At 39.1% G+C, this 60,948-nt stretch overlaps 3 protein-coding genes across 4 annotated transcripts in view; all 3 read right to left on the bottom strand.

Annotated features, from left to right (window-relative positions):
* Nucleotides 1-1,085: 1,085 nt before the first annotated feature.
* Nucleotides 1,086-3,600, bottom strand: GJD2 (gap junction protein delta 2). Its single transcript, XM_074909816.1, has 2 exons — nt 3,422-3,600; nt 1,086-2,895 (listed from the first exon to the last, which is right to left on the bottom strand). The coding sequence occupies exons 1-2, from the start codon at nt 3,490-3,492 to the stop codon at nt 2,052-2,054; spliced, it is 915 nt and encodes a 304-aa protein (XP_074765917.1). The 5' UTR covers nt 3,493-3,600; the 3' UTR covers nt 1,086-2,051.
* Nucleotides 3,601-23,507: 19,907 nt separating this feature from the next.
* On the bottom strand, nt 23,508-29,016 carry ACTC1 (actin alpha cardiac muscle 1). Its single transcript, XM_074909815.1, has 7 exons — nt 28,863-29,016; nt 28,146-28,294; nt 26,726-27,050; nt 25,907-26,068; nt 25,602-25,793; nt 24,207-24,388; nt 23,508-23,836 (listed from the first exon to the last, which is right to left on the bottom strand). The coding sequence occupies exons 2-7, from the start codon at nt 28,272-28,274 to the stop codon at nt 23,693-23,695; spliced, it is 1,134 nt and encodes a 377-aa protein (XP_074765916.1). The 5' UTR covers nt 28,275-28,294; nt 28,863-29,016; the 3' UTR covers nt 23,508-23,692.
* Nucleotides 29,017-58,179: 29,163 nt separating this feature from the next.
* The window catches only part of AQR (aquarius intron-binding spliceosomal factor), a 56,182-nt gene continuing 53,413 nt past the window's right edge, over nt 58,180-60,948 (bottom strand). For both annotated transcript variants that reach the window (XM_074909813.1, XM_074909814.1), the window contains exon 35: nt 58,180-58,700. In XM_074909813.1, coding sequence (XP_074765914.1) covers nt 58,452-58,700 — 249 coding nt within the window. In that variant the 3' untranslated portion in view covers nt 58,180-58,451. The remainder of the gene's footprint in view (nt 58,701-60,948) is intronic.

Genomic DNA, 60,948 nt, shown 5'->3' with positions numbered 1-60,948 from the left:
CAGAAAAACTGTTCATTTTATACATAAGGAAAAATATTTTTAAAATATTTGAACACATGACACATCTCAAAGTCCTTTTATGTTTCAAAGTGGAAGAAAAGAAGACCACAGATGAAAGTGATAATGAATAGACTAAGAATTAACTGGCATCTTTTTTGTGACAACGCTGACAAACCATAAGAATGGAACGTTAAGGTATTTACTGTAAGCCAAGAAGAAAAGATTTATATACATTATCTCCAAGCCAAAACTCAATAAAATCAGTTTTCGGGCTTGAAATAAAATACAACCAAGAGGTCACTTGTGACTCTGAGCCCCTGTCGCCTTCTTATGTTGTAAAGTATCCCTACAATTTCCAGCACCATTTTGGCCCCTCTTCGTTAAAGGGCAGATACTATTTAATTATGAATGCGCTTGTATAATTTTTTAGTCCTGATCCAACTCCTACTGTTTCCAGTGGAATATTTTCTGTTTAATTCAGTGAGAATAAGAGAAAAGGTCCTTAAATAAAACTTAGTATCCTGTATTAAAATGGTTGCTGTTAAGATTTATTTGTGACTGCCCCAGTGGCTTATCAGTAAGTTGATGGGACATGGACAGTGTATTTCTTGAACTGGCTGTAAGGCAGAAAAGCTGAGGTTATTTGGATTCCCTACGAAAAGCTGCAATTGTTTCATTTATAGGTAAATATATTCTGGCTGTTCCCAAAGTGACCTTGGCGGCCAACTGTGTTGCCCTTAGTGTCAGCAGAAAGCAAGCTGTTGGTGTCAGTGGGCTTTGGATCAGGCTTTAATGACAGAGAAATCTTGCTTAAGGAGGAAAACAGACATAATGAGTAGTCCTGATTTCCCAGGTTTTGTCACTTGGAGTTTAGAATATCAAGAAGACACTTTAAACCCTGAAGAATAATTGTTGTAAGTCAATTATTTTGACCCTGTACATTTCTACAGTTGTATACAATAATAAAGAAGAACAAATCTCTCTGTCTTACAAAAAAAAAGGCAAGTACTTTATTTATCAATAGAGATTTTAGCTGCTTTTTACACCATAGCAATGACTAAACAAATAGCATAAAACAAACAGAGGAGAGTATAAAATCACTTTATTCCAGCTGGTATCCCAAGACAACCTTTTGACTAAGTACAGAGTTAGATGTTTCAAGTATGGCACTTATATAAATAAGAGCAGAGAGAAGGTGATATATTCACAGTTAAAAGCAATGAACTCTGTTCCTTTGGTATGTGTGTCATCATAGTTGACTGTAGGTAAATACATAACTTGGCTGGCATGAACCAACTCCATTTTATTCATGCACATACTAGGGAATGAACTGAAATGTACTGATATATTTTGCAGATCACAACTAATGTAAGATGATTAAGGTCTCTGGTGTGTGTGTGTGTGTGGACAGGCAAACAAAAAAAATAAAATATATTCAGCATTTATTGTTTAGCGCAACTAATTGATGCACAAACTATGATAGAAAATAGCTAGTAATACACACCAGGAATAAACTCTGTGATTTAGACAAGCGAAATAATATAAGACATCTGTGAGATAGATGAACGCAGATATCCTGAATGAGCTGTGGTCAGGTTCCTTACAGTGCAATTACCCTCCTTTTAAAACATGCTTACAACTGCACATTGCAACATTTTCCCCCACCCCGTCCCACCCCGTATAGAGTATCCTTGCAGATTTTTAATATGAACATTCTACATGTTTACAACAATTAGTCAGACAATCCAAACTGTAAACTTATCCTAATGATGACCAAAAAGCCGCTCCACCGACAGATAACACCCGATCATTAGAAAGAAAAGTAGGAATAGTAGTAGCTGTGCTGTAAGGCTAGATCAAGCATGGTTTTATAGCTGTTTTTTCAGTCTTTTACATAGCACTGCATTTTGCAGCTAGTTCAGTAAGTGCAGATCCAATACCTTAATGGCTTTCTTGGTGGTTTGATAAAATGCTTGCCTAAGCAATGTACCTTTCTCTAATGGTATCTGGGTCTGTTCCACCTGGCACAGTGTTTCAGTTCTGTCACAGCCTCACACATAAGCTGAGTCACTTGACTGAGTCCTGCCAAAGTTAGGCATGCTCATTCTTGGCAGGTCCTTATTTCTGATTTCATATATGGATTTCCTTTTTGCCTGTACTCCTCTCACTGCCATTTTGATCTTTCTCCAGCCCAAGTGGTTCAGTTCTGCCAAATTGAGCACCACACAAATCCCACTGACAGCAAACATGAATACCAAGAATACAGTCTTCTCAGTGGGTCTAGAGACATAGCACTCTACTTCTTTAATGCAAGGGTATCTGTCACATTCGTACATGGAGGGGACATTGAATCCATACAGAAAATACTGTCCCACTAAGAATCCAATCTCTAGGGCATTTCGAAAGACCACTTGGATGATATAAAATCGAGAAATGCCTTCTTGCCTCCTCATCTTTGACTTTGTAGTTCTGATAGCAGGGTTGGGGATTTCTTTCACTTCTAGGCAGTCTGGTTCTGCCTCTTTGGTGGAGTTCTCTGTGTTCTGCAGCACCCCATTGACAATCGTGTTCTTGATTTTCTTACCATCCTCACGCTTCATTGAATCCTGGTCCCTCTCCAAGGTGAGGAAGACAGTGGAGTACCTCCGTTCCCTCTGCTTAGCAGACTGGTGGACGGAGTACGTTATGAAGCAAAGGCTGGGGGTGCACACCATGATGATCTGGAACACCCAGTACCTTATATGAGAAATGGGGAAAGCCTGATCGTAACAAGCCTGGTTGCAGCCTGGCTGCAGCGTGTTACAGACAAACATCGTTTGCTCATCATCGTACACCGTCTCCCCTACAATGGCCACGATGAGTATCCTGAAGATCACCACCACGGTCAGCAGGATCCTGGAACAGAGGAGCCCGTCAGAGCGCGCCGCCGCCGCGCGCCCGGGCGCTGTCCAGTGCTGACCGGGCCCCCGCGCCGCGCGCCCCAGCCCCGCGCCCGCGCAGCAGGCGCGCAGCCTGCGCGGCATCGCCTCAGCCCCGCCAAGCCGTCGCGCTCAAAAGTGCCGGGCGGCGGCCAGCGCTCTCCCCGCCCCCCCCCCCCGCCCTGTGGAGAGAAAGAGAAACCTGCCGCACGGGCCGCCGGGGACACCCAGGTACGGGGGGCGCCGGCCCGCGATACCCCCGGCCGCGGGACCCCGGTGTCCGCGGGGTGTCCCCCCCCGGCGGCCGCCCGCTGCCCCCCCCCGTGGCTGCTCGGGGACAAGGACGGCGGCGCCCGCGGCGCCCCGCGCCTCACCCCCCCCCCCGCTCCCCCCGCACGCAGCCGAGGCGCACACCGCAAGAGCCCCGCGCGGAGGGACCCCCGCACGGCCCGGCACAGCAGGGGATCCCCCCGTGCCCCCCGGGGCTCCCCGGCAGCCCTTACCTCCCTATCATAGTAGAATGCTGCTGCACGGCCGCTTCCAGTAGCCGCTCTAGAATAGTCCATTCCCCCATCGCTGTTCATCCGGAGACAAAGACTTTGGCAGGCGGAGAGGATCTCTTCACTTCTTCCTTCCTTTCTTCCGCCCCCTTTCTTTTTTTTTTTTCTTTTTTTTTTTTTTTTTTTTTTCGCGGGGGGTGATAAAACACACAGAAGAGCAACCCCTCTGTATTGCCCGCAGTCCGGTGGCGGGAAGGCGGCTGGAGGCGGCAGCTCTGCCGAGACTCCCTGATGGGCTGGGCTGGGCTGGGCTGGGCTGGGCTGGGCTGGGCTCGGGGCTCCGCAGCGGCACCGGCCCGGCCCGCTCGGCTCGTGGCGCGGCGCGGCGCGGCGGACCCGCGGCGTGGAGGGAGGAAGGTTGGCTTTTAATGTCTTGCTGCCTCTAATCTGCCTTTAAGTAGTCTCCGCTTGCGTCACTGACAGGTTGGTGGAGAGCAGCCAAAAGCAGCGCTCGGATTTTCTCATTTTTATTATTCCGGTGAATTTATATTAAAAAAAAAATGCAATAAAATAAATGAATTAACGGAGGAGGACGAGGAGGAGGAGGAGGAAGAGGAGGAGAAGGAAGGAGGATGAAGGAGGGCGGAGGAAGAGCTGCTCCAGCCGGCACGAGGGTCGTTGGGCAAGCGAGTGCCTCCTTGACAGAGCACCCCGGCCGGGCACCCGCGGCCCCTGCCCGCCGGCGCGCACACACACACACACACACACACACACGTCCCGGGCAACCCCCCCCACCCCCTCCGGCCGGGACGTCACCTGCCCCTCGGCTGCTGGTTTGAAGAGCTGCCCTTGGGTGCGACTGTGACACCGCTGCCCCTGCGGTCACCGGCGCCGGCTGCCGGGGGCATTCCCAGGGCTTGCTGGGCTTTGCCTCTCTCCCGCTCACAGAACAGCCGTGTCATACAGCAACAACCTTACCTGCTAGAACTGCTTACCCTTAGGAGATACCGGACTTAAAACTGCATCCTTATTCTCTGCTGATTACAGATATAAGTATCACCAGGGAGAAGTCAAATGTATATATAACCATTAGAATAAATTCTGAGTCTGCTTGGATTTATGCTAGGAAAGACTCCAAATCTTCATGCAAAGCATCTCTAAAGAGCACAAGAATAAAGTATCTTGAGTAATCCCTGCATTATAATCAGTCCACCTATTTTATTCACATAAACTACTATATCGTGTTTAAAATACTTTTTATTTTACAAATACCTTTAGAGACTGCAACCAAGACACCACCAAACAATTCCACACAAAACGTTGGCACCATTGGAATTGACTGTTCTCTGGGGGAGAAGCGTAAAATGTATTCTGTATATTTCCATAAAGATTAAGTATGGCTTCATACCTGCTGTTCTTTTCGCTCAACTAATCTCACTAAAAAGCAACGTAAGAAAAATTCTAGTTGGTCTGACTGTAATGCTCCTACTGCCAAACTTAGTAAAAATCAGTCTCTTTCAAAAACAGAACTGCTCAGGCCATTGTAAACAGTGTAGTCCTTTGTTTTCTTTGCAGGTCTCTCATAATCCAATTCTATGTTGTATTAATGATGTTAAGTGTTTTCTGAATAGCTGGAACCATGCTTCGTCTGTGCAGAGGACATCTGTATGTTTCAGACACCCCAAGGTTTGTTGCATTTTCATTTGGAGTGTGCAGATGGTCTCTGATTCACATCATATTGAGTCAGTTGCCTGGTTGGATGACCAAATCTTTGAATTAGGAAAGTATCAAATAAGAGAAGATCAATGAATACTTCTGCACAGAAATTGGTAGATTTTTACTCTCTCCCAATTAAGAGTCTGTAAAGAAGCATTCAATAATCTTGATTGTTTCTTTCCCACACTGTTGGGAATTACTGGGAAGACTAAATAATAACTTTTTTTTTTTTTTTCCTTAAAATCTGGCTGCATTCTTCTTGAAATCTGGTTCTCACAGTTCCTGCACTTGGTTTTTTGCATGTAGTTTGTAAAACCTGCTGCTGCAGCAACACCATAACGAAAAAGAGAAGGTTGTTTCTTATGTTTTAAGAGGACTGTAGTATCTATCCAACTACCCTGATGAGTGTCTCATACAGACCTCAAAGTATCTGCTTGAAGATGGACCTGAGAATGAGAGAAATCAAAGCAGTAAAGGAAGCAGTAATGCATGTGTCAGAGACAGGGCAGGGAATATGCTAAGAAGCTAATGATGATAATCCTGTTAAGCAAACCAAACAGAGAGGGAAAGCCTATGACTGAAATTACTGAAGAGACGAGAGGGGATTTTGGTTCATAGACAAATATAAGAATTTCTACAAAGGAAAGCTGTTCTCTAGCACTGGGATAGAAAACCCACTTATCTGAGCTTTTAGGACTAGTGAAAAAAAAAAAGGAATTAAATTCTGATCATATCAGACCTTGGCCTATTAATGAACAGTTAGTCAGTGTTTTCTCTGTGTGATGAGTGCTACTTAATACTGGCAGCCCAGCTGTGGAGACAGAGGGGAAATATCATAAAAGGCATGCTACAAGCATGTAAGAACTGTTATGAAATTGCTTTTGATTTAAATATGGTTTAAAGTGAAATACTTTCAGGCCTGCTCTTACAGGAGTTGCATCTCATTCCAAAATAACTGACCTCTCCCTTTTTCACAGTAACCTCATACGCTGCCCCCCAATCATATTCACATGCAGAGTTCTTGGCCTTAGACTTGAGAAAGTTTACAGACCTTCAGACCTCAGTGAGTTCGGTGTGAGTCTCTTTTATGATGCTAACATACCTTTTAGGTGACTGAAAAACTCATAGGAGTTCGATGTATCTCAAATTTCCATGTACAATTTCTGGAACTATGAATTGCTGTCCTTAGTTTGAGCACTGATTATTGTCAAAATATAAGGAATAAGAATCAGCATGATGTTCTCTGAGTGTTTAGTGCAACAGTGAAAGGTGTAGGAAGAATATAATTGTTTACATTTCCATTATCTGTTACATTTGTAACAAGCTGTGAACTTACCTGACAAATTGTCTAAATCACAAAGTGTTCAGACTATCTATAGTCATGATTGTAAGAGAGAGTTGTAGACATAAGAAGATTTTCAGCTTCTAAAGGTTCATCTTAGGTTTTACACTATTCCCCTGAATGCTTCAGCCTATGGTAAAGCCAGGATTTGCAGAGCAGCAGGCTGCCAAGAATGTTATGGATGTATATTGCACACTGTATGGTATTCATGCTAGAAAACCATGCCTACATTTCATTCACAAGCATCCAGGATTATCAAAGCTCTATGCCTCCCAGCTTGCAAAGAACCATTTCCTAATGAAGCAGCAATACCAGTTTGCAGCAGTGCCAAGCCTGTCTTGTTCAATATTTTTATCAGTGGCATACAAAGGAAACAAAATCAGCTTCCCACTCCACTCAAAGGCTTTTGGGTGGGAGGGTGTATTTTTGTTTTGCTTTGCATTCAAAGAGAATGAGTATTCCTCTACAGACAAAACTCAGTATAAACTCTGTTTTTTCTAATAGGAACTCAAGCTTTGCAAAAAGAAAATTTGAGAGTTTGTGTGGGTTCGAAGATGCCACTGTCACAATATTAATTTGGGATAAAATAATATAGAATTAGGTCTGAGGAATGAAACTGTATGTGTCCTCAGTTTGATGCCAAACTGAGGTCAATCTGTCTCTAACAAGCTGTCGGCCAGATTCTCTCTAAGAAATCCAACCCTTTTGACCTGATCTGCTTTTGTAAAGGGTCCAGAGAGCAGTCAAATCTCAGAGGCTGCACACTCCTCAAGTATGGAGCGGATCAGCCTGGGAGCAGAGGGACACATTCGGCTCTCCTGTCAGACCCCCTGCAGCCTGGACGCAGGTAGCATGGCTGGAGCGGGATGAAGGAGCCACGTGGCTAGTGCCATGCTTGTTGTCAGTGTGCTAAACAATGGCATTCCCCTGCTTCATTGTTTTCTATGCTGAGGTTTACTAATGTAAAAACACAATCCAGATCTTACACAAGCCTTCCCCACGTACTACCTCCTTTTAAAGTTATACATTCACCCTAAGTTTATTCCAAAGATTTTATCTCAAAATAAAGCTGCAGATTTTCAGTACTGTCCCAACGACCTTCCTCAATGATCTTTCTATTGCAGTTGTTCGCAGTGAATCTATAACTGCAACAAATAAATAAATGTCATATTTAGATTCCAAAACTGCATGACAAATTACTGTATTTCATTATTATCTTTCAAATCATTGTTTCCACCAAAACTGGGAGCAAAGAAAGGGCTTTTAATTAAAAATTGTAAGCTATTATTAAAGAAAATAATGGGGTTTTCTTTTAGAAATTTTTTAGCTAGTGTCACAAAAGAGAGATTTTTCATCATTACTTTCATAAAACAGTAGAACTTTCTTTGGGAGACTGATATAACAAGTGCATCCCTTCTGATAGTATTTAGTGTAGTCCATGAAATCTAAGTCATTAGCTACTAAACTGAAAATGCCTTTTTAAGACCTCTCAGAGCCATCTGCTATGCTCTGTTTTCATTTGGTGCCATGTGTGTATTAATGAAATGATTGCATCAGATTATATCTTTTATTCATAAAAACATCTAGGTCATCTTCTTCCACCTACACTTTCTCTCTCATTAAAATGAGCATTTGTGTGTACGTTTTCCCCTCACTGTATGAGTACAATCCAAGCTGCAGTCAGCTGCTATATGCATCTTAATAAGAAATATCTCTCTCTGTTTTTTTTCTCAAATAAAATTCCTTCAAAAGACAACTCTAGTGTTTCACACCACAGAAAGTGCATTTTTCCTACAGTTTGGAAAGTGAAGACTTCCCAGAAGATACGAGATCTGGATGCGCTAATGACCTCAGTCTTGCACAAGAGAGAATGACATTTCAAGAACACTGTCATTTTGCTGCCAAGAAATAGGTAGCACATTTCACATCTAGTCAACAGTGTTTGTGTCAAAGCTGTCAATAGCAGGGCAAGCACTTGTGTTCCTTGCAGTGAGGATGGAATACAGCCTGCATTTGTACACTTCACGCTTGAGAATAGGAAGGTGTTGACTGCACAGAATTCAGGGCTTTCTGCAATGCATGAAGAGACAAAATACTCTGGTGTCCTAATAATCCTATGAAGATTTTATTGGCATCAGAGGTCCATGTCTACAACTGAAGATTGCTATAAATGGAAAGTTTTTCAATGAATGTTAACAACAAAGAAGTAATAAATCTATGAATATTCATGAGCTTTTAAAGTAAGGGCTAATAAATCATGTTGAATTTCCATAAATATTCTTGCCGAGGGGTTTAGTACAAGAAATTATTCATTGAGGGGGCAGGTATTAAGTAAATATTCCACGATATTCTGAACCAAAATAATTTAAAATATCTAAATGTAACTGTTCTAATTAGAAAACAAATGTTAAATATTGTACTTTTCTAGTTACAGAATATGTTATTCCTTGACAGACAAAGTCACTCAATTTTCATGGGGGTCTTATCAGCTGTCCACAAGGACCTTCTCATGTACAAATTAACTACTCAAACCATTTCCTTAGAAATAATTTGGACCTATACACTGAATCACTATTGCATACACTTCTGGCATATATACAGCTCCCAATGCAGCAGAGTCTGCACTTCTTGCAAACTCATGAGAGTAAACTCCAATTTATTTGCAGACAGGCTGCAGCTAGAAGGAAAACTGCATTGAACCAAATCCTTATGAACTGACAGGCTCTGGACAGAAGTACAAAAGAAAAATTCCAGGGGCCAGATCATCTGCTGCCAGTCTCTTGATTTTCCCTTCTGTCTTTCACCAGTCTCAAAAGAGAACTCACATTGTGCTAAAGCATCCCTTAACGCAGCTTCAGGGACTATGATGGCTTAAGTGCAAATTTGTGAGCAAATCTCATGTGAATTCCCATTATAGTCTACTTTAAGGTTCCATACTCACTAAAGATAGAACCTTTCAAAAATACCTTGAAACAGAAGAGTATGAAGGATTCCACATAATCAGATTTATTATAGTACACATTGTAAGTATGGAAAGAATTATGCACATACTAACAAAATAAATTCAATATGGGAATGAAAATCATCTTTCACTGATGAGCAATTGATTTTTTTTCTATTCTTTCAAAGATATATATTACAAAAGATATGCAGCCCTATATAACTGATTAGGGCATTAAGGTAAAATACTAGCTAATTATATAGCCACTATGCCAGAACAAATACAGGTGAGACTCAGTTTGGCAAGCCTTATTTTTCTCTTTTCCTTACAAATCAAAAAGACTTACAAGTTGTAATCAGAATAAACTTATTTAAATTTAATGATAATAATACACTTTAAAAAAAAATATCGTAATATGTCCATCCTATGGTAGTCAATTTTCATGGTACTAGTGGCAATTCCCACTGACTTTAGTCGAACCAGAATTTAAAAATCCTTAAGATCTCATTTACACCAGAACATTTTAAAATCTCTAATGGTAGAATGCAAATTATGAGAAAGTGCTTCAGAATACAAAGAACAGCAAAAAACAAGATCAAATAATAAGAAAAGAGTCCTCTATATTGGAAGTCTAAGCAGCATTTTGCTGCTGCTCATATTCTATAGGAAAAAAAAAAAAATCGTTTATGAGAAACTGCGCTTCAGTATTTCAGTATGAATGCATTACATCGAGAATTTTTTTTCAGACCTACTGCTTTGCTTTGCCTTATCTACATTTGTCTTCATCCAAATGCTAAATCTCTGTATTCCCAGCTGCTTTCAGTTCAGTGACATGATTTATGACAGAGTTTCTTTCTTTTGATTGTTACACCACCATATGTCTTCAGTATTCCTGGTGCCCCTCACTCTTGTCCTCTCCCTCCCCATCTCAGCAGTCTCAGAAGGGAATTCACATTGCATTAAAGCATCCCTTCAGAGGCCAGGCTGAAAGGATCTCTTGAAATAACTAGGGCAGTCAACTGATTGATTTGAAAGTGAACTATGTCAGTGAACAGGAGTGAAAATCAGGACCTCAGTAAGAAATGCAGAGGCTTTTTATCCTTGTCATTCAAAGATTCTACAGTTACAATAAAAATGTGTGAAGAAATATTTGATATTAAATCTATTACAGATATATAAGGTATAAATGCATACACACACGTGTATGTGTGCAAATGCATGTATTTCTGCATGTGTTTTATAATTAGTGTCTATTTGCATGACAGACTTCAAAAAGAAATATAAAAGAATGTTTAACAGGGAATTCCATGGTAACTCCTATTCTCTACGTATCCTGTAAGATTATTGTGCTGATTTAAATGGCCTGTTTGGGAAGAATATATTTATATTCCATGTGATTTTAGACTTTGTCCCAGGTAAGGCCCTAGGTAAAAGCTATTGAGTTATCTTTTCAGTGACATGAATATGTGTGGATCAGGAATATACAATCATGGGTTTGAAAGAAGAATCTCACACATTCCGTAGAGTTCATGGAATACTAAAAAATAATCTTCAGGTGAATGTAAGTTTTAGAAACATTCAGGAGTGTCAGTTTTTTTATTCTAGAATCTTTAGTCTAGTCTATAAATCTACATACATTCACTGGAAAATACAGTTTCTAGACCCAGAATAGTTTCTCAGACCCATCCCAATCATGCACATCTGGAGTTTCACAGGTGGGGATTTAAACTGGCATTTTTGTGAGTTCCACAACTGTTATTAATAAATAGCATCTGTTCAGTGCTGTGGAGCATGTTTTGTTTTCTGAACACCATTTGTTAATCTTTCCTAAACAAAAAGTATTCCAGGATGAGCGTTTCATTAAATATTTGTAATATTTCTGTTCTAAAATGGAGTAAAATCAAATTTGGAATACAAATAATTTCTATTAATCAAAAGCCCTGAATTTTGCAAAGATGTGTTTATGGTACTAATTTTTTTTTTTTTTTTCAAAGAAAATTGAGGTCATTAACTATAGATTTTGCAAAAATGTTCGTGTTCTGTTTTATTAGATTCATAACTATATATTCCAGAATCTATTAGAGATGGTGTACTTTTGACTGTGCTACAGGAATTTGTGACACAGCAAGAGAAAAATTCAACCATTCATAAAATGCTGTATAACACCTACAATTGTGCATGATTTATTTTTGCACTTTTAAGGAAAAGACAAATGAGCATTATCTGTAATGTTGCTATGGTACTGGAAGTTACAGTTTCTTTTTCTAGATAACAGTGAAACCCACATAATTTCTCGCATAGGTCAGAGTTGCTCAAGGGCTGCATTGATTTACACATACCCTATGCAAATCTGTCCTCATTTTAATCAGATATTTCTTTTACATTTTAAATTTAGAAATTCTGCTTTGTATCTGTTTGCAAGCTCTTTCACACTTTCCTGTAAGAAAGCGAGGACTGTCTTCCTGTGAGAAACATAACCAAGCTATCAGTGATTAATAGAATCAAAAAAAGACAAAAATTCTTCCTGCTATACCTTGCTCCACGATTTCCTTAATCTAAAGCTGCGTCTGTCCTACTGAGTGGAAGCAGTGTGGAAAGACATACCTTTCCTTGCCCTATGCATATCTGCTGTATGACGCTCCCAGGAGGCTCAGGGCTGGCGTGGGCAGGCTGGTTCACACCAACAACAACACCAAGCAGCTGTTTGTGCCATCCCCAGGGACCTCTCCTGACAGTGCCTGCCCAGCTCTACACCTAACAGGATCAAGAGAAACCTAAAGGCACCATCACCCACCTCTTACCAGGCTGAACACCCAAAACAGACCCTGAACTGTAGAATATGCCATTAAAATGTTTGTCAGCTGACCTTCTGTGGTGGTTTGACCTTGCCTAAATGCCAGGTACCCACCAAGTCACTCTATCACTTCCCCCTTCCCCCCCCTTTTTTTTTCTCAACAGGGCAAAAAGGGGGAAAGAAAAAGATTGAAAAAAACCCCAACCTTGCGGGTAAAAAAAAAAAGCAGTTTTTAATGTAAGCAAAGTGAAGCAAAGGTCCGTGTGTGGAAACAAAAAGGAAAACAGATTTATTCTCTGCTTCCCATGAAGAGGCGATGTGGGGCCTTCTCAGGAGCAGGGCTCCAATACATGTGGTGGTTGCCTTGGAGGACCAAAGGTGACACCCCCCCACACCCCCTTCCTCCTTTCTCCCAGCTTTGTACTGAGCAGACGTCATATGGTCTGGAATATCCCTTTGGTCAGTTGGGGTCAGCTGTCCTGGCTGTGTCCCCTCCCAAGATCTTGCCCACCCCATCCCACTGCGGGGGGAAATGTCAGAAGGAGCCTTGGTGCTGTGTAAGCGCTGCTCAGCAGCAGCCACAGCACCAGGGTGCTGCCAACACCCTGCCAGCTCCCAGCATAAACCACAGCACCGTGAGGGCTGCTACAGGGGAAACCAATTCCAGCTCAGCCAGACCCAGTACAACTTCAAAGGTTACAACAGAGTGAGAAGAGTGTCATATATTTATACTTGTATGCAAATGGATAAATATTTTATATGTATATTTTTATCAACTATTACTTTGTATCAATTACTAAGATTTATTGCAAATACTACATTGTGTTTTATCTACATTTTCTGTTTTTTCAGGGTTTGAAAGATTTGTACATGTCTGTACCTGCCAGGGAGACAATAAAAGAAATACATAATTTTATTTTCTTCAGTCACCCCCTCCAGAATATCTCCATTTTTCACACAAATTCCTCAGGGCAGACCCGCTCAGTCTGTGTTCAAACCAGTAAGGGGGTCATACCTCCTGACACAGGACAGTAAGCTTCCCTTTCTCCATCCAGATTTACTGTCATTTTCCTTCTTCAGCACAGAGCCACAATGAAACACAGACCTGCTGGTGGAAATTTCTAAGAAGTCGTCTATGGAGGACTTGTCTCATCCCAGAGACTTCACGCTGCCTAAAAAAGAAAAGACAGGTTACAGTGAATCAACAAAACAGAAGGACTGGGACTTCTAAGCTTTAGATACAATAAAGATTGTCACATGGTTAAAACAGATGAAAATCCACAGAGCATTTTTGGATGGGTGTTTCAAGGCCTCATGGTGAGATGCAGCTATCCCCTGTTTTCTCAAAACCAGACTCTTCTGATGTTGAGGAATAGAAATCAGTAGACTTCCAGCCCTGATTTCACATATAAGTGTATCCATCCTATAGATTCTGTAGACAAAAAACAAGCAAGTGGCTTCAAATATTTGCTGAGAAGCTCCTGAAGACTTAACCTGTTTAAAAAAAAAAAAAAAAAAAAAAAAGTCAATAAGTATTATGTCAAAAACACATGGATAAATTATTGATCTGATTTGTTTCATTAGTGTTGTTTGATACATTTTATTTCATGTATTTCCTCAGAGTGAAGGATCTGCCTTGGGGCAGAAATTATATTACAAAGAGAAAAAGCTTACAGGAAAGCTAATGCAGTGGGGGAGAGAAACAAAATGACAGTCAAGTCCCCACAGGGCTTTAATAAATATTTGTGAAGCATATTTAGTTTAATTACACCAACTAGTTATCAAAGTCCAGTGTCATGCTGCCTGAAATGTCAGTGCAAACTGTTCTTTGGGCTTGAAGGCACTATCTGTGACAAAAATGAATGTGTGAAATCCAAATATGACTGTCACAGAGACAAACAAGGCATGAGAGAAAACATGAGCTCCAAGACAGATCAATTAATCTGAAGAACACCAACTAGACAGGTGGATGAGTCATACACACCGTGCAGGCAGAGTTCCTGTTGAATGGAAAACACACTTAATACAGCATGTTTCACGGTGAAAGATAATGTGGCCAACAAGCTATTCTAAATTGGGTGGCAAGCCTCCTACCCGTGCCATGATGGTAGAAACATCCTCAAGCAGAGAGCAGGGACTGAGTTTCGCTCTTTATAAGGTCATGATTAGCCCTTCCCAATAATGCGGTTTTCTTCAGTTTTTAAGAAGAAAAAAGTTTTTAAGAAACAAAAAGTATAGTGTAAAGTAAGACATTGTTTTTGACATGATAAATAAGAGCTATCCTTTCTTCTCATTGGCAGGCTTGTCAGACAAATATGTCAAGTGAATGTATCAAAAGAATTAATTAAAAGAGATTGTTCTTTTCTCTGGCAGTAGAGAAAAAACAATCTTTCCAGAACTAAGAAGTGCCAATATACTTGCATCACAGGGCCATGATGATTGTCCTGCAGAGGTGGTATGACCTATCACAGCTGCCTTTAGAACAAATCAAGTGCACTGCTACAATGGCTATGAATAACTTGTTAAAATATTTTTATTTTTAATTAAGTGCATGTGTAAATAGGAAAGTCAAATCACAATACACATAGAAAGGGCAAAGTTAAAGTACATGACTCAAATTCTAAGTGGTCTTCTGTGACTGCGCAGGATTGCATTCTTAAGAGAACACAGAAGTGTTTCTTATGTTTGATATTTATTATGGCAATCATCTCAGAAGTCAAAAAGGATATTCAGAGTATATAAAGAATACAGCTGCTTTTAGCACATAAAACCTCCAGCATTTTGGTGGGCATAATAAACAAGTCAAAAGTTCCACACACCAGCATTTGAGTTAACTCTCATCACCTGCAGCAGGTTGTATTAAAATCTAGATCAAGAGACAGTAAGTGTCCCTTCACAAAGACAAACTTAAAGAGTGTCGCCGCTTGACTCTCTTCAGCCACTATATTCAATGGTTAATTAGAAGCATGCATTGGAGATTTACAGCATGGGAAGAAAAAAAAAAAACCCACAACTGTTTAGGAAAATAGCCATACTCTCACCTACTTTAGAATTCAAAACAAGAGCAGTGTTCCAATTTATCTGACCTGAGAATTTGGCCCTTACTTTTGTTTTTATGGACCTAAGAATATAGTGCATCATTTTTTGTTCTACATTTAAGTTGTATCTGAAGTTCTAGTCAAAATAATAGTCATTGAAGCAAAATACATTCCACTCTTCAAGAAATTTTTAAAGAGGTTAACTTACCTATGATTTGGGTAAATTTTAAATTATTATAGAAATGAGTGAAGTTGCATACAGTACCCTCTTTCCCTAGCATACTTCCCTCTGTTGCTTTCACCAGGCAAACTGTGTTTATGGAAAGAGCAGAGAATTTGGGGGAGAATTCCAAATGAATGTGAAGAGTTCATGTCAAGGACTGACAGCAGGACTGACTCGTAATACACAGGATTTGTCAATAGCCCAGGAATTTTATTATATACTCTCCAGTGCCATCTGCTGCAACCAGATGCATTCAAAAACTTAAGAGATAATCAAATAGCCAGCCTCAAGAGCTCCATGTCAGGGAAACTAACTCTAAGCTTAGATCTGTCCTACAAGTGTAGAATCCTGTTAAGGAATCAAGTCCACATCATCACCAAACATGAACAACTTGATCACAGCTATGACCACATTCTTTCAACTTTTTGCTACACTTAAACTGTAGCAAAATACCCTTTACACAACTTAGCACCTTTGAGAATTGCTTTAACACAATACTTCCTTCAGACAAGAAGGGACAGAACTGCACCTGCAGATAATACTTGAGAGCAGCAGTTCACCCTCTGAAGCTGGAGAAGTCAAGAAACAATATTTTCCAAGGTACAAGTGGGATCTCGGTGTCTGGAGTCCAAAAACCCAACACTGTAAGATGATGGCAAAGCCTATATCTCGTCTACAACTATTAAAGTTATTTTATTAGGTGAAGAAAAAAATAGTTCCATTATGCCCTTTGTTATCTTAATGCCTTTTCTGCAGTTATTGCAAAGAACATAATGATTTTTCTGTGTCTCTTAGAGTAAGTGTTCAATGTGATTGATTATATACCCATCCTGTCATTCAGGATTTAAACGGGGCTCTATAGCTCTTAAATTATGCCCTAGACTACAACTTTCTGCTTGAAAAGCCATTTTTTCCAACAAGACTTGCACAGTGGGTTGTTTGTCATAAGATACATGGTATATTTTCCAGTGGAGCATTTCCTAAACTTGATGTAGTAGACAGACTCCATTTTGCCTGTGTGAACAATATGCCATGATCTGTTTTTCATTAGCTTTAGGACACAAACTCTGATGGGGTTTCCATTGCTCTGGGGGCTACAAACAGACACACAAAAATATTTCCTATACAAAAGACCTTTTCATCTAAATAGGCAAGATAAAGGAACAGAAAAACATAAAAAACATTGTTTTTTTCCTTTTCCACACTGCGAAATTGCTAGCTAGTAGCACCTGCAATGCATTTCGAGAACATAGAGCGCTGTAGGTTTAGCAAAGCACCACCAGCAGTTTGTTGTTTTTTGCACAGCAGTATTTATCTGTTCTGTGGTATTTGTGGCATTCTCTATACTTAGATCGGCAAATGCCACAAATACCATGATAAATTTAACCACTGTGAGTGATAAATGTCAAGCTTTTAATAGCACCCACTGTCTCTCTGTCACCACACAACCCTATTTGGAGATTGCACAATCACCATCTCTGTATTATTACTTATAAAAGAAATAGTCTTTTTAGCATTTTAAATGGCAATATATTAGCTTTGTATAAAATATACAGACAGAATGAGCAAAGAAACCCTTTGTATGTCTTTTGGCAGAAAGATGAGCCTGCAGGATACTATTTCTGATAATTTCATATGCTGTTTACTTACAAAAATAAGGTCAGAAGGTAGTTTCCTATTTCTGTTAGGTGCCAGCAGATCTCAGTAGATTTCAGTTAGGTGCCAGTAGACCTCAGTTGAAATGAAAGGGCAAAAATCAAATCTGTCCACCTAGTTGATGACAAAAGCTGTTGTTATGTTTGATAAGAAAATTCTACAAAACTATTGCTGCAACCATTAAAATACAGAACGTGACACCAGACATTGCAAACTTTTTCTGTCTATGACTTTTGGCATTTTTTTCCTCTTACAGTACTATGTGATGTATTCAGGCTACACCTGAAGAACATACCTCTGTGGCACTTTGTCTAGAGGTTGTAAGAAAAACGAATATTTCACATTATCACTAAAAAGATTTCAGTTCTGATCTTTCAGAATTCCAAAGTTCTGAAGTTTTCCCTTGAGCAGAAAACTAAATCAGGAATTAAATTCTGTCTCACGAACAAGGCTACAAAATACCCACAGTTTTGTCTTTGTCATATATCTCTGTGATGCTTCTGACATGAAATATTTGTCCTTCCAATTTCAGCTATGCTAATTTTCTAGGAGGGGGTACAGACGTTATCCCTGAAACATTACCAAGTCAGGGATGCTCTTCCCTTGCAAAGTTAAAGAGTTAGGGAAAGTATTTGCACGCATATATATGTATACATATGTGTAAATATATTTATATAAGTATATACACACATATGAATAAGTATATATATATATATATGTTATTACAGCAAACACTTTGGAGAACCCAAAACCAAATGCAAGAGAGACTCACCAGTAATAGCACAGTCACTCATTTTCCTATGTACAGTGAAGATATCAGTTCCATGTAAGCTTCTTTCAAAGCCCTTTCAATTTATCTGCCAAAATATATGGGCAAAAGATCAAAACTTACGGCACTATTGTGGTTTTTCTGGTTGCCGTACAGTGCTGAGCTGCACAAGTGAGCTCCAATTCAATTAAAAATAAATCAAAAATAATTTCCATTAGTAAGGCCTAAGACCATTTTTGTAAACCTGTGCATCACATACTAAAGGTTTTGTCACATATTAAAGGTTTTGTTTTTTACAGTACACTCCACTACAAGTTAAAAGTATATCTGGGCATTTTGTAGTATCTTGTAATGGATTGTGATATTTGGTAAGCGATAATATGCATTAAATACCTGCATAGTCCTGCAAATACATATATGGCTCTTAAAATATGGAACAAAGAAATCATCAAACATTTGTAAGAATAAAACCACAGATTATATTTTTCACAACTCATGTTTCTACATATACAAATAGGCTATCTGTTATGAGTTCAGTGGTTTAATTGCTAATGAAACCATACGGTAATAAAGTTGAATTCACAATCAATGCTGAATTAGTAACAGCTGGTTAATGATATTAATTTCGACAATCAGGTACTCAAGGTATTGAAATAATACATCAGTAATGAAGTCTGAAGTTTAGCACATTAGAGGTGTTTTCTGTTCAGCCTGTAATAGAAGCCTGAGGAAGAGATGATTCCCTTTCATCATTTACCCAAAGTAAAGTTACAGCCACAGAATGGTCCTGATTTAACTGATGGAAAACAATGTTTTCTTGTAGGTGGCGTTCCTTGACAAGGAAGGATCTCCCAGTTTCAGTGCTAAATTCAAGACATAATTCATGCTAAAGAAGTAAAGTGCTTTTATATCTCATCAATGGTTTGTCTTTAAAATCTGCTGAGATTTCTATTTCTGCTAGAATTCTTCTCTCCTCTAGCTTATCAGAGAATCAGGGCATCGGTAACACACACACAGAGGCCTAAGTTTAAAACATTTTTAGCAACCAAAAATACTCGGTTAAAACAAAGACCCAAGGTAGAGAATTTTCTTGGTTAAGATTAATGTTCCTTATTTTGTTTGGGTTTTTTTTATAAAATAGAGACAGCTTTTGAAGACTGAAGCCTATGTCCTGAAAATAATTTATATAATCAGAATAAAAAATTAAGAAGAAATAGCATGAAGTCCTGTGTCAAAAGTCAGCTATTACATAAAATTGAGGATATGGCTTAAATTCCTTAAACTTATCTTTTTTCCTTGATTGCAGCTATTGTAAAATCTCTGTGCTTCTGGATGCTGTGGAAGCTCTCCCCACCCCAACTGACCCAGCAATATGTGCCTCACAGACTCTTTCCTCCCCAGAACAAAATGAACGAGATTTTTCACCTGCTTGCTTCCTCATCTCAGCTGAGGCAGACACAGCCAGCTACAGAGAGCTGGGGGAGAGGGAAGAATACGTGGCAGGAGTTGCTGTGCTGCTACAGCCACCCATTTCCACTCGCCCTAGAAGAGCTAGAGTTGCAGACCCTCTCCAACACCCAGGAGCTCCCCGATTTCCCTTTGAGCATCTTTTTGCAAAAGCATGTCCAGAAGCCACAGTGTAGCTCATAAGGCATTTGGGACCCTTTGGAAAGAAAGCTCATGTAGTCCTCATTATCGTTGACAATACCCTTTCTGGTGATCTAAACCTGAGGGGCTTAGAGACTCAGAACTAATCTTTAAGCTCTTTCTTACTGCCTTGCTGGATTTTATTGGGTACCTTCCCAGACTTACTATATCATTTACGTGTTATGTAAATCTGTCAATAAAGCTTTATGCTATTCCACATTCACTTTTTTCTCTGCATATATATATCACCTGGTTAAAATACGTTTCTAGAATAAAATTCATGTACTCTAAGAGAGCATACTACCCTTTATTTGGTAGACCTCTGATATACTATATTTTGTGGATTATTTCGTTATGATAAAAAAATAAAAGATTGCTATCTGGTATATTAATTTTTTCTAATGCCCATTTCATCCATTTCTAATGCTCCATTTCATCCAACATTATTCACACAGGACAGCTTAATCACAAATTAAATCTGTAATTTAATTATATATCACCATAATAAAATTTTTCCAATAATTTACATTTCTGCAAACTGAGTTTGCAAGTTTCAGCAAAGGTAGTCATCCTCAGAAGAAAGAGCAAAGGTAATCAGTAGTACATTAACGTCCTGAATTGCTTCTTTCTTGAGTGTAATGAATGAAATTTACTAATAATTCAATTTTATAGTGGTTTTTTTTTTTCTTTTTCTTGTCTTAGTTATGACAGAGGCTTCTGTCACAGGATGCTTCAGGATGGGACTGGGTTCAGCTGTTACTGGAAGAAAGCATCAGTCTCTGCCTGGGCCTCGTATTCAGTTTATCCAACAAGCAAAGAAGAGGTTTTTCTGTACTTTTTTCTATTGTTGTAGATTAGTCTGTCACATATATTTGGAGTCATCTAATGTTTTAAAGTATAAAACCCTCTTATTCTACATGAAAAAAAAAATTATCATTCTACAGAATTCAAGCTATTATTCAAGACAAAAATTTTCATATTAGTGCTTTGCCTCAGGCTTTTTTAAAGCTTTAGCTAAAACAGCCTTTTTAGGAGAAGATTAGTGCAAAGTAGACAACTATCAAATTTATAATGACCGTCCTGCCAATTTTTTTGAAGGACCCTTGAAGCACTAACAAGTGACTTCTGAAACATCTCCTTATTTCCTGTCAAAAAATCCATCTTTTAAAGCAGAATCACAGGATTTTGAAATTCTTAGCACATACGTCAGATAGATCATGACAAGCTTTCTGTTCATAATCATAATCCTATCTCTCAATACTCATTAAGAGCCAACATGCTCCTTGAGCTACAAGGAAAGTTTTCTGTAAGATCTGTGCGTCAGGCAGCAGTGGTAATACCCCAACACCCTTCAGTCAAAAGCTGAAGTACTGGGTTGTGTTGTTCTGGCTGGTTTTTAATTTGCCTTTTCCAAGGAAGTATCTGCAGCAGTTTTACTGGTTATCATATAGATGATCTTCAGTTAATTTCTGCATCCCATTCCACCACCTTCATTTGACATACAAAATGTATACCACTGTCATTAAGGCTTGTTGTAAAATACAAACAGAGGGTAAACTTTAACAGTGGCGTCTCTTACCGGTGTTTTGAATCCTAGTTTATGTGACTTAATATTCAAGTTCCTCTCAATAAAATTAATCGATTGATTATCCATACTTAAAATATCTAGTTATGCTCCCATAACTAGTTATCATAATTCCCATCCCACTGAATTATTTTTCACTGCCCTGATTGTGAATAAATATTCTTCAGTGGAAAAACAGAGGATTACTGCATTAAAATGGAATACATCTGGAAAGACACTATGAGAAGAGAAAAAAGGTAAGGCATTGATACTTTTTAGTCATATCCTATATATATGCAAGTAGATCACTGTTTTGAACAGTCCTTGCTGCTCATATCCATTTCCATGAACTGTGAATTAGAAATCCCAAAATGTCTATGGAAGGAATTTTTCCATCAGTCATGCAGTCAGTGGCTCCCTTTCGTTCCCTCCTCATGTCCACAGGCGCAAGGGTGACCTCCTGATCACAGCCGTGAATGTGGTGCCAGCTGTATGCCTCCTTCCTGACCTATCCCTCAGAGCCAGGCAGGCAGACATCCACTGGGTCTGACTTAGCATGCCCTTTGCATACTTGCTTAACATTTTAAGCTCCAATTAGTTGCAATTTATGTCCAGTATCACCCTATTAATTCACACTAATACCTGAGATGACCTTTCCAACCAGCTGAATCTTTCAAAGCAGCAAGCAGAGACCAAACAAGAAAAGTGCAATGGTTCTGAACAATAATATGCAAATGTCTTAAGTCTGAGTAATTAAATTTGTGTTGATCAGAAATCTGGAAGAGTTCCCATGTTTTCAATACATACAAAATTTCTCCATGGTGTGAACTTCAGATTGATTCCCTACTCTGGAAACCCTGAGAGTAGTGGAGGCTGCTGACTTTGCCTTAACAAATTCACAGGTTAATTAATTTGTATTATATTGTGAAAAGGCCTATTTACAGCAGCATTTCAGTAATACTGTGTGCAGTGTAACAAATATTTCATATTTATATTTAAATTTTAATACTTATGTTAATATTTCATGTTTGACTAAAATGTTTACATGTATGTTTACATTGTAAAATATGTTTAAAATTTCATATTTAGGTTTAATTTTATTTATATTTTACAGCTCCATCCACTTCCTCTGCCCAAAAGCAAAACCATCTCAAAATATTTTAATATTTCAATCACAAGTCAATGGTAAGCAATTACAGTGCTACCTCACTAAATGGTCTTCTGATGATGAGTAAATTGGAGACAGACAATAAACATATCTTCATACATTCAAAGAGTAAAATCAGTTCTACTTAATTTCAGATCACATCAAATGGCCAGTTTTAATGCCTTTCAAGAAAGAGGTGGGACAAACAAAGTTTCCCTGCAACTGTGTAAACTTTTTTTTTCCAATTTAGCATTTGAGTATAAAATTAGCATGAAATCTAATCTTTTCAAACACCTACAGTGACGCCGGTGTAACTAACTACATGCACAGTTTAATAAATGCTTTAATTGATTTCCTAAATCAACCTTAGGTGAACTCCCGTCTGTACATAGTTCAGAATGTGACGCTGACTGGTTCCATTATTTTAATGAGAATGTCCCAGATCATTCTGTACTTCACCTTTTAGATATCACTTTTGTAAAAAAAATCAAAAAGCACAGTTATAAAAAGTCATGGTGAGGAACACAAAAGCCCATGGAAAGTATGCAATTTATGATTGTAGTATCTGGGTCAAACAGGAACAAAAGATAGCAAAGATTAAGGATTAAGTATTGTCTACAACATATGAATGATGATGTGAAATTAATCATGATTGTAACAGTTGTGTGTTTATACAGCACAAGTTTGATTCTTGTGCATTAGTACAATAAAGATTTCACTTCTTTGGCTTTGAAGAGATAGGGGAAGATGAGTAAACTGTCAGTTTGAATTAATGTTTTGTCATAAATATTTATAGCCCACAGGAAACAACTGTATGACTCTTTAGGATTGAGCTAATTAGTTTTAAATTGCATTCTAAATGTATTAACATAGTTCTTTTAAAGAAGGTTTGGCTTTCAATAAATTAACATTAAAATGCTTAGGTTATAATAAATGCAATAGAAGAAACATTTCTAAAATCAGTGAGTGAATATGAGAGGTTTCCTTCCACTTGTTCCACTTACTGGGTCTGCCCTCAAGGCTATTTCTTTGTAAGCCTTGATACATAACGCTTCTTTTGTTCCAAGTTTCAAAATTAAAACTATAAAGTATAAATTCTTACTAACAGAATACCATGACCTAATACACTTACATCTGTTAGGACATGCATGAAGTGAAGGCTTTGACAGGTTTGATGGGAGTTTCCAAATCCCAGGGTGTTTAGTCTCATTTTTTGACCAAAGAATACTTAAAATAAAACAAAAGACAATCATTTGTAGGTTGCAAGTCCCAGATCTTGTTTATTTATAAAGCAATAAATATTAGAAGCACAAATAAATTGCACGGGTGTGTAAACAAACTGTACAATGACTGAAGAGTTCGGGAAGGGTTGCCAGAAGACTCCAAGAAGCATATTGTCGTCATCCTGAGTGGGAAGTAAATTGAGGGGAAAAGTGCTTAGAAGCACTTGCGGTGGACAATGGATGGACCAGCTTCATCATACTCCTGTTTACTGATCCACATTTGCTGGAAGGTGGACAGAGATGCTAGAATGGAGCCACCAATCCAGACAGAGTACTTGCGCTCAGGTGGGGCAATGATCTAGGATAAAGAAAAGCAACAAAATCCTCATTTAACAGTTACATTTCTGAACAACCAACACATATCACCAATGTAACAAAGCACTAGGTATTTCCTTAAGTAAATAAAGAACTTTTCTATAATAACAGTATTGATCTTCAGCAGCTGGCACAATACATGTAACATTCCTTGAGAAAATATATAACCATATTTTCCTTTTTTCTAACATGTGCTTCTAATCAATATAATTATTCTGATTAAATGGAATTTCTCCTCATTTGTTCATCAGCTGTTGATCTTACTTTTGAGTTGTTCCTATATCCCAATCTAATGATGTGGACATTTTGTCCATCTATATCCACATTTTATAGTACAGAGTCAAATTCCTTACCTTGATCTTCATAGTGCTAGGAGCAAGTGCAGTGATTTCTTTCTGCATGCGGTCAGCAATGCCAGGGTACATCGTCGTACCACCTGAGAGGACGTTGTTAGCATACAGGTCCTTACGAATGTCAATATCACACTTCATGATACTGTTGTAGGTAGTTTCATGAATACCAGCAGATTCCATGCCTTGAGAAGAAGACAGTAAGTCAGTAAATTATACAAGAGGTCTCAATGAAAAGAACTCCTCATCATTAATATGAACTTCCATGATATTTTGTTGTAAAATTACTGATTATTAAATGTTATGGAAAAGCATAAAAAGTAGAATTACAGAACTAGTTTAGAAAATGAAAATGATTTGTTAGAGAAGGTAAGAATCATAATGCATGTGCAAAGGAAAGATAGTCAAAATACACAGTAAGAGAAGAAGTACACGTACAAGATAGACTCATTTAGTATATGGCGTTGGGAGAAAGTTACATAGAACAGAACACATGAGTATGAGTTACGTCAGTCTCACAAAAAGCGTTAGTTGAATATAGTAAAGACGGCAATAAAAGACAATGAAAAGAGCTGAAGTCAAACTAAAAAAGACAATAGTAACTTCATTTCTTTTTCAGCCTACCCAAAATACAGTCTATACTGTTTATAAACATCAAGGCAAGACATAACCAAGACATGCACCAAGATATTAGTACTTGGTAAGGAAAAAGAATCCAGAAGCAAGTGTTTGTAGGTTGCATTCCAATTTATTAATTTTAACAGGTGCTTCCTGAAAGAGCTGACACTAGATCCACAGTAAGATGTCAGCTGATGAACAACTGCATTTACTGCTCAGGACTGAAGAGTATAAGCATCTGCTCTATCTGTCAGCTGCACTCACAAATAGCTAAGCTTACCATCTTGATCACGGCAATGTTTAATTACAGTGCAGATAAATATACACACACCTTCATTCCATTTCTTACCCCCTCCCAGACATTTTACTTCTACATGGAGTCAGACACTGTTTTAAGTGTAAGCCTCACAAACACAGCACTGAAAGCTATTCTTGCCATCAGTGACACAGAACCATAGAATGTCTCGAGCTCGAAGGGACCCATAAGGATCTTTGAGCCCAGCTCCCTAATGATGACATTCTAACTGTATGTCTTATCACTAAAAAACTAAGACCCTAAAACCTGATTTAAAACTTGCAACAAGGGCCCAGAGCTCAGCTAATTACCATCTGAGCTCACATCAAGCACAGCTTACAGGGACCAGAGGATCTAACTCATTATTTATTTATGTTTGATTTCATGCCAAATTTAGATAAGCAGGAAGAGGAGTGGGACACCTTCTAGATCTTCTGATTCATTCATACCTCCCACAGAAAGAAGAATTTCCTGGGAATACTTACCAATAAAGGACGGCTGGAATAAGGTTTCAGGGCAGCGGAAACGTTCATTACCGATTGTGATCACTTGACCATCAGGCAATTCATAGCTCTTTTCCAGAGAGGAGGAAGAGGCAGCAGTGGCCATTTCATTCTCAAAGTCCAGTGCAACATAGCACAATTTCTCTTTGATATCACGTACAATCTCACGTTCAGCTGCAGATATATGGGAATTAAATCAAGGTTTGGATAAGCAAAATACCAGAGGAAGAAGATGGGCCAAAAGAGACATAAGGGTTTTCACAGGAAGGCAAAGCGGAAGGACTGACCTGTTGTCACAAAGGAATAGCCACGCTCCGTGAGGATCTTCATGAGGTAGTCAGTCAGATCCCTGCCAGCCAGGTCCAGACGCATGATAGCATGAGGCAAAGCATAACCTTCATAAATCGGTACGTTGTGGGTGACGCCATCACCAGAGTCAAGAACAATACCTGGGAGAAAAATGTCAGAGAGCAGCTGGAACCACCTACCAAATGTTTAGATGCCTTAGTCACAGCAGGCAGCAACAAACACAACAAAATACAGGATTTTTCAGGCAGTATAAAGTAGCATCATTCTGTTTTAACCATGAAGATCTTGCCTATTCCTTCTGCCCTTGCTTGCCTGGACATTCCTGTTTGGTGTGAACCAAACCACAAAACAGTTGTTCCATACATATTTTAAGCTAACCCATACAAGCAAGCTTTCCACTGCTACTACACTGAGCTGTAATTGTATTTGCAATAGTGATTGTCTTGATGTCTTGGCCCGATAATGGACATTTTTTGGGCCCAGTTTAAACGCTTAAAGTGGTGTAATACTTGTGTGACTGCAGTATCTTCACAGGAATGTCTCCTCATTTGCATCACAGCAAGTGGCAGGAGAGTCAGTTCCACAGTGCCCCTCCAAAAGCAATGCAGACAGTCCGCATTGTTCCTTCCATAGACTGCTGTGTACTGCTACTGTTATCATCGATTGCTACAAACTAAATATATCCAGTTTTCTGTAAATCTGAATGAGTTATGGTGGGTTTTCCTCCTACCTGGAGTGGGAAGGAAGGAGAGTTCCTGAACAGAAATATCTAAGTAGTGTTTATTTGTTAATTTTACCTGTTGTACGACCAGAGGCATACAGGGACAGGACAGCCTGGATTGCCACATACATAGCAGGTACGTTGAAGGTCTCAAACATTATCTGGGTCATCTTTTCACGATTAGCTTTAGGGTTCAAGGGAGCTTCTGTGAGCAAGGTAGGGTGTTCCTCAGGGGCCACACGGAGTTCATTGTAGAAAGTGTGGTGCCAAATCTTTTCCATATCATCCCAGTTGGTGATGATGCCATGTTCAATAGGATATTTCAAAGTAAGGATACCTCTTTTGCTCTGAGCTTCATCACCCACATAGGAATCTTTTTGACCCATACCAACCATAACACCCTAAGAGAAGAAAATGCAGAGGAGCATTATTTGAGGAATATAATGTCACAGAGCCCAAACAACTACATCACAGAAAACAATGCTCTTTTCAAGAAAGGTACAAGCAGTCACACCACTGAAAGGTTGTTTAGGAAAAGAAATGAGCATTATTAAAATATTAAGTCAACAGAATTTGAAGCTTTCTCCTAAAATCCGTTTTCCCTTAATCAGAAGAAAGGATTTCCCCTCCTTTTTTTAATGCACCTCTTACGTTCAGTTACTTCTTTCTGGTCCAAAAGCTTGACTGAAAGCAAATGGCACAACAGCATGAGCAGGAAAAGATACAGAGAACATACAACGAGACTTTATAAACAAGATACAGAGGGAAATTAGCCTTGTGATGAGGGAAGACACTCCACATCACTATGGAGCCTCAGCAGTAATTTTTTCACGATAAAAAAATGCAAATTGCAAGCACTTCAGTTCAAAAAAAAAAAAAAAGCAACAAACATTTTACAAAGAAAATTGTAGGAGAAAAAGTACTGTATTTTTTGTGTACTGACTCAGCTGTGACAAAAGAGAAGGAGAATGACATGGGAACACAGAAAAGGAAGCTTAGAGATCAATGAGAAGGTAAGATCAGAGACAGACAAAAGGAGTAGAGGAAACTGAAAGAACGTGTTTGGTACATGCAACGTTGGACAGGACGGGTGGGAAAAGCCTTAATGGAACTGCACCATGAGCAACTGCGGCCAACGGAGATGCCTTTGAACTAGCACGAGCAGCAGGTCTGGCCTAGGGAGTGAAGCGGGCTGCAACTTTGTTGGAAGCCGAGTTTGGGCTCATTAGTAGAGAGAACAGGGAGAGAGTCAAGAGGAAAGTTGGTGAGTTAGAAATAGTGGGGGGAAAGGCAGAAAGTGATAGAAAGGAGGTAAGGGAGTGAGAGACCGGGAAATGTGTCGCTAGTGCTGCCGCAAGAAGTGAGCCGAGGGAAGGGCAGGGTATTTGGGACAGGACAGAACTAAGGAGGGAAGGGGCAGGTGCAGGCGACTCCTGGAGAGACGGGGAAGGCCCCGTCCTCCTGCCCGGCTCCTCCCTCCCTCCCTCCTTCTTTACCTGGTGCCTCGGGCGGCCGACGATGGACGGGAAAACGGCCCTGGGGGCATCGTCTCCGGCAAAGCCCGCCTTGACCAGCCCCGAGCCGTTGTCGCACACCAGTGCTGTGGTCTCCTCGTCGTCACACATCTTCGGAGGGAGGCACGGACCTGAAAAACAGCACGGCGGCGCGTCCAGACCCCCGCGGACAGCGCGGCCGGGTTCCGCCGAGCGCCCCGGGCGGCCCCTCCGCGCCGGCGGAGCGCAGGGGCGGCGGCGGCGGCGGCGCACGGAGCTGCCGGCGGGAGCGGGAAATTTGACTCGCCCCGGGAGGGTGCTCGCTGGCTCAGCCGCGCTGGCGGGCAGGGCTTCGAACGGGATCCGCCAGCCGCTTTCTTCAAAAGACGCCCCAGCTTGCAGGGCACCCATTAGGGCGTCCGTTAGCCGTACGGACGGGCCGCGGGTTGAAACGGGAGGGAAAAAAAGTCTGAAATGGCGGAGATCGGCCCTGCCCAGAGCGCTTCGCCGGCGGCGGGGCGCCGCGCCCCGTCGGGCCGCAGCGGCTGGCGCTGCGCGGGGGGCGGCCGGGGCGGGAACAAGCTGAACCGGGAGGGGCGCGGGTACGGCAGCGGCTGCACCTGCACGGCCGGCGTCCGGCAGCCGCCAGTGCCCCCCATCGCACCGCATCCCAGCGCCATGTCATCCCGAGACATCCCGCCCCGAGCCGGTCCTACTCACCAGAGCAGCACCAGCGGCGGGGGGGCTGCGGAGGAGAGCCTGGCTGCCGGCTCGGCAGAGACGCCCCAATTTATACCCCGCGAGGGGCAGCGCCGGCCCGGCCGCCGCGGGACGGGGCAGCCACCTTCTCCTTATTTGGTCGGCTCCGCGCCACTGAGCGGCCGCGCAGCCATGAATGGAGCCCGGGCACCCCGGCGCGGCCCGGCCGCCCGGCCCATGTAAGGCAGGCGCGGGGCAGCGCGCCCCCGGCCCGCCGCATGGCCAAATAGGGAGCCCGCGCAGCCCCTCGGGGCCCGCGCCCCGGGGCGCCGCCTGGCCCCGGGGCCTCCGCGGCCGCCCCCCCGGGGCCGCCCCCCCGGGCCCGCCCGCAGCCCGGCGCAGCCCCGCGGGCTCCGGCCACGCCGGCGCCGGCCCAGGTGGACCCGGAAACGCGACGCGTCGCACGGGGGATGCTCGGGCTCGGCCGGGGGCGCGGGGCGGCCCGCACGCCGTCTTCTCCCCCGGCGTTTCGCCTTTCCGCCGAAAAAACCGCCAGCCGAGCCCTCGTCTAAGCAACGACCCGTGAGGTTACTTCGGGGCCAACCACGGAAGCTCTTCTGCTGCACGGAGGCAGCATCCGCTGCCTGGTGGCCTTAGGAAGGAGCGGTGCACACCCGATTTCTTTGAAACTTTGATGACCACATGCAGCAAAACTCGTGCTTTTCTGCTGCTTTTGGCTGACATCTATAGCACAAAATAGGATCTGCTCATTTACGTTAATACACATATACTTAAACTCACCGGTTTTGCTCTTTTAATGCACACCGGACCGGTAACATAGAGTGATATAGATGTATAGGACAGAGAACGCGAGATGGGAATAGCTTGGACAAAAAACAGCTATGGTATTAGTGTAATGTGACAGTTGTTTTCCTGCTCCACACTGATAATTTGTTCCAGCGGTGGAACTTAGAAAATCCATGTATCTTCAGGATCGCTTTTTAGTTAAAAATAGACAGACTGGAGAGGCATCCTTTGAGTGGGTTTGGCCTGGTATGCAAAGGCAGAGATTGTCAACGTTGTGTCCCAGAGGAACTGCTTTATAACGCAGAATACTTCTTCAGGAGCTCAGCTCATAAACTGCCCAGCGTCTGCCTGTGTGAGACACAGCGTGGGGGAGAAAGAATTGAGGTTTGGAACAGAAGGCAAGGGTGGGTCGTAAAGGTCAAGAGGGGAATTCTCAGTAAGCTGAATCAACACCTTAAACACAGGTCTGGTTTATTAGATGCCATGCAAGGGCTGACAGCCATCACACGGTTACGTACATCTTAAAGGGAGTGGAAGGAAAGAGCTTGGGAATGCAAACCAACTTGCAGTGGGGGGCCTTTGGGGGGTGTTGGTCTATGAGTTATCTTTGCAGGGTGGTTTGGCTCTGACAAAGGGTACGAGAACTGGAAATCGCCGACTAATCATTTCTAATCTGTATCCGAAGGGGGCGTCAGAGACCCTTAGTCTTTAATTTCTTCTGAAATTGGAGGTAGTGGAATCGGTTTCCTCGTTTCTAGCACAATTAATGAGGTGGTTAGCTCCACCCCAACCCCAGTTTATCTTGGGGTTGTGCCCAATTATGAGCGCAACTCTGAAGCAGATGTATCAACAAACGTCTTGGCCATTGATAGCTCCCGCTTTTCTTTAAACGCCTTGAGGAGACACAACCTGTTTCAGGTGAGGCACTATTTGTGTACAAAGGTGTGTGAATGTATATTTCATATATCTGTATATATAAATATATATGCATATATATTCTATATGCATGCATGTATCTCTGTATATATACTTATGTATATATTACTTTTCTTAGCTACCTAAGAAAGGAAGGTGAAAGACTGTGAAATACAGTGACCTCAAAAGGTTAAAGTAGGGAAACACTGTGCTTCAGTGCCTCTGCTCTGGACAGACTTTGGCTCTCAGTTTTCCTGGTATTGATGAACAATCAACCCAAATCAGTACTGGTGGGATAAGGACCCCAAGTGAGTATATATTTATTTAAACTGATTAGGCACAGGTAACAGAGAGCTGAAAATATTTTGTTGATAGCGATGCCTATTTATATAAGAATTCAAACATTTGCAACGATGTATAAGCATATACACCCTGGCACAGAGAAAAAATACCATATGCTACTTTCAATTTTTAAAAGTCAACATATTTTACTCTCTGGTAAGTTGCCATATATAATTTAGATCTGCTTCTTTTTTTCCCTAGCACATCTTTTCTACAGAAGCCATATAATGTGAGGGATTGGCCAGCTTCTCTGGCACTAGAGATTAGTTTACAGTGTTATCTCAGCTGTTCCTCCTTTCAGAGGTGTTACAGTATTTACATAGAAGCCCGCTGCTGATAGCTGCATTGAATTCCTCCCCAATCAGACCCTCCCTGTCACATCCTACATTCCCTTTGGCTAGAAAGAGAGAGAAACTCGGATGAAACAGAGATAGAGCCAGCTCTTGCTGCTGAAAAAAAAAAAATTAAAAAAAATGTCGGTATTTTATTGTTTACTTTACAGCTAAATATTGGCTTTCTCTACTCTTTCCTCAAGTTTTAAATTTCTAATCCAGCAGGACTCACATCTAGGATCTTGATGCACGTGAGAGCTCATCAATCCCTGCCCCGTATATTGCAAGGTCAAATGAAAAGGGCACCATACAGTGTACATAAATCCAAAATCGCAACTGCTTCCTCAGGGCCATTCGAAAAGTACAGAGCTAAAGTTATTCCTTTAGCCAAAATCATTCTGCTTTCTGCAATAAAGCAATATTACAGCCTCAAATAAAGCAAAGAAGCAAACAAAAAGCAAAAACCTACTGAAGTATGTTATGCAATGTCATCTAGAGGAAAAATACACCAGTGTCTGACTGACCAGGGTCCCCACGTGCTGTGTACCTTTCTCATGACTTAGCTATTGGGAGTGACTGCAGAGACAAAAGAAACACAGGCAGATCTGCAGTGGACATGATCTGCATGCGCCCTAAACCAGCCTGAACACCCAAGAGCATGAAGCCTCAATGTGGACACAATATTCATGGGGTAGCAAAATTATATATATATATATATATATATATGACACATGGACACGGGCAAAAGTGGATGTGTTATTCAACCAAGACACTGTCATGACTGCAGCCAAAATCAGAACATGAGTTCTTACCTCTTTGTGGTAAAAATGGAATAAAAAAAATCATTGCGATCTTACGGTGCCCAGAAATCCTCATAACTGTTATTCAGCTTTTGAATGAAGAAAACTTCTAGCTTAAAAACAAAGCCTTGATTCTTCAGAAACTTTAAAGCACAGAACACTTATTACCACAGACTTCAAATTATTTACAGTAGTTAACATTGCATTCAGAAATAGAAAATACGTAGGATCAGGCTCTCTTTGTATTTTTTTTCAACCTTTGAGATTATTCCTTTATTATCTGTACATGTTCCAATAAAAACAACAAAAATTTTATAATACACCAAACCATTGCATGTACAGTATACTTTGACCTAGCAGGTCTTAGAGCAGATGACTTCTCACTTAAAATCTGTTATTTCTAAATCCAATGAGTGATGACATATAAAATCTGTCCTAGCACAGAGCCAAATGTTACCTCTCTTAAGCCTCAGGCCAGCATAATCTTCAGAAGAAATTTTATGTTTTCAAGAATAAGAAGCAAATGCCACACTGACAACGTTTTCTTTTGTCCCCTGACAGCTGTATAGAGCTATATGGGCTTTAGAAATACAGGAAGCATTGCTTCAGAGTCTTACTGACGGGCAGGAGTCCTGATGAGATGGGAATGCCAAACATACAATGTATGACAAATAGCACTGTCATGAACAAGTCACTGTCACGAAGGAGTCGTATGTGTTATCTACATCTGTGGAGTTACGAATCTCTCTGTGTATATGCAGACATAAAAAGAGAAGCCCGAAGAGACAATTCTGCAGTCACCACCAACCCAAAGTTACTCCCTATGAAAAGCTCTATTACACTTTTCAAATTAGATTTTGAACCTCCTGAGTGAGAAGCCTTTCTCCAGTTCTGCTAGAGGAGAATCTCCCAGTTTAATAATCACACTGTCAGGCAAACTTCTCCAGAGAATTCTTCAAGTACATCCTTTTCTTAGTTACGTCTCATTCACCCTAGTAATAGACCATGTTTCATACTTAATACATTCCCCGTCTTCTCAGCATCTAAACTCTTCGCATAGTTGCAGGCTGTTATCATCCTCTGTGTCTTTCTCTCACTCACTTATGTACTGCTGTACATCTATAATTAACCTAAAACATCTTAAGTGTGCATTGAAATGGTAGAATCATGAGGTGGGCACTGGGAGCTAGAGATGCAGCTAAAACATCTTGTTATGAAGCTGAAAGAATTAGGCACAGGAAATGTAAGTGGAGGTGAGTGACAGTGGAAGAAATTTGTGCTTCTGAGTCTCTGATTCTCCAGAATCATTATTTGCTACATGACGCAAAGAAAGGATGGGACTCTTGCTCCCATTATACCCCCTTTGCAGCAGAAAGAGGACTCCAGAGAGCACTGGGAGATCCTAAGAGCACTGTGCCTGAAAAGGAGGAATGTTTTGCTTCCAGAAGTGCTGTGCATCTCTTGCAAGCAAGATTATGGCAGGCACGGCAGGGTAGGACTCCAGCATTTCATACCGTGAAGACTGCAGTCTGCTCTGAAATAAAACACAGACCAGGGAAACTGCTACAATTTAGGCTCCTCAGGCTGTCTAATGTACTAAGGGGCATGATGTAGTTCAAGAGAACAGAAATATATCCTAGACACTTCAGCTGTTGTCAGCATGTTGGTTGCCAGTCCTGTGCAGTGTCTCTGAGAGATACCTGCCCTACATTAGAAAGCTGATGGGCAGCGTTTCTAACAGTATTTCTAAGTCTCGTCGCTACTGTTGGGGTTTTTTCCAGTTAGAAAACTGACCTAAACACCAGAAAAGATGGAACATGAAAAATGCCTCTGTACATTTGTTCAGTATCACACAATCATCATTTGATACTTGATGAGTCTCTGGCTGCTAGTACAGTATCAATAAATAACAATTCCAAAGGCAGCAGGTAATGGCTAGATGCACCAAAGATGGTTTGACAATATCTTATATTATGAATATTTCCAAAAACTACCAATGATCAAGGCTAAATTCTGCCCAGTTAATTGAAATTCATGATTATTTTCATTTAAAGTGTATTTCCTTCTTATATGTGACTATAAAAAGCTCAGATTTGCAGAATGATCACCCAGGAAGCATAATGAAATGGCGTGGGACCTTAGCAGATGTTTTGTTAGTATATAAATTATGTAGATTAATACCTAGGTACTTAAAGATGGCAACAGTGAGAGAGAGAGAAAGAATGCAAGACATGGGCTCAGAAATTTGCAGCCAAAGGCACTTTCTCACCCTGATTTATGTCTCACTCCACCTTCAGTCTCCTCCAAGCTCACTGCACTCTTGTTTCTTTGACATAGATTCTGCACCTGTCATGTTCTATAGAAAGTGATTAGGACTTCATAGCCTATATATTGCTTTTCAAATCTAGCATCACAACTGCTACTAGACTAGTGCCATGAGCAGATGCAAATCTACTACCAGTGGTGGTGTCTCTAACACACTGCTGTAACCTTTCAGTTTAGTCTAGTTCTCTAAGTCCTTCTGCAAGGTCTCTGGGTCACAACTGCCTGTGGTAATTCACACCAAAGCCAGTTTCTAAGAACTATTCAGAACGTTTCATACTAGGAATTGGTCTTTTCCCTTCTTCAGTGCTTCTAATGTCCCCCTCTTCATCAAGTTCCCTTACTTTTATTTCTGATTTTATCACTTTCCCACCATCCTCTATTTCATCACCTTCCTTCTCTTGTAATGCCCATCTTTGTTTTCCTCACTACACATCTGTAAGCTCTCCAGCTCTATACTCTCCAGTACGCGTAATTGTTGTGTGCAGCCACCTGTATGCAAAATGAGCAGACATCAACTCTGTGAAGATAAGAAAGGAATCAAACTGCCAAGGAAAAGTTTTCAGGGAAACAATAAAAAACGCCCATTTTCTTCCCCAGCTACCATACAGTTGTAGGAAGATGAAAACTAATACATGTATCTTGGTTTTACTGGCATATCACACAGACTGGTCTGCTTATGTATAACCCACCACATTACATTCCTCTCACTGATCTGCACAGATTTGAAGTCCACTGCAATAAGTAGGGTTCAATAATCTGAAACAAAAGGAACCTGAATCTACCAGCTGCTGCAAAGCACTCTGTGAGGTTTCCAGATTGTTTCTCAGCTGCCTTTTATTTTTCAGAATCATAGACAAATCTCTCGTAATTACAAGAAAAGCAACAATGAAGCAGTCTATTCTAATTGCATTCTAGCTATGGAATTAACTTTTAATAAAGGAAAGCATCAAATAGTGACTTTTCTGTTAACCTCTCTACATGGGTTCTCTTGTACTGCCTGTTAAAGGAGGAGGACCTACATTTCTTAATTTGTATAGATTAAGGAGAGAAGAAAGTATTACTTTACAGATTAAAAGCTAGTGGTTCAGTAGGATGAATTGACTTGACTAAAGTCACACTGGAAATTAGCAGATTGTGTGAGAATTGAATCTTACTTCTGAAGACCAATTCCAGCTGTTGAATAAGAAGTGTGCCATTGTTCACAAATATGAGTACATAAGGTTCTCTGAATCTGTGGTGTGCACAGAAACAGTTTGCTTTGCCACCATTGATAGATACATCCTTCCCAAGAAATATCATTTTAAAAGACCAATGGATTCTACTGCTGCTGTGAGGAACATTTGATGAGTCTCTTAAAAATATGATGATTCCAACCTACGATTTTGTAAAGTTGTGAGATGATTTAGATAAAAGCTTCTCAGTTATTAACAAAGGATGTAGTTGGACCATGATATAGGGAGAAAATATTGCAGTAAAGGAATTCAGGAGTAAGAGGGTGATGAGACTGGCTCAGAAATTTCTGGCAAAATTATTTCTCTTGATTAAAAAAAAAAAAAAAAAGAGATTTGTCAAAATACATTTAACCACAGAAGTTTTGTCCTCCATTTTTCAAAGAATGCTCTCAAGTCAGCTCATTTAATTTTATTATAAAAAATGAAAATATAAAAAATAAAAACTATAAAAAATTCCACAAACCTAGAGATTTATTGTGCAGAAAAGTCCTATCTGAACTATGAACAAAATATTTTGACAGAAATGAATTTTTTTCCAAATTTTGTTTCTGAGTATTTTCAGGATTTTTACCTCCTAGCCAAATTCGGTAGAAAAATATTGTTATCTCACCTTTTTCAAAAGATGAAAAAATTATCTCAGACATAACAGTTTATTAATCAAAGCTAAAACTTTGGTAATCAAATTAAAGTTTTTCTGGAATCTTGTTGACCATTAGAATCCCTTGAAAATGAAGCAATTAGCAACTAAGCAATTAGCTAGAAGACTGCAGAAGCTTCCACAAAGCTACCTTATAAAGAGACTTTATGTAAGATAAAAAACGTACTACAAGTTGATATATTCTGACTACATACCATGTTGCAAATGCAAATTTTATCCACTTTTTGCTATTCATTTCTCCTTATGTCCAGTTGGAACTGATCAGAGAGAGAGAGAGATATAAAGCATCATTCCGAAATCTAGACTTGCCAGTAAAGACAATAGGTATGTAATATGAGTTCAATTTTCTGGACTTTTAGTCAGCCACTGGACCATAAATTTTACTTTTGTGGTGGATTCATAATATGAGTACATTTTTTCATGCAAGTATGGCCTACATAGGTTCTCTACTAGTTTTTATGAATAGTTAATGACATAGTGTAGTTTATAAATACTATCCAAATATTTACAAAATCACTATCCTGCAATGAGGTATCATCAGTAATGTAGTCTTCATTTCAACCCAGCATTCCCATATGTTCAGTACAATTCAAAAAGAATCCATACCAGACTGACATTTTTCATTTTAACAATAAAACATATATAACACAATAACATTACTGTGAGATTTTTCAGATCTCAGAGAGCATTTACTAAGCTACTCCTACTATGTACACACAGGGTAAAAAAGATACTACAGCAAAGAAACGGAGTTCAATTGAAATTAATATAGCAAAACCACATTTTGAAACAATTTCAGGGGACTGAAAGGGGATTATTTCTAGGGTTTAATAATTTTCTAAATAGTATTCTAGAATGACAGTGGGAAATGTTTCCTACCAGTACTTACTTTGTCACTTACTTATTCAAAGTCCTAACTACAGAAAAAATAAATCCGGGTCTACCTCATTTTGTAAAAAGGCTCTGTTTTAGACAAGACTAAGCATTTATGAAGGCTTTAGTAAGTAGTTCATACTGTCCCTTCTGTACGTATTCCATAAATAATCACTGCATTTCAGACTTTGCTTAACATGCTTCATTAATATCACAGAAAAATGTCATAGGGGCATTTCTGAGTTACCTGTAGAACAGAATTCTTGATTATCAACATACTGGAATATTTTATTCTAGCTTCTGTCATCCTTAACATAGGAAGCCCTGTTATTGGCTCAACCAATTTAATAATTACTTATGCTTGATACAAAGATGTTTAAAAGTCAAATTTAAATTAGTATTTTGTGTAAAGCTGTTCAACATGCCATGCAGATAAATAAAGAGTTGTGGACAGAGGCAATGTGCTCTTCCATTTAAAATATCTCTAAGACATAACTAAAATTTCTGTTTATTGTCATTCTTCCTGTAAAGAATGGCCAGACAGAAACTGTCCTGAACTTGGGAACGATGATCCATTGCAGGTGGGAGTTTGAACCATTACAAAAACCTGGAAAACTTCTGAAAAAGAGGGTTAAAATTGCAAGGTTAAATGCATATTTAAGGAACAGGTAATTTACCTAAAATCTCAGTGATTCAAGATCAGAGAAAGTACCAGATGGCATCAGTAAAATCTCATTGACAGAAGTTCATCATTTAAGTCAACTTGGGAAAATGTTGCAAAAAATACAATTCTAATCTGTTGCCTTAAGCATAGTAGATGTTCAGGATAAAAAAGGTCAATTTGATGGTTCATAAAGCAGTTATTTTCTCATAAAACCTCTTCTAAAATAATACACAAAATGCAACCAAAGGCAGTCATCACAAAGTAAAATCTACATGTTCTCCTACTTTGCAAAACTGTATCAAAACTACCAGGCCACGTGGTTGCCCTCAGAGGAATCTCATGATAAGCAATTGTTCCCCAGTGCAAAATGTCTTGGATAGACAAAGGTATTGGATCGACATTTGACAAAGCTCGACATGTAGAAAAATTCAAATATAGCACACTGCCCTTCAAAATGAGAAAAAATTACCCTAAGACAAGGAACTCAGTCAAAAACAGTAAAAAAGAGAAGTTACTTGCTGAGTGAGATTGCCAAGTCTCGGATCAGCCATACTCTGCAGAGAATAGGGGCACACAGATGGGCTGGCATTGACATTATTCTCCAATAGAGATAGTGAGGATCAAGGGCTCTAAGGATTCAGGCTATATTCAGGCTGACTGACAGCATAAGGGGAAAAAAAAGCATGTTTATTTAACTTTGTTTAACCACATGATATTTGGAAACTGTATCTGCCATGTCCCTGAGGGCACCCACAGCCCTGACTGTCCCTGCCCAGCCTCCCCCAGGGCTCCCCCCAACCTGCCCAGCCCAGGACCCCGTGTCAGCCCCCATGGCCGCCAGCCCCTGCCCCACTGACACTGCAGCAGGGTTGGTCTCTAGCTCTCCACGGGCTGAGGTCAGCCTGTCCCCATCCTCACAGCCCTGCCCAGACATCCTGGGGCCATGTTTGAGGCCGTTTGCCCATCACTGGCCCTGTTCCTGATCCCCATCTGAACCTTGACACCTACATCTCAGCAGAGTACTCTGACCTCTACTCTGTAATAAAAGGGAGAAGGAATAGCCTCCTCTCTACCTCCACCTCCTTTTTCATACCCAGGCGGTACATAAAAAGGAACCTGACAAAAGAAGCAATAAAGAATAAGTCCTATGAAGCTTCTCAGGAAGAAAAGTTGCTGACAATTTCTACAAGAATTTCAGGTTCTGGCTTCCAAGAAAACAGAGTATCTACCTGCTGGCTTCTCCAGTTCAAGCACACTAATTCCAGAAAGGAAGGTGGTTTCAGGTGTGTCCCAGGATTTAGTGCTGCCAATATATTAGCTCTAAGCATCTTATAATTACTTTAACTTTTTCTGGCATGTTCCAGTGCCTAAATCATGTCACATATTTTAGGTGGAACCTACATACCTATGCCAATTCTCTAGATTCCTGTCTGCATGACAGGCAACTAAGAATTAGATACTACAGCAGCTCCAGCCTTCCTTACACTTAGCACACTACATATATTTTTTGAAAGTAACAATTAAAATCCATGGTGTTTTCAAAAAATACACCATTTTAAAGGTGAAGGCCTTTAATACAGAATCTCTTGTGAAATGTAAATTGTGTCAAAGCTGTTGGAAACTGGAAAGAAACACTTTATCTTCTGTAAGTCTCATCTGCACTGTTTCCTTTTTCTATCATTGATGGTCAGGCTGGTTCCCAGTGAAGACCCTATGACAGCTCAAGTCAAAATTATCTAAATGGCTGCTGTAAGAATTAAACTGTTGCATCTGGAATGCTGCAGTGAATTCTACTTACCCAAGTGCAAGAAAAATGGGAATTAACTACAGCAAGTTCAGAAATATTATTATATGTTTGAGAGAAAATCCTTAGAAGAAAGCTTAAGGGGTTGATACAAACTGCACCAAAATTCTTTAATTCTTATTGACTTTATAGGCTTTGGCATAAGTCCAGGAAGAGTTGTCTAGGTATATTGCTTTCCTATGAAATTAAGGAGGACACAACAACTATTTATAGTTAAATATAAGGCATAAATACCCAAGGATAAAGAAACATTTAATTAGTAGAACTATAACTAACAAATTTACTCTGGCCATTAATTATGAATCGTTGTGTACCCTACAAACCTGTTAATTTAGGTTGTCATCTTCAAAGGATACTGCAGAAGTTCAAACCCCAGCAGGAACTCAACTATTCATATTGAACAAAGTGATTGAGATATTATTTTGCTGATTCAATATCTATAGTACTAGGAAGCAGGTGAAATTCCATACAAGCATAAAATAAATTTATGGTTTAAAAAATAATAGGATGAATGCTGAAAATACCATGGTTAAGCATATTCTGAAAATTAAGTCAATTGGGCTGGAAGCATATAAACTAAGTAAGCCCTTAAAGCTTGAGGCATTGAGAGAATAAGCTAAAATATGCACTGTAATTACAATCTTGTGCTAGCTAACAACCTGCATCTATCCTAAAGTCAGTATTTTTCTAGCTCTCTAGAGGCCTTCCAGTTTGGTATAACTGTTTGTATTTACTAATGAATTTTAAACTCCCAAAATTCCTGTGAGGTTTTTATACATAAGGCGATGAGGTACAGATTAATTGACTTAATGATAAACAGGAAATTGTTGATCAATTTGAAAAAGAAAAATGAATCTTAGAAGTACCACTTCAGCATTTTAAGCACCAGCCCAGTAGCCCTCAAATTTTCCACTTATCTGCCATTCCTACTGGTATTTTGGAGCATGCAATTTTACAGATGACTATAACAAGATTAAATAGATGTCATGATGAAAAAATTGCTTTGCTCAGCCAGATTCTCCAAGCTGATCTGCGTGAAAGCCAGAGAAAGTTCTGCTTGTTTCAGCAAAGTTATACCCAGCTGAAGCCACAGAGGAGTGAGATTCTGAATTCAATTATTAACAATAAGGAAATGAAATACTGAAGGGCTTACATTTAGGAAAAATATCTCTGCAGTATTCAGATGAAAAGAAAAAAAGACAATCTTGGAACTCAAATGAGCACAGAAACACAAGTTGAAAATCACATAAATTCTTGTTTTGCCTCCTGCTTCCGGTGCTGTTAGGAAAATGCATTTGGATATAAAAATGTCACCACTGCCAAAACCACTAATATGAGGTCACAAGCAGATTAATTACTTAACCTGGGAAAAAGTCATGTGGGATAGGTGAACTCTAAAAGGAAAAGTAAAGGAAGAAAAGATCCTGGTTCTACACAGTACCATAGAAATTTGAGTCAGGGAAAACAATGTTACAACAGGTAAATGTTGGGCAGATATATCTGCAAGTAAAATTTTAATAAAGTTAAACATGAGGTTATTGCTTTTGAATATTCATGAGATTGAATGGCTTTTTATTTGTAATGCATATTCATTTAAATGATCATATATAGCATATTTATACATCAGGTTTCATCAGTTCTTTTCTATTTCTCATACATCATCACTCTTACAGGCAATGAAAGAAAATAAATTTTAAAGTATTATAAAAACACATCTTGTTTAGTAAGGACCTCTAGATTCACTGTGGGAGGTTTTAGTTATTTTTTCTGTTCCTATCAGTAAAGAACAGTACAAAATTTGTAAAGCAATAAGAGCATCAATGCTACTTATCCTAAAGTACCTGGCATCATTCATAAACAAGTCCTACTATAACCAAGGGGAGATAATTTCTTTCTGTAGAATTACACACTAATAATGCAGACCTAAATACTTTCAAATACTAGCACAGAACTGCATAAGAAGTTCTATTAGAATGAAGTTGAAACAAGTTTTGCTACACCATCAATAATGAAGTGTGGGCTGGTTTAGAACATAGCAGGAATTCTTTCTAACCTAGCAGCAGGATCATATATGGCCTTGTGTAAAAGGGTGACCAGTTTGTAAATGTATTTCCTTGTTTACTTTAAAAGGGTGGGCAAAAAATACACAAGAAAGGTAAGAAAATGGCAAAGAGGAAGATGAATGTGAGGAATTATTGTTTCGACACTACTGCTGTGCTAGCTATTCTGGACCTGCTACAAAATCTGCTTCCTTTATCAGATACGCAAAAAATAATAACAAACCAACACTTACAGACTCAGGTGCTCTTTGGAAGCTTTGGAAGAATAGAGGCTTTTCTGGCAAACATTCATATCTCTCTTGCTTGCTGGACTCCAAAACCCACTGCACTCTAAAAGGATTTGAGCAATCACTTACTAATTTCTAACTTGAGAAAGGTGGGGAGGGAAGAGCAACTTAAAGAGATGCTCACAGAGCTCACTTGGCATTCAAACTCCCAGTGTATCTCTAACAAACCCTTCTGGGACTGATCTGCATTGCAGACACAGCCTTGACACCACAGGCCCTCTGTTGTACCACCCAGATATGTAACAGAAACAAAATGAAGAGCAAAACAACTAATGCTCCAGCACTTCCAGGACGTAGCTGCTAGGCTTAAGCAGTAACTTAAAAATGTTTGTACATTTCAGGCTCCATTTTACCAGCTAGTACAATTGCTGTTGGAAGTCACACAGTAACATTTATGACTGAGAAGGTAATTTAATTACAACATTGATTTCAGAAAGCTTATTTCTATGCAGAAGAAAAAGTTACCAGAGAAAGATATTTCAAAGGTAGCTTTCAACAAAAATCTGATTTTTCAGAAGTTTGTTTCAGTTCTGTTTGATTATTTTGGAGCTATAAAAGGGGGGGGGAAAAAGAAAATATCCAAGTCATTCTGTTTGTGCTGAATAAGTTAAACAAAAAATATTCTTTCATTCCAGCACTTAGAAGGCTCCCTACAGGGAGTTCATCACAAGAACCACATACTAGTTTAAGGGTTTGAATTTGAGTGCATTTATTTATCTCACTATCCATATCCAGAACACATACAGTAGTCAATCTAAATCTCATATTTTCACCTTTTATATTCACATGAATGTTAGATGAATGTTTAATGCCTAAATTTTAGCTGTCTGCTCTGCCCTAACAGAATTCACATCTCCTGAGTTCAGTGTTAATACACAGGGGAAGCTAAATGCTTTAGAGAACAGAATCAGACAAAAAAAACCCAAAACAACAACAAAAAAAAGCAACAGTGTATTATCTCTGTCAGCACTGAGTTTTCTCTGATCCTATCCTCTAAAATATTAAACTTCTCCTATGTATTATCACCTAAATCAGCATAAGATGACACTTGATAGTTGAGGCTAAATGAGGACAAGGGTCTGTCTGAAATACCATTTGTCTCCAAAGCTTAGATGGTCTTTCTTACCAGCCTGGATTCATACCCTGAAATCACTTTCTGAGGGATCAAGCCCCTTGCTATTCTCATTGAAAGAAACAAAAATACTTCAGTCATGGCCAACTTTATTTTACAATGGCTTTTTAATTGCAGTAGCTTATTGATAAATAGCATATGCAATCCTCTTGTGTTCCTGCTGGAGTTAAAAACATATATCCCTTCCTCCTAGAACCAAGTTACAGGTAATTCTAGGCAGGAGCTATTACAAGAATTACAGTTAGATATACACAAGATTGAATCTCTCGCTATACCTTAATGATTAAGTGCTTACTCATAAAGAGGAAATGAGAGATATTTTGGAGCTGCTTCTGTACCTGTTCTTCTCTTTCAGTACTTTGTCAAGTAAGTGTTGTATATAAATTCTGTAAACTGGCCTTGGAGCTGCTTCTCTTAAGCTGTAGGCTAGAGAAAATGGACTCATCAATTTCCTTGGGGATTTTGCTGTGCCTTTCTTTATCATAGAGTTTCCCAAGGGTCCTGCAGAACAAGCTGATACATTAATATCCATGTGTGAGAAGCTCTGGAATAGATCTGCTACTGAGGTTCAAAGCATCACACCCAGAGGACATTCCTACAACGATGCCCAGACCCCTGCTGAAGAAAACACGTGCAGTCATTTAATTTCTATTTATTCAGTAGCTGTAAGAGGACCATTCCTGACTGTGGGTGCTTGACTTTGCAAGCATGATATACTTTCACTGAACTGCCTTTGTACAAAGGTTTTGGGGAGATTAAAAAAAGAAAGCTGATACTCAGAAGTGACATTGTATAGCGTCATAATGGCAATCTATCTCCCCAGCAAGGCTGGTGTCTTCACATTCACTGATATTACTATCACAGAAGTAACAGTTTTCTACAACCGTGATGGAGATAAATATGTTTTCCTCCAACTCTTCCAGCAATGTCTTTTCAACCCTACAACCTCATTCTTACCTACTTGTATGCAAACCCAGCTCCTCATTGTAATCTTGTCTGGCTTCTCTATTCTGCCATGTTTGGTCCTCTTCCAGAAGTCTATGACTGCTGAAAATATGGGCCAACCCCAATCGCCCCATCTCTGAACCCAAACATTTTCATTCCTAGTCCCAGTTCTACTCAGTTTTTCCTTCTACAGTTAAGTCAAGAAGCTTCTTCGTTTACATTGGGAAGACTATTGCAAACAAAGGAGAAAAGTCTCTCTTCTGAGTTCTGATATTTGATCCCACCATAGTCCACAGTGCAGGGAAAACCAGAGTTCCCTGTGCATGGATGGCAAATACTGCAAGCTCACCTCTTCTATAGGAATGGTGTGGACATAGCCCAGTCTTATGCAACAGATGAGCATGGCTGACTACAGGCAGAGAAGATAGACTCCAGACATTTCAGCTGCTCAACACATACACATGGCTTTTCTAAGAGCTTATGAAGCAGTTGAAATTCATCACATTTTCCCCAAAATAGCTAAAAAGTCATCCATCACACTTACACTTCCCTATGTCAAATTTCAAATGTATAAATACTGGGGTGATTAGAACCTCTCAATGAAATGTCTGTACTGTTTTATTTTTACATAATATGTACATACTTTTCCCCAGCTTTGCTTTCAAAAATGTCTAACTAATTTTGGGACAAACTTTCAAAAAATATCCAACCTGAGGTAGACTTTTTACCTGAAAAGTTTCTGAAGAAATGGTTACAGTTTTGACAAGATAGTGGAGGTCTCTTAAACTATCAAGTCCAATCTCTAGCTACTAGAGAGACCATATATTAATTACCCCTTTCATGAGGTAACGAAAGTCCTACACGAAATAGTTAGGCATTTGATCCCACTGTGTCAGGTCTGTTCCAGTCCATCACAACTGAATTGGGGGAAACTTTCTTTAATTTTTAGCCAAAATACATCCTCTCAGTGACAAACTGGATGAAATAATAAACAAATGAAAATGATTAACAAAGCAAAGTAAATCCTCTCTGTCTGCAGTGAGTTCACTTATATCATTGGGTATAACGCTCAACTTACTAGGCAGCCACTATAGACCCCTTTGAAGGTTTTCTGATTTTCAGAGGGCAACTTCTCTCTTTTCTTGGTACACTGACATGGCATTGAAACACTGTTTCATCTAATTTTACCCTCCTCTGGATCAGTTAAACCTCTTTAAACTGCCTTCTAGACTTGCTAATTTCTAAAACGTTTCTGGAAATACACTGGAAATTGTAGTTACTGTCACTCTATCAGCTGGTAACTTTAAGATATGCAATGGCTTTGAAGCAAGAAAATAAGCTTTTAGAAAACAGATCATATTTTTTTCCTATAAATACTCATTAAAATAAAAATATGAGATGAAAGAACCAGCAAACACAGGCTGTAAAAAGCAAAATTAAAAATATTTTTTCTAAAGACCTACTAAAATTCTTAGAAATCCAAAGTATTACAAGTAAGTGGTTGGACAATGCTTAGTGTTCAATGGATCATAAAAATATAAAATACAACAAGGGACAAAGAAGGAGACATTTCAATGAGGGTGTTTACAGAAATTGTTTATTAATTTAATATACTGGAAATCAGTGCAGTAAACCCACAAGAGCAAAGTTGTTCCATTGAAAAATGAGAAATTAACACAAAATGAGATGCTAACATTCAAGATTTCTGAAATCTATTGCAAAGGAACTGAAGAGGCACTGAAATGTATATATAAAAAAAATATACACTAAAGACATCAGATTAGAATTTCACTTTTCTTATTACTGAGCAAAGTATACTGTAGATTAAAATATTCTCAAAAGTAAATTCCCACTTCAGTATACACTCTTTGCAAGTGTCTTAACCAGAAGTAGTAGGTGCATTCCACCTTTAGGCAGTATTTTAATCTATTTAATTAGATTTTGACACTGAGCTCAAAACCTGAGAGATGCATACATAGATAGCTACCTTCTCCAAGTACACAGTACCATTACTTATTACAGTATCTACTACTGTTATTGTATATTTTGGAAGACAAACCTCCAGATTATTAAGGTTTCTTAGACACACTCTAGAGAACTGTACACAGTTAAAAACTAAGAAAAGTTTGTTTAGAACTGAAAAATTAAGATTAGCAGAATTAACTATGAAATCCAACAGCATACCGTTGAATGCTGACTCCACTGCTGAACAGATGCTTGCCATTTTACACATTCTGAGCAGGCTACCTCCCCAAACATGCACCCTTCAGCAACACTTCACCTAATTCATCTAGTCCTGTTAAAGTGGCGAGAGGAGAAAAGAATCCATAGAGGGCACACAAGGCTACGCCTATGGGCCAGCCAAGAAACACCAACACAATGAGCCAAAATAATCCCCACGCTGCATGTTGCAGTCTGCCATCTGAAACCCAGTGACACGGAAAAGAAGGGTTAACTCTGACTGCAAGTGTATATAGAATTAAATAGGTAGTACTCTTTTGTTTGAAAAATGTATTTTTTGGGAAAAAAAGGTATTTTCTTCCAAGAATCCAAGAAAAATCTGTTTCCTATATTTAACAAAAGGTTAGTGTAATGTCTACTAAGCCACACATGCCTCCTGGGAAACTTCCTAAGGGAAGGGGAAATACCAGATTCATTTTAATGAGTAGTTTTCTAGACTAGAATGACTTGGATGCAAATTTTTAACATAGCTCTACAGAGATAAGTTGCAATGTTCCTTCAACACGTGAGAAAATATGGCTATAGATGAATACAGCAAATGTTTGGAATATAACACACTAAGGAGATCTCGAGGTCCAGACTATGGCTAGCCCATAAAGCCGCAGAACTTCTCAGGTTGTCAACAGGCAGCGTAAGGACACCTCCCATTGCTTATTCTCTGGTTTAATGAGAAACAGGTTGCACACAACTGGTACCAGGTTAGCTGAGTTTACATATCTGCTGCTCCTTTTCATTATCACCTAGTCCCTGTGCTGAGCTTTGAGATGATGTGCTTTATTTAACAGATCCATCAAGCCTGTTATACACCAAGGCTGTTAACAGTTATTTCCCCAATGACTGAGATGTGTTGTGAGCTGTCAGAGCATTTTATTTCTGCCTTGTTCATTCTTTCAGCAGTCTGGAAAATTGCAGATATATTTAAATGTATGAAAATGCTACACAATTCAAAACACAACCTGGAATTTTCTGCTAGTCTTCTGAGATGCCCAGCAGCTAAATAAACCAAGAAAAATCAAACAATGGAAAAATAAACTGATCATACCTAAAACACCAAAACATTTCTCAGTATTTAATTTTTAATAAGTCATAATTGAGATTTCATGGTAAAATTGCAAACTGCTCAGGAAATTATTTTAAAAATAAAACCCAAGCATTTACTATGTACACCTTGGTTATCAAACACCTGCTGTTAACCAGTTACATATACGAGGTGATAAAGTGGTTAAACATCAAGGAGAGAGAAAGATAATTGAAACTTAGGGTAGTAAAAAGCAATATTACTCAGCCTAATGAGTGATCACTGTGGGTGGCACAGTATTATTGAGTTAAACAGATTGCTCTAATTCAGATGCTAATAAAATATGTGAACAACATGGCAGCAGGCACTGCTTTGAAATCAGGACTGAGTAAACAATGTCATGAAAATAACGGTACCTCTGGATCTATGGGCAGCATGAACATTTCCATTTCTTCAGTCAAGTTCTGTTTACAAAACATTTAAAATATGAGCAGAAAGAACATTTTCTTGAGCAATATAATTCTACCTAGAGTTGCTCATGGGCTAATTTCATACCAATCACACTAATATTTCATACTAAGGTTGCTTTCTCTGTTCCTCTGAAAGGGCTCAGGGAAAGAATGGTGTGGATTTATTAGCTGAATTTATGCTGCTTTATGGTATCGTACTGAAAAGTACACAAATTACTCAATTATCAGTAAAAGAAGAAAAAAATGTGAAAAACAGCCTTACCTTTACCACACAGCTCTATGGCTTTCTGAACGATTGGATTTTTTCTGCCAGGCATTCACCAAAGCAGGAAAGCAAGGTGAATACATTGTTTGACAAAAGCCCTTGTCTCCACTTGAACGTGACCAAGCGCACTGTACCAAAACACAGACATGCCCACAGTGACAGACATGGCCTCGGCAAGTGGCTCAGGTCTTGGGTGGGCTGCAAGGAATGGAGGAATCACTGCAAACAGCAAATATCTCTCAGGAATTGAGGAGCCCCTAAGCCTGGCATTCCCTGACATTCACACCCATACACGTTCAACCTTGGGAGAAACTATCTTTGTGCTGGCTCGTGTAAGCCCGACAGGGTGGCTGGGCTGGCTGGAGCTGCCAGGCAAGGACAGAAGTGTGTTGAAGTCACCAACATCAGCCAGAGATGGCACATCCCAGGTGGAACAGCCGGCTGCCCTGCTCAAGCTGTGGTATGTCACCCACGCCACAGGGCTGAAGATGCCACTTCCAGTCTTATAGCCATGGTTTTGGCAGCTGCATTTCAGTTGATACGGTAAATATCTTCTGACCCCAACCACAAAAAGCATGAAGTAGGGAAACTACAGATAGTCAATGATGCATGTGCATGTTGTCTTTTGATTAGCGAAAACTTTTGGAGGAGAGACCGGGCATATCCTAGAGATATTAAAAATGTGTGTCCCCCTTCCTTCCATGACAGGGATAGAGAAATAAGGATGGCTAAAAACCATTTTGCATTGAAAATTCTACTGTGCCCAGTGGAAAAGAGTGCATTTTGGAACAGACATATAATAGAAACAGTGAAGAACTAAACGGGAGGAAAACCTGGGTCACAAAATCCCTATGGGGAGATTTCTATCAGTTACACAAACACTTCAGATATTCCTCATATTCTCCAGTTTCCTTCATTTTGTCTTTTCCATCTTTTTGTTAGATAACAAGAACATTCTATAATTTCCAAGGGATATTCAGTGTGTATTTGTGTTACCATATTTGGTAATTTCTTAAAAGACAGCTTGCAAACGCTGTTGTACAGGCAGCTTTTTATAATTCAACTATGTTTATGCTTCAGAAAATTCTGGTAAAATCCATTTAGGCTATGATAACTCACATCAGAGTGAAACCCTGTAAGGTATTCTAAGTAATTTTGTTGTTACCTGGATATCTCAAAGAAAGTCTTAGCCACAAATGTATGTGACCATTTAGTTTAGGAAAACATAGTCAATGTAAATACATGGTGATCTGAATTATGTCAAAATCATGTCTGAATTATGTCAACATTTTTTTCACAGTGTATATGAAGTGAGTTTTTTTCATAAATTTCTTCAGCACTGAAACTGCTAAACAAATATTGTGGTTGAAAATGTAAGTATGTGGATGTCATAATACTCACAATTATAATGCTGGTGGCAAGCCTGATGGTTTGCCAGCTGAAATTTTAAACACACAGTCAACTTAAGCAGCAGAATGTATTCAAATAAAGAAGTTGCACAGGACATAGCAAAACAGTGGCACTATTTTCTTCAGCCTTGTCTTTGCTGCAAAGGCGCTTAAAATTCAGTTGCAGATGGTTATTTCTTTTTCTTTCATTAGAAAACACAGGCTAATCTTCACTCCGAACATGTACTCACTGAAATAGTATTGCAAATTAGTGCTCAATTTCTGATTGCCTTTCATAAACAAACTAGTTAAATAGCTAATTAAAACTGTCTTCAAACATCTCAGTTGCCAATATATTCAAGATGTCCTAAATCTGGCTTCATGCTAGAACAAGACAAGAAAGTACAGTCTTTGCTGTTCTGTTGAATGACTTCCCTATTTTAAGGAGATTTTACTAGGGTATCTGAAATGTTGATAGTCCCCCAAATTTAATGAAAACACGATGAATATGTTCAAGTTTCCAAGATTGCTGATTTGAAAAGAGTGCTGCAAGATTCACTGTTTTTCCTCCATCTATTGGTATCTATACAGCCTAAAACTAGATCTCAAAAAAAAACCCAAAACTTTTGTGACTACAACAGCATGTAGACACCAAAATCTCACAGCATAACCTGAAAACCTGCTCATAGCTCCTACCTAATCCCAAAGGGTTGTATGGCTCAGGAGAAACCTTGATGTATGTGGCCTACATTCAGAGTCGGGCAGTGGCTAATTAGATTACTGGCAGTTTGGCAATTTAGGCCAATTACCCTAATACAAATTTCTATTTCTGAGCACATTCTTTCTTTCTCACATTACATCTTTCAGAGGCATACCATAACAGTCCAAAATGCAAGCAGGGCTTATGTTTTTACCCTCAACTGTGTGTTTAATGTGGCCATATCCAGATCACAAAAAGCTGTAGTAAAAAGCAGAAAAACTCATCCAGCAAGTTACCAAGGAGGAAGAAAAAAGTCCAATCACCAGCAAACTGAGACAGTGAAGCCATGTCAGAAGGCGGAGGGCAGGGGAAGATTCCCACTAAGGCTTTCCTGGTTGACTTGAGGAAGAGAGCTTCGCTCTGCAGGTATGAGCATGAGAAGAGTCATGAACGCAGTCACTTCCCTTCCTTCTCAAAGCAGAAAGGTAGTCTAAGGTGGAGACAGGTGTCCACTGGGAAAATATTTGATCAAAGCAGATGTTATCTATAGTTCCCTTAAAGGAACTTGCTAGAAGAAACATAGAAGCATTGTCGTATTCACAAATTAAAGCTAAAACACTGAGATGTACATTTAGCTTACCCCTACAGGTTACTGGACATCTCCAGTTTATACCTATTGCCTTCCAGGTCCCAGTTACACACAGTCATGCAATCCCTTATAGAGAAGCTTGGATAGCAATTTTCAGGGCAGCTTTATACTTATATGTATGTAAATTTAGCATCTTTAGCTAAAGTCTAGGTAGATCAAGATAAACATTCTTGACACAAACTCTCATTAGCTTGGGTGGAACACGGTCTTATCTAGTACTCTCCTTTGCTAGCAGAATTCAGAAACTTGGAGGACGACTGCCTTCTCCACTCCTCCTCTCCCATGGTAAAGGAACATTAGCAATAATTTACATTGGCTCTTTATTCCACTGTATTAATCTTGGAACACTGTAAAGCATAGCTTCTAAATATAACAAAATAAATCCAAATAGAGTAACTTAAAATTTGTAGCACAAATCTTTTATGGGAAAATGAGATGCCAAAACACCACTTAAAAGGGCATTACATTGTTTAAGCTGAAAGGCTTTTCATATATTCCCACAGGCAAAAAGTATGGGTACATAGTAATTCATAGGTCTGTATACTGAAATAATACCCAAACCATTTTTAAATCTTGGTTTAAGCTAATAGTTAGATTTACCTTCTATCAAGTAAAATACATGTTTCATGCTGACAAAGTTAAGTATATCACATTTGTAATTATAGTAAGACATTCTCTTAAGAATCAACCTATAAATTTCCTGCTACACAAAATGTGCATGTGTATTTCCACTGATATTTGTGTTTTAGTAAATAACATTTAAAACACCAAACCCACGCGTTTGCTCACTTTTTCTTTCCAATTCATAATGATTGTTTCAGGTTAGAGTTAGAGGAAAGTACTGTGCAAAGGACCGAGCACCGAGATGCGTCAGGAGCAGCAGCTGTCCTCAGTGCCTCAGCTCATGACGCAGCTCAGGCTGACAGAATGCCAGTGGGTGAGCACTGCAGGAGCAGGGAGCAACCTAGGACAACTGCTCCATCACTGAAGTATCTGTGTATGCAGGAGCAAGATTAGTTCATAGTACATTAGAGATCAAATGAGATAAAGAACAGAGCCTGTGAAAATTATGACTACTCAGGAGCATTTATTAGTTCTGAGTAAAACTAGCAGGTGCCTGAAACAAAAAAGGAAAGAAATAGTATGTTACTACATCCTGCACCAGGATAGGAAAGCAGGGCATTGAGGACAACTCTAACAGCTTGAACTTCATAAAGATTATAGTGAATCACTCACTTCTGTGCCTAGGCTGGTCAGTTTTTAAAACTGGAACTCAAGTGGTACCACAGGAAGGGTTCAGTATTCAAACATATTTGATCAGAGCTGGACAGTTTCAAGTTTTCATTTTGAGTGAAAATCAAAATTTAAAAATTTCCTTTCAGTGCTAATTGGAACAAAAAAAAAAAAATCAGAAGTTTTAAACACACAGAAATATTTTGGGGTTTTTTTATGTGGGTCTTATGATTATTTTTTTTTTAATTGGGAATACTGTATCTTTTACTTTCTATTTTATCAATTGACTTTCTAATAAGATATGATTCATTTAAGGGAAAAGTGTATTACTAAAACCAAGTACCTGAGCAGGTTTTGTTTGTTTTTAAATATGATACCAACAAATTGCAACGTTTAACATTTTTGGAAAAGCATTGCTTTGTCATCAACTCTACAATTGCATTCTTTCCTAAAATGATACCCCACAAAATTTCCTGATTCCCCAACATGTTTTCTGTTCTAAAAATCCTCAGTTTATCACTTAAGGTTTACGTAAAACACATTCGTTACATCGGTTTAGATACAATATTATAATAAACACCGAACTGTCCAGGACGCCATGTGTTCTGGCCTTCCACTCCACATGATTTTTCTCTACTACACACTTACAGTCATGAGAAAATCCAGACCAATACACAGCAGGGTATCAGTAAAAGCCAGTCTGCAAAATAAGAACTCAGCATTTTCTAGCAGATAAATGTGTAATTTTCTCCTATTGGATCTGAAACCACAAAACTGCTAATAGAGACTTTAGTTTCAGTAAGGATTTCTATCAGTCAAAGAACAGTAATTTTCAGTTTATCTTTGCAATAAGCAAAATCATTATCTCTTCTTAACTTTGGTCATTATTAGGTTTTAATTTAGAGCCATACAGCAGCAATATTTGGACATGCATGACATCTGTTCAAACTTAGGCCATGTTTACATACATTGCAATACAGTATTTATTTAACTCTGCTGTTTCTGGAGGTGGTCAGTGAAAGATAGCAAAGGCAACTCTTCTGCAGTTGGGCTTTTATTTTTCCCAATCAGTCTTGTTTCAGTGTGCTTGCATGTGTCCTCAGCACAGAAGGATTATTGGAGAGGTGCTTTCTCCCCTCTCTGACTCAGCATGCATAACATGTAGTGTGTCTCATTTTAGAAAACATTGCCCAACAGGACAATGGCTGCTGCTGCCAAAAATCACTCAAAAAAATAGAGCAAGTCTATACTGTTGTGGATTAAGATCAGAAACAGAATCTTAGTGCCTCTATACTGAGCTCCTCCCTATCCACTTCTGCTGCCCCTGAACTACTTCCTTTACAGTAGTTAAGCTACATTATGTCCCTAATGACTGTCCCATCTAAAAATAAGTGCTCTTGACACACAAGAGATGTCAGGCTAGCACAGCAGGATGCTGAAGCGTCTCTAGATGCCTAGCAGGGCTGCTCTTACACTGGGCTGAAGCAATTCTGGAATTCACACTTGATAAATGCAGTAAGGGCGGTTTCTTTTTATCTCTTGTGAACGGTGCCAGGACTGTTATACCCCTGACCCTTATTTGGTTCTCCAAGCTTAGTCTTTTACACCCTTCTCTGGGATCATAAAACTCTAATGTTTCCTTAGGCAAACATATAGTTGTATAAGCTTTTTCACTGACATCTACAGACAAACTATGTAACTGACAGTAGCTGGCTCAGCTTTTTTCTTGGGTCTACATTTTCTCAAGATACTCATACTGATAGCATTTCTCAAGCAGATAGTGCCTGAACTCTGAAAAATTTCTTACCTATAGCTCTTCTTCAGCTTTTATTTTCATCTTGTTTTCCAGATACAACAGTACAGCAACAGGCATCTCTGCACTACGCTGAAGTAATGCTATTACTTAATTCAAAGGTTCTTGTCCTTGCTCTTTTTTTCAAGGTGAGTGAAAACAATAACAGAAGCTAAATGAAATGTACTATTTTTCTTACTAGCAACACATTACACTATCCCTGATATGGGCTACATGAAGCTGATTAGTGCCCTGCCAGAGCAAGACCGAGAGAAATAATCTGTCCCTGGTATTTACCACAGGAGTGGGAAAAGATCGCTTTCTCATTACAGTAGTAGCATTTAGTCTTCTGAACTATTACTGTTTACAAACTGAGAGGGAGTAGTACCGCAGGTACTGTTTCTCTTTTCTTACATTCTCTTCACTAGTCATTTGTAGATGCCTGTGTTGGTAAGGAGGAATTTAATTTTGGAAGTTCGAGTACATGCTTTTACAGAAACCTCCCGAGAGTTAGAAAAATATTATGGAGGAGGCTTAGCCGAAAGTCTTTTAAGAAAGTCCTTTTTCAATGTGCAATGGAAACAGCATTCTTCTAAACTGTGTTTGTTAGTACTATAGCACAAAAACATTACACAGTTATTGGGCTTTTTTGACAGGTACCTAAGCAACTAATCCTCTGAAAAAATGGATTGCAAGAGAACTACACTTGAGAAACTAGATAGCAAAGCATAAGGGCCATAAAAACAGCCTCCAAAACTCCCCCCAAAACATTCATTTTCTATTGTTTCTACTGGGAGGATTACCATGTTTGGCAAAGGAAACTGCACTGCCATATGTCTTAATGGCATTCACAGCTTCTTGACTGCTGTGGGTTGTGATTCATTTGTTGGCGAGGACGTCCGCTTTTGTCTGCTTGCTCTACAAGATTTCAAGGGTTACCTAATACTTGTTTTAATAGAATTGTATGTCATCATATTTATCCAGTGTGTGATCATCATTGCCTCTAGGTCTTCTTTTTTAAAAGAATTCTGTGATTTCAGAGAATAAAACTGGTCTCTCTTGTCCTGCCAGCAAAGCCATTCTGTCAGGAAAACATAACTTACTACTCCTCGTGAGAATACTTTTCTTCAGGATTCATATCCTTTCATGTCCCAGGAAACTGTAAAGATCCATTCCAAGAGGGAAGAGATGGGGTCAGATGTTTTCTTCCTTTTTGAAGGAAATTAGAACCTACTTTATCAAATGCATAGAGCAGCATTTGGCCCACTATTAAAGCAAATGCAAGGTAAGCTAGGAAAAAGAAATGGCCTTATCTTTAGGAGTGTGTGGACATACTTATTATTGTAAACTGCCTATGGAGACCTCCAGCTTGTCTCTTCTCTTCCACTTGGCAAACTCTGTCCTGACATTTTAGAACTAACTTATCCACTGCCTTTGCCACATTGCCAAGCCCTTTCAAAGTCCCCTACAGACTAAGGCAAAAGCGAGACATGCTCTGAGAGCGTTACTAAAGCATTTTCTTTGACCATACCTAAACATGCACTTCCTGCATTATTTTAGAGTCACAGATGGAAAGGAGCCTGTATTTATATAGTACTACCTCAGCTATGGATGGATGACAGAACCCTAAGTAAACTCCTCTTTGCCCTTGTTTTTTTGGCTATTACACAAGTGAACAGTACATTGAATTACAGTATATATCAGCACAATATTAGAATCCAAGGGTTAAGTTGTTTCTAAACTAGTCTGTGGAAATGTTAAGTAATGTGGAAAGCTGTGCCTTTTTTACAGGCTCAGTGTAACAGAGGAAAATCAAGCAATTCACGGAAGCACTGGCTAAATAAATATGAAGAAAGAACACTAATAGTTCTTTGTTTCACTCAAAGTCCTTAGTTGTTTGTTGGTGGTTGGGTTTTTTAAAAAATTACATGGATTTAGAACAATAAAGTAATTTTATCTCTTTTCCTCTGGTTTATACTCTTACAGGATCTTGTCTTCACAACGATTTTGTTCACTATGTTTTCATGCAGTGCTATAATAATTCTTTCCAATAATGTCTGAATAGAATTTAAAAGCTATTTTGGTTTTGTTCACTTACAGATTCTGTCTTTAAAATAATTGAATTTGTATGTCTTTTAAAAAAATTTCAATACATTTAGTTTTAACGACTGGATCTTGTTCTCTAAAATAAAGATAAGGACATGAGAAGGGGGTACTAAATCCTAAGTAAATATTGCCATCGAAAAATGAACCATGTAGATCAAAACTACAGTTTTAGACTTCTTCACTTCTCCCACCTACTCTTTCTTGTAAGAAAATGTAAACAGAACATAAAAGCTATTTTACTGAAAAAGACAAAGTTCATCCTTTAACAAAAATGAAAAACAGAACTGAAAATCTTTTGGGGAAAAAAGCCCTAAATCCCTAACCTGATACTCCAAACTTTCAAGAACTTTCCAACCACTGCTACAAGAAAAACATAATTTCCCAGACTTTTGAAAATGTACTCTCCTATTAGTTCCTGAAAAAAAGTGAAGTTCAACATATCGAAGGTGGCAGCAAGGATAACGAACCACTTGCTCAGCTCAAGACACCTCAACAAAATCTTCCATCTCTCTTATAGAGCTTAGTCCCTCAGAAAACCACGTATTAAGGCTGTTCAAGCTTTTGCAATTGTTTGCAGTTCCATTGCCTCTTCCTGCACCTTAGCTGGAAACAGCCTCCATTACAATTCCACTCACCACTTTAGGACAACACTGAGGTCTAGGACAACTCTATACTTGGCTGTTGTCCAAGGGCTGAGGCAGAAGTGACCGCGTACACCTAGAGCCTGCACACAGAACACAGCATCGCACAGGCAGGTGTGGTCACAGCTCACTGCAAACTGCGCACAACTCAAAGGTATTCGCAGCTCCCTTCAGCTTTGGGTGCTTGCTAATAGTCATTCTGCCCCGATTACTGGTTAAATCTCTGTCAGTTAAATTATCCATTTTAGAAGAAGCAGCCACTAGAATCCTCTTCCAAATCTTAAAATACTAAAGCACAATAAATGATTGTCAAACTCAAGTATTTATAGAAAATAGTCTGGAAAGCAAAGATGACAACCCTCAGCTGAGCTAGTCACTTGTGGCCTGAAGGCCCTGTATTATTTGACCCTGCATGAACATGTGAATGTTAATGCATGAAACTTACCACCTAAACGTTCAACATCAGTATTTGTTCTCCCAAGGCAGACAATTTGGTAACAAACAGTACACTCCCTTCCAATCAAAACAAGCAACGAAAGAACACACATTCTGCCCAAATGATTAGTTTTCTTGTTTGAGAACATTTCATTTCAGTGAATGAAAAACATAAAGAGAACACTGTGTACCAACAGCAAGTATTGGGACTTGTTATTCCTAAACTCCCCTTTAACTGCTGGGGAGAGAATGATTTCAGGGGGAGGCGCAGATGAGATCTCCGCATGCAAGCACAAGCATGTAATAGATGTGTTTCAGAGCATGGCTGACATTTAACTTTATACGGGTTTTTCCTTATTATACTACAAAAATATTAAGAAAAATAAAGAACTTCAATGCTATTAATAAGAGCTTGTAAGTTAACTATTCTCTAGTCAATTTAGTGAGAAAGTAATTCTGGCAGCTTCACAACTGCAACACTTGAAAACCAAACATTTTCCCTTTGTCAGCAATAAAAGGTGTTCCTATGGCTATTGCTCTGTCTGAAAATCTACTTGGAAATTCCTAAATCTTACTGAACCATTGAATAACTTGCTAAGTTGGCAGGTATTCTTAATGCATCAGGGCAAAACCTTTCTCTGATCACTATAAAAGATGTACACTTGGAAGTTACCCTAGAAAAAACACTCAACCATTATGTCATTAATATCAGCATTGTATGTTTTACAAATCCTACATTCAGGGAACTACTTTCATTTTTCTTCCTCATGTGGCTTTATCCTGAGGAATTACTGTGCCCTCTTAAATAAAAAAAAAATTATTTCAAAACACTAATTTAAAAATCAGGGCTGTTGAAAAGCTGCGTCCTTACTTTTTCCATAAATAATGATCGATTAAAACCAGCATCACAAATCAACAATGAGAAATTGCTACAACTACATGGGCCTTATGAAATTCTGAGAACCTGCTAAGGTCCAAGTTCAGTAAAGCTTTTAAACATTTCAGAGTCGCATGGTAATTCACAGTTCTCAGACATACAATTAAGTATCTTACTGAACTTGATCCTATGCCTAAAACACCATCCCAGTGTACACAAGCACAGCTATGTGTAAGGAATTGCAAAGTATCAGGGAAACTATAGTGTCTGACCAATATTGAATATATTTAATCAGTGAGGCTTAATGGATAACTCAGTGACTGAATTAAAGGTCAAATATTCAAAACTGGTACAAAAAGTATCTTTACTGAACAATGTATGAAAAGGATATTGTCTCATTTGAGGCCATTAAACAAATTACATTACTAACAAGAACTCAGTAAAATGTTTGCCAAACATCTTGCTTGTCCACAAAGTATTTAGTGAAAAATATACCAAAACAGGAAATATTACACATCCAACCATTAAAAAAGTCAGTGTAAAAATAATAATTATATTTCTAACTGCTTTTGTTCCCTGTCCGTTTTCCAAAACATGTAGAGGACAAACATCCCGTCGATCACTTTTCAGTCTCATTCTCAGGTTCGCTGTCTCCACTATCACTGTCTCTTCCAGGGTGTTCTGGCATTGTTCGATGTTCATCCACTTCAGCCACTTTCAATTCTCCTTCCTTCACCATTTCTTCCCCTACCTTATTTTCTTCTTCTTTGGCATCTTCCTGCATGCCTTGCACGTCATCTTCTGCTTCAGTCTCTTCTGTTTGAGTAGTTTCTGGTTCTTCAATCATGGCAGGTGGGGGCAGTAAACGCTAGATGATTAAAACATACAGGATTTTCAGGTTTTACAACAAATACATCTATTTGGGGCATCTCTTCCTATTTGAGCTTGAACCGTTCACCTTATATTTAGGATTTTGCATTAGATAACAAGTTAACAACAAAGACTTAAAATTGAGAAGCCCTAATCATTTGTAGGCACTTAACACCTATTAAAAAAACCTAAGAATAATCTTGGCTCATGCAATGGTTTTTTATTAGACACATTTTTTTGCCTGAAAAGAGAGTGTTAAAAACTCCGTATTTCCAATCTAAGGATATCAAACACTTTTCTTTATCCCAAACAGCCAGACAAGTAATGGGCTATGGAAAATCCCTACTTGGAACAACAAGCACATTACTACTGTAATCTCATTTATTACCATTTCAAACTCCTGGATACATTTAACTTGCTTTTTGAGGCCTTTAAGAGGCCTGTCTTTAACAATTCATTCCAGTAATTTCCTCTTGAAACATCTTATAAAATGCTATGTAAACATTATCTGTACTTATACAAGTTTCACCACAGCTATAAATGTAGAACCCAAGTTCCAGGCTATACAGAAATACTCATACTTCTTTCAGCCTGACATTATTTAATGACATAATTTAATGCCATAATGGATATTCCCTTGGAATATCGTGAAGCATTTCAGTGAAATGAAAACTTCATAAAACCTCACATGGATGATTGTTTAGGGTTTTTTTGCTTAAAGGCAACTTTGCTTCACATGATAAATGAAGTATTTTGTTATGGTGAAGTCTCAACTTCAGCTAGATGACACTAATATTACAAATTTCTGACAAGCATAGGCAAATCTATGAAGCAATTATGACTACCAGAGGTATGAAAAGTGGTTTTTATAGACTTTGAAGTTATTGTATCGGTCTCTACAATCCATCTGTTCACTGAAAAAGTATTTCAAAACCAGAAATCCTTTGATTATAAATATAAATATATATTATTGATGCATAAGACAAACTCAGACTTCTTCCATGATTTAGTTTAGTTTTGCATGTTGTCCTTTGAGACTACTAATGTTAAGACGAGTGTAAAAGAAAATAAAAAATATTATTTTGTACTAAATAGGGTAAAATAAATTTAATGCCTGGTGAGGTTTTTCTGTAGTTCACTTTTTGACTTCTCCTGCAAGGACAATATGATTCATTACCACAGTAGGAAAACAGCAGTTTTTTAACTTATTTTAGCTACCAATGGATAAGATTAGGATGCTAAAAAGAATAACTGGTATTAGCAGAAGGATTTGGTCCATATTTGATTAAGGTGTCAAGCAAACCCATCTTTTGGTAAAATTTAGATGTTACCATCTGCTTTTCAGGACATGTATACACTTCTGTTTTGACAGGGCTATTCATTTGCACAGTCCACTGAGTCTTCATCACATACGATCTGCATGGTTGAGAGATCTCCAACTATATTAGATGAACTGGCTCCAAATCAAGTCTCATCATATGTTCATAGGACTGAATTTCTAACAAAAGAGTGTGAGCTTTCACTACTTCAGAAAAAATAGTTACAAGAAGAGATTTTAGTAGTGTTGCTCCTCTTTCTCTATCCCTTTTCTTTATAGCAGACAGATAATTAGAGCAGTTCCCCAAAGTAGTGAGAAAATATCCTGTCCACCTGGCAAAGACTTTTTCTAGGTAGCAAAATGCTTTGGACTTGGCTGAAGCTATGCCTCCCAGAAGGAAATAAAAATCTCTAAGATTCACTGGATGAGAACTGCAGAGAAAAAGAAATTTTTTATCTGAACGTCTGACATTCAGTTAAAGAAGTTCTGGGTTCTGATTTCTACTGATTACACTGTTCCATATTAGATGAAATAGTCAGTGGAAGAAGGAAGAAACAGGAGGTGATAAAGAAACATCCTTGCATTAAAGAACAGAACCTAGATCTCACACACAAGTACCTTGGACTAGGTTCAAGGATACAGAGCCATGCTCACACTCTCTTCCCACAACCAGCCAATACAGACTGAGTAGTGTTCTTTTACATCAATTTTTTTCCACTTTTGGAAATCCTTCAGAGGAGCAAAAACCAATAATGGAACTTCAGAGTACCATAAAAGAGTAAATTATAGGTAATATAATCATGATACACCCCAGACATTAAGTGGAAGCTGATGCAGTTGAGGGGTAGCATTTAAGACCTCTCCCTTTCTGTTTACTACCAACGACCTCTAAGCTTCTACAGATCCAAGTACGCTGAGTAAAGGCAGC

The sequence above is a fragment of the Athene noctua genome, chromosome 6, assembly GCF_965140245.1.
Source record: "Athene noctua chromosome 6, bAthNoc1.hap1.1, whole genome shotgun sequence".
Taxonomy (NCBI): domain Eukaryota; kingdom Metazoa; phylum Chordata; class Aves; order Strigiformes; family Strigidae; genus Athene; species Athene noctua.
This window is presented reverse-complemented; position numbering and strand designations above follow the sequence as displayed.

Excerpts from the sequence above, each read along its gene's own strand:
- GJD2 (XM_074909816.1), bottom strand. The coding sequence starts at position 3,492 with ATGGGGGAATGGACTATTCTAGAGCGGCTACTGGAAGCGGCCGTGCAG. Across the intron at positions 2,896-3,421 it reads CATTCTACTATGATAGGGAG|GATCCTGCTGACCGTGGTGG; the intron begins GTAAGGGCTGCC and ends CCTCTGTTCCAG.
- ACTC1 (XM_074909815.1), bottom strand. The coding sequence starts at position 28,274 with ATGTGTGACGACGAGGAGACCACAGCACTGGTGTGCGACAACGGCTCG. Across the intron at positions 27,051-28,145 it reads TCGGCCGCCCGAGGCACCAG|GGTGTTATGGTTGGTATGGG; the intron begins GTAAAGAAGGAG and ends TTCTTCTCTTAG. Across the intron at positions 25,794-25,906 it reads CTATTCCTTTGTGACAACAG|CTGAACGTGAGATTGTACGT; the intron begins GTCAGTCCTTCC and ends ATATATCTGCAG.